At 41.8% G+C, this 71,135-nt stretch overlaps 5 protein-coding genes and 1 long non-coding RNA gene across 9 annotated transcripts in view; 4 read left to right on the plus strand and 2 right to left on the minus strand.

The window, feature by feature from the left end:
* calhm6 (calcium homeostasis modulator family member 6) overlaps positions 1–835 on the plus strand; it is a 7,154-nt gene extending 6,319 nt beyond the window's left edge. The window contains exon 2 of the mRNA XM_084944877.1: positions 1–835. This exon is cut by the window's left edge and continues 1,283 nt beyond it. The gene's annotated coding sequence lies outside the window, so the exon portion shown is untranslated.
* A 3,208-nt stretch (positions 836–4,043) lies between these two features.
* On the plus strand, positions 4,044–9,311 carry LOC146377049 (calcium homeostasis modulator protein 5-like). Its single transcript, XM_084944922.1, has 2 exons — positions 4,044–4,822; positions 5,787–9,311. Exons 1-2 carry the CDS (start codon positions 4,280–4,282, stop codon positions 6,177–6,179), a joined length of 936 nt encoding a protein of 311 aa, XP_084801048.1. The 5' UTR covers positions 4,044–4,279; the 3' UTR covers positions 6,180–9,311.
* Positions 9,312–17,178: 7,867 nt separating this feature from the next.
* tcaim (T cell activation inhibitor, mitochondrial) lies at positions 17,179–38,666 on the minus strand. Of its 4 annotated transcripts, XM_084943358.1 has the most exons (11): positions 38,530–38,663; positions 38,048–38,217; positions 27,586–27,718; positions 27,121–27,271; positions 26,783–27,038; positions 26,269–26,391; positions 26,031–26,128; positions 20,785–20,876; positions 20,470–20,702; positions 20,268–20,399; positions 17,179–17,791 (listed from the first exon to the last, which is right to left on the minus strand). In XM_084943358.1, exons 2-11 carry the CDS (start codon positions 38,110–38,112, stop codon positions 17,566–17,568), a joined length of 1,509 nt encoding a protein of 502 aa, XP_084799484.1. In that variant the 5' UTR covers positions 38,113–38,217; positions 38,530–38,663; the 3' UTR covers positions 17,179–17,565. The 4 variants fall into 4 exon arrangements, with proteins under 4 accessions (XP_084799484.1, XP_084799485.1, XP_084799483.1 ...); XM_084943359.1 differs by having other exon boundaries at positions 27,606–27,718; positions 38,048–38,663; XM_084943357.1 differs by having other exon boundaries at positions 38,048–38,663.
* A 2,960-nt stretch (positions 38,667–41,626) lies between these two features.
* Positions 41,627–55,305, minus strand: LOC146377051 (glycerol-3-phosphate dehydrogenase 1-like protein). Its single transcript, XM_084943912.1, has 8 exons — positions 54,908–55,305; positions 53,007–53,184; positions 51,368–51,508; positions 49,371–49,509; positions 46,838–46,950; positions 45,984–46,220; positions 45,711–45,817; positions 41,627–42,435 (listed from the first exon to the last, which is right to left on the minus strand). The coding sequence occupies exons 1-8, from the start codon at positions 54,949–54,951 to the stop codon at positions 42,339–42,341; spliced, it is 1,056 nt and encodes a 351-aa protein (XP_084800038.1). The 5' UTR covers positions 54,952–55,305; the 3' UTR covers positions 41,627–42,338.
* On the plus strand, positions 54,588–60,839 carry LOC146377052 (uncharacterized). The gene is made up of 4 exons (XR_014801650.1): positions 54,588–54,821; positions 55,705–58,747; positions 58,965–59,050; positions 59,178–60,839. It is a non-coding gene; the product is annotated as an uncharacterized LOC146377052 (long non-coding RNA).
* Positions 60,840–66,616: 5,777 nt separating this feature from the next.
* Positions 66,617–71,135, plus strand: part of LOC146377053 (uncharacterized) — a 4,844-nt gene continuing 325 nt past the window's right edge. The window contains exons 1-5 of the mRNA XM_084942587.1: positions 66,617–67,806; positions 68,075–68,171; positions 68,545–68,655; positions 69,104–69,270; positions 69,603–71,135. The exon at positions 69,603–71,135 is cut by the window's right edge and continues 325 nt beyond it. Coding sequence (XP_084798713.1) covers positions 67,061–67,806; positions 68,075–68,171; positions 68,545–68,655; positions 69,104–69,270; positions 69,603–69,666 — 1,185 coding nt within the window. The 5' untranslated portion in view covers positions 66,617–67,060 and the 3' untranslated portion in view covers positions 69,667–71,135. The remainder of the gene's footprint in view (positions 67,807–68,074; positions 68,172–68,544; positions 68,656–69,103; positions 69,271–69,602) is intronic.

Here is a 71,135-nt window from a genome sequence, read left to right on the forward strand (position 1 = left end):
AGATACAAACTTCATAAGATTTATAGATCTCTTTTCCATGTGGGTATTCAAGTACAACATGCAGTGAAATGTGACGTTATGATGTAGATCTGATGCAGGAGTTGTCTCTCCTTAACAACGTGACATCAGATCTCCGTCACATTAAAACTACAACTGCACTGTGGCCATGAAACATTCATCTTTCATGGCCACACTGTGTTCTGGCACCGTTGTTTTATAGAAGTCGTATGAACGAGAACAGGCAAAGGTTTCCTTTTCACTGATTATTTTGTTGAGAAATGTGGGATTAAAAGTTTACCTGTGATTACAACGGCGAGAGTAAAAGGTCTTAACATCCAGCCTCTTAAGGTTACAGTGACACAACGTGTTTGAACACAGTTTCTCTATATGTGCTTTTACTAATAGTAAATCAGCTTTATTCTTAATCAAAGATATAATCAAAGTAAGTCTAATTAATATGATGGATGAGAAATGCAGTTTGAGTAATTAATATCTGACCTTTTCCTGTGATGGGTTTGTGTTGTATGTGCTTCTGTGCTGGGGAGAATCTGAGGGCTGTAGTGCTTGGTCACAACAACTAAACAAATATTCAGAGACAGTATTTTAATATATGATTTAATAAAAGAAATTAAGCTGAGTATATTATGACTGAAAAAACAAGTTTTGAAGACAAAAAGTGAGTGAAAATGTAACTGAAGTAAAACAGTATTAACTGAGTGAAACATGAAGAATTCATTTGTGACTGAATGTTCATATGTGATGGAATTAACAATAAAATCTGTTAAGTACAACACAGAAGAGAAGGAAATGTAATAAAGTGATTTTAAAGCTTAAACTTTGTTGTAAATCCTACATGTGAAACAGTCAGAGAACCGAGGACGGTTGATGGACATCAGCTGAGTCACTGAGTTTTCCTCTGTGAAGAAAACACGTTGAACTTTGTATTTTGTAAATATTGGAGTCCTGGACACACAACTCACACGTCCTTGTGTTGTCACTGTTTGTCTCACTGTAAACTGTCTCGGTACCCATCCCAAGCCCTGCATTTTGAGTCCAGCAGAAAATCAGACATGTTGACGTGCAGTGTTCAGAAAATAATAATGTTCAGTGTTTGGACTGGTTCTCTCCTCCTGTGCACTCGAACTGCGTTTTACAATTTGTCTTCTCCCATTTCTATGAACATGTTTTTAGTGCTTTATCTAAGTCCGTACTTTCTACCTAAACTTCCCAAACATTCACGCTCAGATTGCTGAGAGACTTGGGGTTAGTATGCGGCTCATGGTGGCTGTCTGTGAGGGTTTCTCTCTATTTTTTAGAGGCTCTGCTTCACAATATAAAGTGTTGTGAGGTGACGGTGCTGTATATAAAAGCTGAATAGAACACTATCCACAAAACGCACGTGAACCAGCTAACTGAAACTGTGATTTATTTCCTGTTGCTGTCAAAGCACAAAGGGTAGTGGCTTAATTTGCAGAAGTTCATGTTTTTACAGGCACTGAAGGACCAAGTGTTTGTTAGTTTGCTACTGAGTGACTGAGCACTCAGGCTCAACGTGTTTATGAAGTCACGCAGCATTGATTAGCGGCTGCTAGTCACCAGAAGGATCGTGACCCGTGGGTTTCATAATGCACCTTTGTAGACTGACCTCTGATCCAGTATATATGGAGCTCAGTTATTTATTAGGCACTGAGAGTGTCAGGGTGAAGGGGCTGTCTATACCATGTACCAATTAGAAGTTACTCCCTCTACTCGGATTCACACAGATCAGTTTACATTTATTGACACATTGTTTGAAAGAAGATGAATTCAGCAGCAGCTGAAAGAGAAAGATGGACGTTCTGTCGCCCCCACTACACTCACAAACATCCTGTGCAACCTTCTCGGAATAAAGTTGAAAATAAGCATGAAACTGAATAAAAATCGGAGAAGATAAGAATACAGATGAATACAAGTTCAATAGTTCAATTGGGAACATTTTAAAGTTTGAATAGTTCCTGCAGCTGAAAGTCTGTGGAAGTCAGAGTTGGAGGTCGATTAGGTCGCATGTGGCTTTAAACATTCTTTCTATCCAAATACACAAAAGATTGCTTTAAAAAGTTTCATGTTTTAGGAAACTTATAAATAAGAAGCTGAATGATGGTTTTTCTGGAGTTTCCTATATTACCAGATATATTTGCTCGTCTTCTTTCACATGCATATGAATCCATGGCGTTAATATGATGTCGTCCTACTCTCTGCAGCTATAACAGCTTCAACTCTTCTGGGAAGGCTTCCCACAAGGTGTAGGAGTGTGTCTATGGGAATTTTTCACCGTCTTCCTGAACTGCATTTGTGAGGTCAAATACTGATGTTGGATGAGACTGTGTGGCTCGCAGTCTCTATTCTGTTTCATCCCAAAGGTATTTCAAAGTGTTGAGGCCAGAACTCTGTGCAGGCCAGTCAACGTCTTCCACACCAGGCTCACTCATTCATGTCTTTAACAGGCATCAGGAGGGGGATATTCCCAGACTTTCCCAATTTTGTGGGAACTTTGTGTGAAATTGTGCAAAGTTTCTTGGTATGTTGAACCATTAGGAGTTCCTTTCATTGCAACTAAGGGCCTGCACCCACATCATACTTCACCCTGCACCAAACTTTACACTGGTGGCACAATGAAGTCAGACAAGTACTCCCAGCAGCTCCCAGACACGATTGGATTAGTCTGATTTGTCACTCTACAAAACTTCCACTGCTCTACAGTTAAGTGCTTTACACCGCTGCGTCCTGCGCATCGCATTATTGGTGATGTGATGCAGCTCGGCCATGGAGACTTCTTCCATCAAGCACTCATCAAGCCACGTGAGGTTTGGAGGTCTGTAGGGACTGACTCTGCACACCATGGGTGTCACCATCCACTGAACCCCACTCTGTGATGCTACGCGGCCTACCTTTGTGGCCGACTTGCCTGTGTGCTTGATTTTATACATCTGTGTATAAAAGTGATTAGAACACCTGAATTCAATGATTTGGATGGGTGAGTAATATAATGTATGTAATGTATGTTTTTGCTCACACTGGGTGCTGCCTGCAATCTCAAAGTAGGTGGATCTGAAGATTTTTCTATTATTTCAGTAGCCCCCCAAAAATGAATGAAAACCTAAATATTTTAAAAACTACAGTCAGGGAAATAATTATTAAAAATAACTAGTAAAGAAACGACCAGTCTATAACTTGAGTGGTAGGTTTATTTGAACAGTGAAAGACGGAACAATAAGCAAAAAATGAATTAATTTGCATTTTCATGAATTATACCTTTATAAACAAGCTTCACAGAATAAAATAGAACAGAATGAGAGGGCACTTTATAGCTTGACTAAAACAGATCAGTGATGTAAATGAAACCTAATGAGAAACCTGCACTGGGCTAATGTTTGTATGCAGAATGCCTACAGGCTAGCAACAGTCACACCACTCTGACACCACATTTCCTGTCCGCACAGACAGATCACACCTTGGTTTACTTGATGGGTTTCATGTTTAATTCACATCACTGACAAAGATGTAGACATACGGACATCAGTCCAGGGCAGGTTTTTCATCTGACACTTAGTTAACACTCATTTTCGAAACACAAATGTGAGCTGTAGGAACTGTTGATGTGTTTTACACATGAACAGATTTGTCAGAGTGCAGCATTAATGCACTGCAAGCTTCAGTCCTGTGGGACAGGAACAGACACACCACATAGATGTTTGCACTTCCCCCGCACGCTATGAGCTGACCGTCTCTCTACTACAGACGCCGCTGGTGTGCGCTCTAATAACGTGCTCTTGTGTTGCTGTTGTGTACTGTGTGTCTTCCCACTTTGCGTGTTCTGTCATGTTTTTGCTCCTCAGATAGTTTCAGGTTACAGTCTGGATTGAACTGAACTAACAGGATTTTTCTCCATGACTGACTCACCTATGCTGGTGCTGGGGTGGGGGGTGGGGGGAGTAAAGAGGGATGGTAAAAGTGAAGAAAGCAGAGTTGAACTTTTTCACCTTTCTTTTTAGTATCGACTCTTCTCTGGAGATGGAATAGATATGGTAATAAAAGAGGAAGTGGTTGGGAGGAAGTGCAGCCTCACTGAAGGAGGGGCCTGCAGAGAAGATAGAATGCCAAAGGGAGGGGCACATCCAGGCTTGGCAGATGAGTTTGGTCTGGCTGTGGAAAACAGCACAAAGGAAGTGACTCCACACTGACACTTGGCTCTTTCACTTTTAGCTCTCTGCTGTTTCACTCGGATTTATTGGCCGACATCATGGATAACTTCCAGAGTATCTTGCGTTTCCTCGTGAATCAGAAAACCACAATTGGCTACAGTTTCATGGCTCTGCTGACTATAGGCGGGGAACGAATTTTCTCCATGGTCTCCTTTCAGTGTCCCTGCAACCACGACCAGAACTTTGCTTATGGCGTGACATTTCTGCTGGGACCAGCTGCAGTGCTGCTGATCTTTGGTATTTTCTCCAGTACCCGCTTTTGGAGGCTCTACACTGGGTGCTGCCTCAATCCCATGAAGCTTTGCCCCCGTGGAAACTGTTTCGGCTGTCTTAGGGTGTTCCTGAGTATTTTCACCGGGGCCTGTATGGCTCCTATAATGTGGCTCTGTGTGGCTCTGCTCAATGGAACCTTTTATGAGTGTGCTGTTAGTGGTCTTGATGATAGTCTGGTGGTCGATCTCTTCTGCAAAAACAAGACATTGAAGTGCCGTGAGGAGCTGGCCCGGGTGCCCTGCGACCGCTCTAAACTGTCTAGCGAGGAGCGCATGGAGCTGCTGCTGATGTTCAGGGCTCAGTCTCAGGTAAGATTTCATAGTGATGTCGGGAGGGCGACTGGGATCCAACATTACAGACTTTCACACAAATTTGAAGTATGGGGTTTGATTGATTAGTATTTTGCTGTTTGTCTGTTATGGTTGTTGTGAGTGTAGTGGGGTTTCTAATTTAGTTTAAACAGCAGGCCATCATTGAAAACTGTCAAGAAAAGGCACAAAGACTGATCATTTGTGTTAGACCATTATGTTAACAATGAAAAACTATCCTCTAACTCAGGGCTGGGCCACTCCAGGCCTCGAGGGCCGGTGTAGGTTTTAGACCTAACCCAGGGTCAGCACAGCTGAATCACACGATGAGTTCATTAGCAGGCCTCTGAAGAACTTCAGGACATGTCGAGGAGGTCATTTAGCCATTTAAAGCAGCTGACACATCTAAAACCTGCAGGACACCGGCCCTCGAGGCCAGGAGTTGCCTACGCCTGCTCTAACTAAAGACTTACTGACCGATTTGTTAATTTATCTAATTGTGCTTCACTTAAAATAGTGTCTAGCTGCCAGACAACTTTTAGTAATTGAATATTGGTCCTTTATGGAAGTGCAGTCCTGAATTGCTGTTGCTGTGGTTCTTCATGTTGCATGTCTAAATAATGAAATCAAACTAATACATTTTACTTCCAGCTTTTTCATGTTTGCGTGCTCTGACTGCCAAATGCTTCAGGCTGTTCTCTTTATGTTCAAAGGAAGTATAACTATTTAAATACTGCATCACTGCCAAAAACAAACAAAAAACTGGGGCCTTCTTAGAAATCTGTAAAAGAGACTGAATTACTCTAGTAATTGAGGTTTGTGCTTCCAGGTATCTCAGTGTGATGTATTCAGTTGTTACACAGTCTGAAGGTGTCAGTTATCCCCCAACTCTCCTTTCCACCTTCTGAATTCTCTGCTGTCCCTAAAGACAGTCTGAAACTGACAGCATCATTTGTTTCTGCAGATTCTGGGCTGGTGCATTATCATTATTGGCGCTTTTGTAGGCCTTCTGGGTACCTGCTACAAAAACTGTCGCTCCCAAGTCAGCTACCTGCAGCTTAAATTTTGGAAAAGCTACATAGACAAAGAAAAGGAGCGGTTTGATGCCCTTGCTATAGAGTATGCCACCAAACTGGCTGAGAGAAACCTGCAGAGTTTCTTTGAGAACAAGGCACCCGATCCATTCCCGTTCCCCAACCACAAAGCCTGGGAGGAGATCTCTGCATACTACACGTTTTCCAGGAGCGAGCAGTATTACAGCACCCTGCAGAGGTATGTGGAGAAAGTGGAAAACATGAACCTTCCACCAGAGAAGAGACCCGTCATGGATGTAGAGTACGAAATAGAGATGAACTAAACAGCATTTTATCTGGAAAACAGTTATTCAGATGTTCAGGGAAGTGATAAATAATGAATACACTGCATTGTGATTGTTCCTACTCAGCACTGATTTTATTGACAGTGCAAGTCTGACTCAGGAAAAAGCCTCCACAGCTGTCTCTTTATGACAACGCTGCCCCCAGTGGTTTAACCAAAGAATGAGCACATGAAGAGCATAACCACTTTAAAACCAAACACACCCACCGATGCTGCCTGCCTCTTTTAGACTTCATGCTTTTGAGACCTTTCATAAATGACACTTCTGGGTAAAATGTCTTACTTTACATTTTCAGAGTAACTTGATTTAAACACAAAAAAAAACAGCCGTGTGCCATTTGAACACTAACAGCAACAGCTGTAAATATAGTGTATTGTTATAACAGAGGGTAATCTGTAAGTGAGAGGAAAAGAAGAGGACCACAGGAGGTTTTTGGATGCAGTAAAGGATTCCTGCTGTAGAAGAGGGTGCAGGCTGTAGGCAGACCAACCCTAACAAGAGCTGCTGAATGAAGTATTGCACTAAACTGCAACAACAGCCCTCTGAAGACACTTGCACTGCAAAGATCCTAGTCTGAGGTGTCCCCAGCTTCAGAGTTGCTCTCCCAGACCACAGCAGTGCTCTGTGCTCCACAGAAACTCTCCATCATGGATCTCAGAAATAGATCCTGCTCATGCCTTCTTGTGTGCAGCCTCTGTTGGTCTCATAGCTCAGCTTGTTGTCAGTTGTTCTCTGGCACCACATCAACGTCCATGACAGACGTGGACCTTTCACCGTCATCCACGAGCGCTCTGTACGCCTCCTCCTTCACCTCAGTGACACACGTTTTGTTTTATGTTTTGTTTCATTCAGTTTATGTTGATCATGTAAAAAATAACCAAACAAATTTCCCACGTGTTGGACCAATTAAGGTTTACCTTATCTTATCAATATACTTGTATGAAAAACAAGAAAAAAATAAAATAAAACTATAAACTACAAAATAAAAAACTGTACAAAATGAAGCAAACTAACATATCGCACCTTTCCTGATTGGGTTTACAAATCCAAACAAGAGTGGGAATAAGTGCATGCTTCTTTAACACCACCTCTTCTCCTTAAGTCATCTCTAATTATTTATCCAGCTTCCTTGTTGTTATAAACTTAAATAATAATAACAAACATACTCCAAATTGCATAGAATATAGTTCGCACATTAGCTTGTTCCTACAAGTCATTCACAAAACAGATGTTAATGAAAAATTCTGAATATGCACAGAAACTAAATAAATGAGACATTTACTGAAATTCAGCATCTTTATGTCACATGAAGACTTTTTTAAACTGCTTCAGCTGTTGCACAGTTTCACTCCACGCACTGAAACACAAACATTTTTCCAACATTTACCATGCAGATACATAACTTCCTACTTTCAGGGGAAAAAAAATACTTTGAGTATTTCCTGATTTATTATTTTTCGGTCTGAATTACATTTGCGCTCTCTGCAATTTCACTAGATCTGCATATTTCACAATTTCAGGCTGTAAAAAGAGTAAATTTGAGGGAATCTGTATAGCCTGCGTTTTAATGATTATAAATTTTGTCTTTCACAAAATTGTCCTTTACAGATTGATCACGCTTGTCTTTTTAGCATTAGCGCTTCTGAAGAGCATTCTGTACCTTTGCTCAGGTGTGAAAAGAGTCCTGGCCTCTGTTACTCTGTTACATTCTCAAAAAGAAATAAAGTACTAGACTTGAAACCACCACGAGCCTGGAGGATCATACAAACAACTGAAGTGTCAGCACGTTCTCATCCCAAGGCCCAACATGCCAACAATTCTGTTGGACTGAACAATTGTTTTTGTGAACACTGTCCTCAGTGTTTTAAAATGTTTGACACGTGTGATGTGATGTTACACATATATATGAGAGATTTTCATAAAATGTTTTATTAGTATGTTATGCTTTGAAAATCTGTTACAGTGTGTAATTTTTCTAAATAAAAACTTTGTTCATTGTGTTTATGCCTGATCATGTAATGTTAACAAATAAAATATTTAATCTGGTATTTGTGTATTTTGTGGATAATGATTAAAACACTGATGAGCACAGAGGCTAGCAGCCCTGACCTGAGTCTGCTTGTATCACGGGGAAGCAGCAGTGGACTCCTCTGTCACGGGGGCATTTATTCTGTGTTACTGATCCAATGAAACAGGAAGAGCTCGTGTTACAGCACATTCCTGCCATCCTGTGATCTCTTTTGGCATATTCTCCTAATATCTCACAGTTATTTCATAGCTAACAAAGTTTATTTTAGATCATGTTTTTAAATCAGGTTGTGATCTTAGAAACAGCTTCATAGCACGAATTTTAGAGTCATGTGCAAATATTGTAGCACTTTATATTGTAAAGCACTGCAAAATCTAATTAGTTCCCAGAACTCAAAAAACTAAGTAAAGCTTACTTAAGATGACTGTTAGGACAACGTATTCATTGCACGTATGCAGTCCTAAGAATAACTTGATGTTTCCGACTGTGCAGTACTAATGATTTACCCGCTGACAAACGTTAACGTTCTACTAAATTAAAAAGCAATTTGTTTTTTTGTTTCTGTTTTTTAAATCACATTTCGTTTCGTCATCCTTGACATTTCTAGTACAACACTTATATTAATATAACACTGAATGCAAATGTGAACCTTAAAGAATAATTAACAACACTTCTTGTAGTGGAGTTAAAATCAGCCCAACTCTTATTTTCAAATGTAATAAAGTATAACAGCCAACATACTGGACACTGTTCTGCTGAACAACAAACAATTACCAACATTGTTTGAATGTGACAATGAAACAAAGTCTCAGATTTAATTATTCTGAAGTAAGTTTAGGCCCACCACAACTTTGTTTTGTAGTTACATTACTGATATAATCAAAGTGAAATGTATTTATTGTTCAGTCTCTAGTTTAAACAACACATCTGTTTTGCATTCAAACACAGAGGCTGGTATGTTGTAATAATTTAAGGATGCTTGTTTCCAGTCCAGGCATTGCTGCCTGAATGACTGTCATGGATCGAGGTGATCCAAATGTAAGTGCAGAGGAAAGTCTTTAACTTCCCTTCAGTACAGTGGCAGTGGATGTGGGTTGGAGATGCAATGAGCTTGAACCTGCTGGTGACCATCTTCACTGACCTGTGAAGGAGGACTCATCTCTCCTGCAGTCCTGCAAGCAAACAATCATATTCTTTGCTACACCAACTTATTTGCTTTCTTAAGACATTTTTTCAAATATTGCAGACTCCAATTTAGACAATCTCAGGCTCCCTCCCCACCGGAGAGGTGACGATCAGTGTCCCACTTGTCAGTCTGGATAGCCCTGACCACCACCCCACACACAATAATGCCATGAAAGCATATTTTTAAAAAGGGCTATGCAAACATGGCCAATAACTTTCATTCTGATGATGTGTAGAATAATTTGGGCACAAAACAAATTTCACTGTTCATAAACTTGCAGACTTGACTATATAAGTCTGTGGGGTTTGATCTTTGAATAAATGCAGACCAAACTGTCGTTGTTTGTATTTACTTCCACAGCATGTCTTATAGAATTAACTGGAGTCATCAGAAACAGCAGAGAGCAGTCATATCTCAAGTCAAAACAGAAGAATTACAAAATGCTTTTTGTAATTAAAGTGGAATTCAAAAAGGTTTTAAAAAAAGCATTTTAAAAATCAGTTCATTAAATTGGAATTCAAAAATGAATTTACAAATGCAGATTTTATTCTACAATTCATTATTTAAGCACAGAAGTCTTTATTTCCATGTGCATGGCTCTTGTGGTCCTCCATACCTTCCAAGCCAAAGACTAGAAAATATGGTGAAGCAAATCTTCCCTTTGGCTTCACCTGCACAAGTGCTGAGGTAGGTCTCCCTGCAGGGTTGGTTTCCCTGCGTCGGGAGCAGCGCTGGGCTGTTCAAATCACGGACTATTATTTAAAATGTAATTAAACAGAAATGTTCATTACATGTAAAAGCAGTTTGCTTATGTTGTAATATAAGATTTTTTAGTCCCTTCAGGCCTCTGGTTACTGAGCCATCAGCTGCAGTGTTGTTAGGAATGAAAGTACAACACACAGGTGCAGCAAGACCAGAGAAAAGACTGATGTGAGATACTCTGGATCAGATCCCAGTAACCATGTCTGAGATGAGCAGCCGGTCACAGGAGAGTGACATTAACTGTCTGCTGCAAAATCCCCTCCAGAGTGAGGAACAAGCCTGGATAGTTAAGTGAATATGTTACTGAGAGGGAGGATTGTGATCAAGTACTCACTAACATGCCCCAAACTCAGAGAAATGGGTCAGTGCAATGGAAGAGGACAAAACAACACATTTACTTTCACCACTTTGCCTGAGGGTAAGAAGACAGTGGGGGTAGATGGGTGCACGCAGTCATAAACAATGTTGACGGATCTGAAAAATACAAGGCACGATATGTTGCTGAAGGATAGAGTCAGACGATGGGCGTAGATTATGAAGAAACATTTTCCCCTGCTGCTAACCTGACTAGTATCAGGGCGTTGGTGCAAAAGGCAGCGCAAGAAAACATCGTTTTACATGAGATGGATGTTAAAGCTGCCTATCTACACGCACCGATGGATTGTGAGGTATTCACGATACAATCAGAGGGTTATGACGTGAAATCTGACACAAATTAAAAATGGTGAAAACAATCAGGCAGAAATTGGAACATGAATATCTGAGAGAGAGAAACTTTGTGCAGAATCCTGCTGACCATTGTGTTTGCACAAAGATGGCAGGAAATAAGAAGGTGAAGGTTTTCATAATATGGGTAGATGACCTGATCATTGCTGCCAGCGACAAAAGTGAACTAACTGGTGTGAAGAAAATGCTCGCAGCAAAATTCAAAGTGAAGGATTTGGGTAAACTGAGACATTTCATTGGAATAGATTTTGACCTGAGTGATAAATGTGTAAAAATGTCACAGAAACAATATGTGGAAGAAACACTTGAAAGGTTCAACATGCAGGACTGCAATGCTCGGCTGACACCTTGTGAGCAAAAACTGAAGTACACAGAGAGGCAGTGGGCCGTCTGATCTATGTGGCCACATGAGTTTTATAGTCAGTAAACTTTCACAGTACTCAACCGACTGAAGACCAATGGACTGCAGTAAAACATGAACTAAGATATTTGAAAGGGGCATCTGAGACAGACCTGTTACAGGAAATGTGATAACGAGGAACTCAGGTTGTGGGCTTACAGTGATGCTGATTGGGCAGCTGATGTCACAGACTGATGTACAACTAGTTATTGTATAAGTCTGGCTGTAAATGGTCATTGATTACATGGAAAACCCAAAAACAACCTACTGTTGCATTATCTACCCGTGAAGCTGAGTACATGGCTTTAGCGGCAAACCTACAGGAGTGTTAAGAGGTATTGATGGACAGAAACGTGCGCCGCCAAAGGTTTATGGACATAACCAGGGTGCCATGGCGCTGGCTGTAAACATGTTGACAGCATGAGTTTGTGAGGTCAGCTGTGAGTGAAGGAAAAATAACTTTGGATTATTGTCCATGGTGGCAGATGTAATGACAAAACCTACAACACAAGTTAAGTTGTTTAATTTTGAAAAATGTGTGTTTGGGCATTAACCCGGTACACGAACATGCACACAGTACTGGATGAGATGCAGAGAGGTGTCTAAGAAACACCCAGTGCATCATGGGAATCCCCCAGCAGCCTGCACCTATTGCAGCATAACTAAGGGAGGATTCAGGGTCAGCTGGTCCAGCCCGAACTATATGCTTTAGCAAAAAGGAAAGTTTGAAGCCTAATCTTAAAAGTGGAGCTAGTGTCTGTCATAACTAGGGTGATATGGTGCTACAGGGTCATTAAGATAAGATGGGGCCTGATTATTTAAGTCCTTGTATGTGAGGAGCAGGATTTTGAATTCTGGATTTAACAGGAAGCCAATGAAGGGAAGCCAAAACAGGAGATATTACTATTTATATTTTATTCCTCATTTGACAGAAATGAAGGTGAAAATCTTTTTCTTTTACTTTCACTGAGATCATTGGTGTGTGATGTGTCTGATGCTGAGAGACCACAGAACTGTAAGAACAGGATTGTTAGGCTGCATCTCCTGACCCAACAGTCATTTTGAAATTAGCTAGTAACAGCTAGCTAATGTACTTCTGGAGACTAGAGTCTATCACACTTTGGTAATAAAGTAAATATAATATGTTCAACACTGAATTGATTGTATTCCTGATGGACTGAGCAGTAAATGAAAGTCTGCCACAGGTTAGTCCAAAAAAAAGGTTTTTTATTTAACGCAAAAAACCCAGACTTTGGTTAAATTATACATGAATCTAAATCTTGGGTCCATAAAAGAGGTCAAAGTAACAGAACTCGACTCAAAAGCTGGCAACAAACAATACTAACACAAACAAACTGACCTTCTGAAGGAGACTTAAATAATGTCTGATCAGCCTACAAAGACACAAAAAGAGGTAGAACACACAAAAACCTAACTGAAACTAACATAACAAATTCCATTTACCCCCATGATCCAGAGTAGTAGTATGACCCAATTTGCAGGTCTCCATATAGGCTTGCTCCGCCCCCTTTTCCACCTCCTAGCTCATCAACCAGGGACTGGAGCAGCTGCCACTGACGTAATGCAGAAAACAAAGAAAGATTAAATCATACAAATAGCAGTGTAAGCTAACATGTGCACACTTGCTTTACAGTATTGTGTGACTGTATAAATAAATTAATTCTAAACCAAAACCAATTCTTTATTACCCTGTAAATTATATCCTATATTTAAAGAAAGAAAAATAAAAGAGTAGTAGTGATGCACAAGTCTCTCCACTGTGAGGTTTGGTGGTTGCAGCGTCCTGATTATTCCAGAGAGTGATGGGAGTCACAGAGTAGGTCCTGGTCTGTGTGTGTGGGCTTCCTGTGAACTTCAGTGTTGAGGTTTCCGTTTTCCTCAGTGTGCACGGCACCGTCCAGAAACTGCAAACTATTATCTTGTATCTTTCCTGGTGAACTTTGTGTTTCTGCACTGAGTTGATGTGCGCGGTGAGGCTCATGCTTCGTGCTTTTAATCTTGACCCAGGTGTCATCCACCTGTAGTGGTTAGGTGCTTTCCCTTTAACAGAGCCAAGAGCTTTATTTTCCACTTCTTCCACGTAAAGGTTGCTGTTGATGTTTGTGTCCATAGAGACCCTCACATTTAAACTATGTGTCAGAGGTTTAACAGTGTGCAAATCTGATCGGGGGTAAAGCTGTTTCTGTGTTGTTGTAGTTGTTTTCTGTCTCCACCTACACGGACTATGGTTGTAGGTATACACGTGAAAAGGGAGACCGCATCAGAGGACGCTGTGGTTTCATCTTGATTCAGTGAAAGCTTTTGGACCTTGTTGGTGAGGACCGTAGAGTTTTTGATGTGATGGGGTGTGTTCCCCACATGGGGGAGCTGGGACGGTGGTGAGATGGGTCTGAGTGGAATTACTACTTTGTGGACCTTTGGTAGTCCGTTGGCTTTATCACAAACGGTCTGCCACCTACAAAGCAGCTTTGAGATCCCTTCCAGCTGGCAACATTAATGAAGATGCTTTCAAAGTGAAACTGTGAGGAGATGCTACACTGATATTATTTTATAGTCATGAAGTGCTCTGATTGGCTTTAAGGTTGTCAAACTGCAGCTGTTTCTCATTCCCAATCCCAGTGCACTTGGTTCCAGTGCAGTGCAACTTTCTGACAAAGTCATCACACTCCACCAATTTAACCCAGCTTACATGCTCGTGTCACACAGTACAATCTTTCTTCCTCAGATATATTCATTTAATCCCATTGTTTTTAGGAGCATAGATATTTAGATATTTGTTGTTGTAGTTTTCACATTCACATTGTTTCCACTCTGTGTGGGTGTTTGTCATTTACATAATATATACAAGTCCTGTCACTGGTTGTGTTTGAATGATTACTTTCTGCATCTACACAGTGCAAACACTCTGCGAGGCTCACGATGGTCAAACTGAGACGGAAACGCTGTTAAATAATAACAAATGAGACTTAAAACAGTATCATTGAAAGTTAAACTCAGAGTTTAACAGCATGCATTGAACAGAGCACCAAAATGACATTTTCACTCACTATTGTTACATCATTATTACTACACTTACTTGGAGCATATTTAGTCCAGTGCTTTGTCACCAGAAGTTTGAATTACCAGAATTTCTGATTAATCATAAAAGGTGGTCTGATCTTCATCTAAGTTACAACTACAAACAATCAACTGTCCTCATTGATCACGCTCCACTTTACGACTTGGACATTTAGAGCTCTGCATGGACAGACACCGACATACACCAGAGGTCATCCCCAGCAGGTCCCTGAGGTCATGTGATCAGCCCGTCCATCACACGAGGCTGAAAACGAAACGTGACAGAGCTTTTGTAACTGTGGCCCCCAAACTCCTGAACTCTCTCCCTTTGAGCCTGAGATCTGTGGACTCGAAAACAGCTAAAAACGTTTGATTTTTGAATGATCCAAAGCATGCAAGCCAACCAACAGTGTGGTTAAGAAAAACACACTGGCAGCTGCCAGCACCCTTCAGCCGCATGGTTACATGCTTCTACAGAATACATTTGAAAATTTGAGGCAATTTTCTGAAAACTTGACCTCTGACCTTGAGGTCAACAGAATTTAAACTCATCCTAAACTTTTAATAGCTGCACTGATGATATGAATTTTAATCCTATGTCACCTCATTCTTGAGTAATCACATGCACAATCATGGGTGTCTATTAGGGCTGGGTTTTAATAATCGATTCATCGATTAAAATCGATTCTAGCTTCGATAACATGATATCGATTCATTAAAATCCTGAATCGATTTTTTTATATAAATGTATTTTGCCCAAAATTCCAGAATCTCAGGTTAAACCTCACAAAATTTCAACAACCACCAAACATTAAAAACAGTAACTGAGAGCAGGAACACGGACTCTGCACAGAGACGTAAACACAAAGCTCGGACCCGCCGATGCATCAGAATCAGTGAGCTGTGACTTTCTCACCCGACGGCACGGACACGGTCGGGGCTGAAAGCCGACAGCTCGCTGACTCTGATGTGTCGGCGCTTTGTGTTTACGCCCTTTTTGCGCTGATTCAGAAGCTGCAGGTTTGATCTCTCTCCAAACAATATTGACTGAACCAGCAGAGAAAGAAGATCCAAACTACGCTTCACATAAACATCGTCATGAATTCACTCTGACTTTTACTGTTTTGCTGCCACCAGGATAAAATCACACTTCATGCACAGCTCTCTCTCTCTCTCTCTCTCTCTGTACTTCAACAACAGTTTCCCGTCTAAAAATCTGTTTTCTGCATTATTCGCTTGCTTGTTACGCACGAGTCTACATTGTTTACAACTTTTTAAAATTATACAAAATGCAAAACGCTGTGTCTCTAATAAAACTGTAACTTCAGAGGTGATGTTCATATGTTGATTAACGGTTTTCTTTCGTTTTTGATGTACTGCAGAATATTTTTATAAAATCCCAGAACAGGAAAACCACCTTCATGTTTTTCTGTGTTTATCTTCAGCTGCTTTGACACAAAGGCCTCTGCTGTGATGCTCACACCTTTGATAACGTCTGGAAAGTGTCAGCTTCCTTTTTATAGATACAAAAAGATGTAAATGTGCTGATCTGAATTATAATATTTCTGACTGTCTGAGGCAAAATTTCCCAGATTCAAATCGAATTGAATCGAATCGATTCCAGAAATCAGTGACGATACCCAGCCCCAGTGTCTATGCCACCCACCTGTCGAGGGGTGCAAAGAAGAAAACTGAGGTTTTCAGATTCCTGTCCTGCCTGCAGAGGTCCCTCCGTGTCATCACAAATTCCTCCTCATCATTGTTGATCATTTATAGTCACATTGCTGCTAAGGAAAGTTTCAAAGCTCCAAAACTCAAGAATTTACCTAATTTTGTTCTGTGCTATGAGGTACAGCTCAGTGGGTTCAATAAAGGCATGAAAAGTTCAACAATTTGTGTTCAGAAGCAGAATTTATTTGTAATTTTGACAAGAAGACAAATTTTATGAGAAATCAATGAAGAAACACCAATTCTAAGGAGTTAACTGACGTTTTTTGTCAAATACGAGTCAGAATTAAAATTCCACTGTGAAATCTTTTTGTTTGATTAAAGGTCAATTTCAATTAGAATGATGAGAGTACTGCGACTCCAGTCATCGTCTTTATAGCTTCATACGTCTGAAACGTCCAACAGTCCCCCAACAGCTCCATCCACTGAAGAAGCCGCCCAGTTCCACTTAGTACTGTCTGCACCACACAACACAGAAGGTTCTGAACTGGTCTGACTCCCTGTTTAGCTCATTATAGTGAATCAGGGTTATCCATCCATTCTCTTCCACCTATCAGGGTTGCAGGTGGACTGGAGCCTATCACAGCCCTGCTCAGGCTGTCAATCTGACCTGGGCTAACACAGACACAACCAATCACACTCACATTCAGACCTGTGGGCAGCTTGGAGTCACCAAATAAGCTAACCCCACTAACTGAATCAAAAGACAAAAGTTTGCACACCCCATGAGCCTGTAGAGCCACCTTCATCAGCAAGTCATTCTCTCTGAGTGATTGCAACACCTTAGCTCTTGTCTTGGGATCATCATCCTGCTGAGTGACCTAATACCAGATGCCCAGGTCCATCACTGTGCTGACAGTTGGTATAAGGCAGGGGTGTCCAACTCCAGGCCTCGAGGGCCGGTGTCCTGCAGGTTTGTGTGTCCTGTGTGACGAGATGCAATTTCACAAACCTAAATTTGGTTGTTTGTGTTGTTGTCGTTTGGTTTTTTTAAACAGAGAAGAGGTTTTTCTTTCACACTTGCTGATGAGTGACGCGTTGGATTAGCAGCACCTTCTTAAAAGCAGGGTGGATATACAGAGGTTTTTATTGGACTCCTGTGAAACGTTTTTCACACTGACTTTACATTTCTACAAAGTGAAAAATCACTTTTCATACTCATTGCAATAAATAGTTACAACTTTGACAATTCTGTGCTTTAAGCCACGTCTACACTACAAGTCATACGTTTGTCACACATCACTTTGAAGTGTAGCCCGGTCGCATGTGAACATTGCAGGCTGTACAGGTATCCTTCACTTGTGCTCTTAAAGTTCTCTAAACATTTCCTTAGAAAGCATTTGCAGAAAAACGTCTGTGTGATGTCCTGGTAAATGTGCTTATTTTCTGCTGAACAGTATCAATGTCTAAAAGTAGTTGTCACACATGGACCGACAAAAATGTGTAAATCTGGAGGTCAGCTCTTCCAGTCCCAGGGGACACACAGGTCTCCATCTTGCATGACAGAGTAGAAGTGAGAAACACAGATCTGGAGGCCTTGCATGTGGGGGGAGCGCTGCTCCAACAGTCTTTCACAGCATTGAATCATCTGGGCAGGGCTGACACTGGGCTCCTTAGACAAGCTCCTCAGAGACAGAGTCTCAAGACACAGCTTCACCACAGCCTCCTCCTCTGCCTGCAGTCTGCACACAAACAGGCAAGTGACAAAGTCAATATACAGAACAAACAGGATTCTTAATAAGCACCAGATATCAAAACTCTTAGGCTGCGTTCACACTGCAGGTCTTAATGCTCAATTCAGATTTTTTGATCAAATCCGATTTTTTTGTCTGCTCGTTCACACGACAAATAAAATGCGACAGCAAACGCGCTCTAGTGTGAACGCTCAAAGCGCCGCATGTGCAAAAGACGTCACACACAACGCGCTCTGTTTAGACCCAGACCAACAGTATTGTCTGACTGATGGCCTTAATATAAAGACTTCGGACTTCACGTTTCCCAATTTTTGCTTTAAGTTATTTTGTTATTTACATAATAATGTAAATAACCTAATAATGATCCTCATTGCTGTTTTAGAGGAGCGGTGCTTCAAAGGATAGCTGCAGATTTCTGTCAGAATCTGCAGATTATACAAATAAAATGTTCACGTTTCTCCAACGTTGTCTTCCCAGCAGTTTCACCGGATGGACAGGAAGCGTTCGCGATGTCTTCTCCGGCGCTGATATTTGGCGTCTGTCTTGTGTCGGTGACGTAAAAGACGGATTCAATGCAACCTGACCATCAAACAGCAGTCGCTTTCTAAAACATCGGATTCAGGACCACATACGAAAGTGACCCAGATCGGATTTGAAAATATGGGATTTGTTCTGTTCACACTGTCAGACCATGATGGGATATGGGTCGCACAGGGTCAAAAAAATCGGATTTGATGCGCTTTCGCCTGCAGTGTGAACGCAGCCTAAGTATCTTTTGTCCTCGTGTTGTTGTATTCGTTTGTATTAGTGTTACCATGATTGAGTTCCTATAATGAACTCTGCTAGAGCTGCTTCAGCAGTTAACTGTGACTGACCACTGCCGTCACATATTCATTCTCTGGTGTCCTGGATTGTTGAGTACCTGACAGGAAGACCACAATATGTGCGTCTTCAACATTGTGTGTCTGACAAGGTAATCAGCAACACAGGGGCACCACAGGGGACCGTCCTCTCCCCCTTCCTCTTCACCCTCTACACCACAGACTTCAGCCACTGCACAGAGACCTCCATCTTCAGAAGTTTCCTGATGACTCTGCGGTGGTTGGATGCATCAGCAGGGATGATGAGACAGAGTACCGGGCTGTGGTCGACTCCTTTGTCACGTGGTGTGAGCAGAATCATCTGCAGCTCAACGTGGCAAAGACCAAGGAACTGATCGTGGACTTCAGGAAGACCAGGAAACACTTGACCCCTGTTTCAATCCAGGGGGTCAGTGTGGACATTGTGGAGGACTATAAATACCTCAGAGTGCACATAGACAATAAACTGGACTGCATTAAAACACCACAGCACTTTACATGAAGGGCCAGAGTCGACTCCATTTTCTGAGGCGGCTGAGGTCCTTCAACATCTGCCGAACAATGATCAGGATTTTCTATGAGCCTGTTGTGGCCAGTGCGATCCTCTATGCTGTTGCATGCTGGGGGAGCAGGCTGAGGGTCGCAGATGCCAACAGACTCGACAAACTGATCACAAGGCCAGTAATGCTGCAGGGACGGAGCTGGACTCTCTTAGGGTGGTGTCAGAGAGGCGGATGTTGTCCAAGATAAAGACAATCATGGATAACACCTCCCACCCACTGCATGACGTACTGGCTAGTCAAACGAGCACGCTCAGTGAGAGACTGAGATTACCCATGATGCACCACTGAACGACACAGGAAATCATTCCTGCCCGTGGCCATCTCCCCGTACAACTCCTCCATCCAACACACTGTGAACACTGCAATAGTTACACCCTTTTTACACACACTCTTTTCTACTCTAATACTCTCATCAATATTCTTGATATTTATTCCTAATCACCTCTGTTAGTCCTTGATATTTATTACTTGGTGACTTGTATATATTGTGCTATTCCTCTGATCTTAACATATTGTGTTGATAAATAGTCTAGTTGGTTTTTGTTAATGTTACTTTACTGGAGCAACTGCACCCACATAATTCCCGTCGGGATTAATAAAGTATTCTGATTCTGATTGATTAAGCATGTCACAGTGACTGAGTATACTAAAAATAGAAACTAGTAATTTCAATCAACACAGTCTAGTTAAACTTGGGCAGTTGTAGGTGTGGTGGTCACATTGTATAAAGCAGTCATGGATGTAGGCGTGTGGGGGGGTTTCTATCACAGAGGCAGCCTCACTGCTGGGTACGTGCTGCCCCATAAATCGGCCTTCATGGAGTTCCACCTGTAAATCTTATTACTGCTGGCAGGAGCAAAATCATTTATGATTGTTGCTTGACAAAGTCTTTGAAATTGTTTCTGCAAACATGCTAGCATCTTGCCAGAGAGGAAAAATACTAAATATGATATAAAATATAAAAAGACCCCTCCCACCCACCCCCAAAGAAAAACAGCTGCAAATAAAAGCATGCAAACAGACAGACTACGTCACACTCACTGGTTTTTGCGTTGGATGCGCCGTCGGGCTTCAGGGGCATGGTTCTGAAGGAAGACCTGTAGTGTAGGAAGATCACATTTGATGGGAATAATGAAGTGTCCCATCTCATGAAGACTGGGGTTAGAGCGGTCACTGGAAGAGACACAAACATTAAGTAAACTGCACGTGCTTGTGATGGTCAGTGGTTAAAAGGGTTTCGTACTTTTCCAGCAACATGGTGAGGCCCTGCAGACTCCTGGGGTGCAGACGAAGGTGGTGGGACATTAGATGTTTGTGGAAGGTGTTTAGGGAACTGTAGTGCTCAGCTATGGGCTGAACTGGTCCCAGTCTGTCCATGTGCACCACTTGGGTTCCACCCAGGAGGAGGCTGATCCTCTCCTTCAGCCAGTGTGTCTGTTGCTGCAGGCTGTGATAACCGGGCAGCTGCTCAAAAAGCTGGAGGCACACAGCAGGGGTCAGAAAACAAAAGGCAGCACAGAGACTATACATGCCAGCAGGAGAGCCACAGCTGCATTACTTTTGTCCACTGATGATGAACATCCATGGTTCCCAGCATGACGTGTCCAGAGGCATTCATCCCTGACTGGTCGGCAAACACAACCGTATGTCCTGGTAAGAAGACGGAGTGCGTTAAAACTGTTCTACACATCTACACTTGGACGCAGTGGCAATGCTCCCAAAATGATGAGATACCCACTCTTTCCACAGAAACAGGTCTCTAAGATATGAAACTGATCAGTGTCTGAAAACACATCAGAGGTCGATATGAAAACCTCACGCTGATGGAGGACGTGGCTTTGTTTGGTGAAAACAGTGTTTGATTGAAATAATCGTGCTAAAACAAGAGTTTACATGTTCTTTAATACCGTAAATCATCTCTAATAACCAAAACTATTAATCAGAGTCTTACTGATATGCTGAATGAGTAACGCAGTTTGAGGATGATTCGACCCTGGCAGATCAGGATGTGAAAGATAAGAAACGTGTCTCCAGCCCATCGTTATGGTTAAGTTGTATTTGCTCAACACAGAATCATAATATAAATGTGATTGTGGTCAAAGTTAATCATGCTTAACTGCTTAGAAACTGATCAGAATATAATCAGTTATACGTTTGACCATTACAACTAATACGAAAATATAATCTATGACATGATTCTGATAAAAAGGACCTCACTGAGACTTCGTACAGAGTGGCCTGTTCGGGCAAAGATGGCCTTGGCGGCTGTGTGTGTGTGTGTGTGTGTGTGAGGATGCGAGGGGGGAGTGACACACTAAGAAGCCACTAACCTCAGAGAATCTCTGACTCTAACATGTATCATTTTAAAACAAGTTATATAGTGATTAACAAACCACAAGCCAGTTTTGGAGGCCGTGGACTGGAGGGCCAGGTCCTCTGCCTGCCACCCAATCAAGTAAGCACCAAACCCCTACGGCCCTCCTGTGGATGGTGAGCCCACAGGAGGAGGGAACCATGTCGCTATTCCTAGATGTGCCCAGCCAAGAAACCCCTGAATTGTTCCCCTTCAGGTTGGGGAACTTGTTCCCGAGTTAGGGATGAGTGGAACACAAGACTGACAGACAGTTCCTAGCGTCGGTCACAAGCTCTAAAAGAACGAGGCTGATATAAGATATAAGTGTCAGAAATGAGTCTCCTTTGAAGAGTGGCTGGGCTGTGCCTTCCAGACAGAGGGAGGAGCTCACTCATTGGAGAGGCTACGTTCACACTGCAGGCGAAAGCGCATCAAATCCCATATTTTCAAATCCGATCTGGGTCACTTTCGTATGTGGTCCTGAATCCGATGTTTTAGAAAGCGACTGCTGTTTGATGGTCATGTCGCATTAAATCCGTCTTTTACGTCACTGACACAAGACAGACGCCAATTATCAGCGCCGGAGAAGACATCGCGAACGCTTCCTGTCCATCCAGTGTAGATGTCAGTGAAACTGTTGGGAAGACAACGTTGGAGAAACGTGAACATTTTATTTGTACTGTATAATCTGCAGCTATCCTTTGAAGCACCGCTCCTCTAAAACAGCAAGAAGGATCATTATTAGGTTATTTACATTATTATGTAAATAACAAAATAACTTAAAGCAAAATTGGGAAACGTGAAGTCTGAAGTCTTTATATTAAGGCCATCAGTCAGACAATACTGTTGCTCTGGGTCTAAACAGAGCGCGTCGTGTGTGACGTCTTTTGCGCATGCGGCGCTTTGAGCGTTCACACTAGAGCGCGTTTGCTGTCACATTTTATTTGTCGTGTGAACAAGCAGACAAAAAAAATCGGATTTGATCAAAAAATCTGAATTGAGCATCAAGACCTGCAGTGTGAACGCAGCCTAAGAGTCGCTGTTCCTGCAGATGGAGCCTGTCGAGGTGGTTCAGCCACCTCAGATACCTCCTAGGTGAGGTGGTCCAACACAGCGTTATAAAAAGAAGAAGTGAGGAAAAGTGTTCTAATGTAGTGAGTTAAAACGAGGTCATGTTGGAATCAAAACTAAATGTCATGACTCTGTGTGTTCAATTTATTTCGCTCATGTGAATGATCTCCAGTCCAAAGTTCATGTGAGTGAGGTAACGATAAACACTGCTGAAGTAAAGCAGCATTAACTGAATGAAGCATGAAGTATAACATGTTTGATTTAATGTATGATGGAATCAATGATAAATAAGGTTAAAGTAAAATGGTTCTTATATAGAGCTTTGCTATTTTATTTGGAAACCTAAAGCACTTGATACAACTTCTGTCAGTCACCCATTCACACAGAAAGAAAACACATTGGAAAAAAGAAAATCATTCACACACATTCATACTGTGATGGATGCACCAGAGAGCAACTTGGGATCAACAGCCAGGTAACAGATGGGAACAGCCAGGTATCGAACCGCCAACCTTCGAGCCTGCCCTAGCTTCTGAGCTACAACGTAGAATAGAAGAAAATGTAATGAAGTCCTTTTAAAGTTTCAATTTTGTTTTAAACCATGGTGAAGTATGGTGAAGTATGGTGACGGGGGGGGCTTGACGATCAGCTGATTCAATGTCACAACGGGGGAGGCCAGACGCCATCTCAAAAGGTGTGACGCCCAGGAAGAGCAGGAAGAAAACTGAGAACAAAGTGAGATGCTGCTTTCCTGGTAGACGATTATTATCAACGTGACACAGAGTCCACTTCAGCCCTCGATGTGCCCGTTTTCTCCGCCTTAGCTCACAGTAGGTAATTTAGATAATTCACGTATTTGACTCTGTTCATCTGGATGTTTTCAGTGGGAGAAACGTTTCATTCGTAAAACCTGTAAAAACCAGTAAAAACCTGCATATTATTATAATATCACTCAAAGGGTTCTTATAGGTTACTACTCTTAGAAATTAACAGATCCTTGGGGCCTAATTTTCAGAGCCACTACATTTAACCCAGTCAGTTACCAAGTGCACAGATTTCGAGGAGAGCTGCTTACAGAAGGCTGAATTCAAAGACACCTTCAAAATCAATGTGGTGGAAGGTTAGTCCAATTTTGCCCCCTTATGTTCTTGTAGGCATGCCTGAATGTCAGGGCATGCTCCTAATGAGATGTCCTGTGGATCTCCTCCTAGATGTGGACCGGGACATCACTGAGTTCCTGCACGTGGTGTCGTACTCTCACCACTGAGGCCGAGACCTGTTGTGCACCAGGGGGAACCCAGAACCACTGCACCAGCGTAGGGTCTAACAATGGGTCCAAGGCTGCTGTTGTACAGCCTGTAGGGGTCTGTTTGGTCAGAGACACTAACAGTGGGGTACATCACAATAGCTAGAATCAACTGAACCTGTTAGAGACCATAGAGAATATGGAAAACACTGCTGTGCTTTTTCTACCTGTGGTTAAGGGATCTCAAGATTTTGAGGGTATTTCCACGGCACTACATACATGTACGGAGAGTTACACAGTTGTTGTCCTTTTGCCTCTGTACACAACCAAATTATATTTTAAATCAAATCAAATCAAAATATCACGTAAGTGTAGACTTTCAGCTTCAATTTAAAGGCTTGGTTTATGTAAAGGTTTAATATTAATGGTTAATATAAATATTTTGTAATTACAGCAATTTTTATCTATGGTCGCCCACTTTCAAAGGTTCAAAAGTAAATGGACACTGCACTTCCTGTTTATACCTCATCTCTGTCTGACCAACCTAGCCAAATTATAAGAGCCAATCACAGCACAGGATCCCTCCAGCAGGTCCAACAGGATCAGCACCTGTAAGCTGTCACTCATGAAGGGTCTGATCAACTCTGTACAATGATGTGTGGCAGCTAGCTTAAACGCTTTAACAATGGGCATGGCTGTTAAAGCCACAGGAAATCTCATGATGCTTCTAAAACATTTATTGTTGCTAGCTACCCACATGGAAAAGATCTACACATCTTAGAAAGTTTGTATCTGTCTTGTGTGAAAAGCATACAAGAGTGAAAATCACTAGAAAAATTATATAAATGAAACCTGTATGTTTTGGATACTTACTAAAACAATATATGAAAGTGATGAGAAAGTGGCCACTTTCATGAGTAAATCATATAAGCCTTCTATGATTCACTATATGAAGTAGGCCACATCTGATTCAAGTCTTTTAGAAGTTTTTTCTATTTCTTTTCCATATGGGTAGGGTTGCCTTTTCAGATAAAAACCGACTATCGATCTATCGATCTAGATAGATAGGTAGATAGATAGATAGATACACAGATGCTCATTCCAATCGAGCATCTGTGCTGCACACAAGTCAGATACATTAAGGCCCGACTTCATAATTTACAGTACTTAAAGCATCTGTTGCTAACATGTTGGTCACACACACGCAGGCCTTGATGGGCTGTTAGCAGACGGTCATAAATGTTACGCCTGATCATTGTATGTGTGTCTGTGTATTTAAAGAAGATAATACTTAGAGATTTAATTTACAGTGATATGATCCTTGATCACAGTGTGTTACCTTTATAAATGAAATCTACTGTACATTTGAAAACACTACAGAGAAAAAAGGAAAAAGGAAAAAATACACAGCAATAACAGAAACAATGGTACCAAGTCATCGGTACTCAGCCTAAACACACTGTTGTATTTGGGGGTTTTTGCACTACATAAGAACATTTTAAATTGTTTGTCTTTTGTAGACTTTGCTGTTTTGTTGCTGTATTTTTTGCACATCAGAAAACTTAAAACTAATTTAGCTATCAAGGTTATTTTTTGTACTGTTTAAATCTTTGAAAAAATAAAATAAAATAAGCCTCTTAATCTATTTCCTCCATGGTATTTAAAATGGTTTTAAGTATTGTCTTTGTTATCTGTATCAGATTCTATCATCATAGCACCCTGTGAGCCCTAAGGCATCTCAAAGAAGAAAACAGAGTAAATCATGTTTTATCCAGGTACTGAAACAAACCTTATCATACTTATGTAAGTTTGTCCAATTACTTTCGAGCTTCAGGAGGTGCTACAGATAACGATGGCTGGTATTCCTACAACAATGAATGCAGTACTTTTATTAAACCCTTGAAGTGAAGCTGAAAGTCTCCATTTCAGTCACATTTTGACGGCTTAATTAAAAATCGACTGTGTTGGAGTGAAGAACTGTATCACACATAACAGGTACGTGACACAGGACTGACGGTGGTAAAAGCCATGAACCTTTTTACCTGATGGACAGACAACAGTTCAGAGATCTGTGCTACTGTGTGTATTACTAGTGAACACAGCTTGCTTGTAATCTCTCAGTGAGATTATTTACCTTGCAGGTTGATCAGAGCCTCGGGGTTCTGGTGAGACAGGCGGCTCAGACTTTGAAGCTGACAGTACCTGTGGGAGACTCCCCAGCTGCGCTGCCATCTGCACCACACAGCTGATCTCATCATTCAGTAACAGTAACATGTACACAGTTTCTTACAGTTCAGTGCACAGAATAAAGACCTCTGTGCCCTCAGGAACAGCAGACAGGGCAACCTCTGAAACAGTAAAGACGGCTGTACCTGATATCAGTCAGATTAAATCTGCGACACAGCTCCCTCTTCAGTCTCTTCAGTTCTTCTCTCCGAGGAAGACTCGCATTGTGTTTCTTTGAGGCTTCAGGTTCGTTGTTTCTCAACCACACACTGGCAAAAAAGATCAAGAGGATTTTCCCTTTAAATCATGTACAAGTCATTAAATATAATTGCTGTAGTTATGAAAATCTGTCATCACCATCTTGGCAAAACGTATTTATGTTGTTATATATGTCACATTATTCTGACGTCTCCCTCTCTAGAACTGTGTGAACTATAAATAAAGTACTTTCACATTATTACATTTAAATATAAGTGACCATGTATGCACACATTAGCATTAGCATGCCCTATTGCTATTTACTGAATAGAAATAAAATCCACAGCAAACACAGCACTGTGTCTCCGTGACTGATCACAAACAGCAGTGTTTGAGTTTAGAAGGTTTAAACACTTTCCTACAGTTGAGATGAGACAACCACAACCAGAGAGCCGAGCCTACCTGAGCGTAGGCTCGGCTCTCTGGGCCTGCTGCAGCTCCTGCTCGGGGTCTTTGAAGCCAGTGAAGGTGTAATAGCTTTTATCCCATTTGATGGTTCTGTAGAAAGGCTCCCCCGTCTCAGTGGGACTTTTACTTGCTGCTTTACTCGCCGTTAGTCCCTTCATGTGCTCCACAGGCAGGCTGCAGCTCGTCAAAACATCCATCACTGTGCTCAAAACATCATTTGTGTGCAAAGTAAAACTTACGGAGCGGAAGCCTGAGAAGCAAACAGGAGCAATTTTATGTTAAAACCCCCAAAAAACCTCACTGGTACTTTGAGCATTTTAAAAGAAATGCACCTGAGCTGATGAGTTCTGGCTGCACCTTACTGCTGTACTTTGTGTTCCTTATATAAAAGGTGAGCTTCGTGGGTTGAACTGAACGTGAGCCGGGCTTCTGCAAGTTTTCCAGATAGCCATTCAGCCTCTTTAGCGAGTTTTCATTCACCTCCTGTAACACAGAGGTACCAGAACTTACATCATGGCAGCTCATCCCAACAAACGTCTGACACAGTGTTGTATGTGCACAGATTATTATCATTAAATATTATTTTATATCACATCATATTACTTTATATTGTATACAGTTTCCAGAGCACATAGATGACAAGTATTCTGTACACTATGGATTGCCTCTTCTTTGTTGTGCCTATAAGGCGTCACGCACATGTAAACCTGACAGTAAGTTTTCGAACTGTTACTTTACGATCACATGTTTCCAATAACACATATTTGGATTTATGTCATGACAGATATGAGACCTACCCGTTCTTTGGGATATTTACCGAAGAAGTCTGGGTGGACTGCAAAATAAAAGGGCCTGAGAGCATTTACAGCCTCTGCCCCTGACAGAGCTCTCTGTTGCACAGCATGTGTGGCAAAATGCTTCCACTGCAGCCTGCAGAGAAAAGGACAGACATTACAGAAAAGAGACTATTTTACATCATTGAACCCTGCTCTCCAAAGCTGACATAGGCATAACTCCAGCTGCCTGCAACAATGGGCTTTTTGTTCAAACTGAGTATATACTGTCATCCACTTTCACTGTCCACACAAGAAAAAAACTCAGAGTTTTCTGCTATTGTTATTATCTGCCGTGGCTGATTTCTTTTTCAACGTGTCCAGAGTCAGGAGAGACTGAGAAATCCACAGCGTGACACGGCAGAGGTTTTCCACCCATAATGACACACCAGGACAAATTCAGCAGTGTGTGAAGAAGAGGAGGAGGAAGAGGAACCAGCATCAGCTGGGAGATGAAGAATGGGACGAGAACAGACTGGGACTGGTGGGAACGTTTAAAACTATTTCTAGATACCTCTGCAAATACAGGAAACGAGTATCTCCAACACAAACTTTAACAGCTGCATACAGAGAGTCACACAAAGACTCACTGATGTTTATCCTGCAGGACAGGATGTGATAGGCGAGGACGGAAAAATAAAGGGAACCACAGACAACTTTGATACTTTTGTTTTATCCAGAATATATTTAGTTAAGAATTGTTTTAATAAGAACAGAATAGAATAATCCTTTAATTGTCTCACAAGGGGAAATTTGGTTGTAACAGCAGCAATAAAAACACATATACAGACAAACAGGACACCGAACAGAAACATTTTCTTACATATTTACATCATGGACAATAGTTACCAAAAACAGAGTACTGTACCGTTATTGAATTAAATAAAATTAAATATGAGTTGGTGGTGATTTGGATCAGGTGGCGAGGGAGGACACTGGACAGACCTGACGCGCCCAAACGTACAGTGAGGGTGTGCTGGGAACGTCTAGCAGAGCCCCCGGTCTGCGAGATCTTCAACTCACACCTCCGGCAGAGCTTCAACGGCATTCCGAGGGAGACTGGGGGCATTTGTCCGAGTGGACCATGTTCAGTATCTCCATTGCCGAAGCTGCTGCACTGAGCTGCGGACGCAAGGTGGTTGGTGCCTGTCGTGGTGGTAATCCCCGAACCAAATGGTGGACACCAAAGGTGAAGGGAGCCACCAGGCTGAAGGAGTCCTATCTGGCTTGGTTAGCCTGTGGGACTCCCGAGGCAGCTGACAGGTACCGACAGGCCAAGCGGAACGCGGCGTGGGCGGTGGCAGAAGCAAAAACTCGGGTGTGGGAGGAGTTCGGAGAGGCCATGGAAAAAGACTTTCGGACTGCCTCAAAGAGATTCTGGCAAACCGTCAGGCGGGGAAAGTGGTGCTCTACCTGCACTGTGTATAGTGCGGGTGGAGTGCTGCTGACTGAGAAAATTGTCGGGCGGTGGAAGGAATACTTCAAGGACCTCCTCAATCCCACTGGCACGTCTTCCGTGGCGGAAGCAGAGTCTGGGGACGAAGGAGATGACCCGCCAATCTCTGAGGGTGAGGTCACTGAGGCAATTAAACAACTCCTTGGTGGCAGAGGCCCTGGGGTGGACAAGGTTCGCCCTGAGTTCCTGAAGGCTCTGGATGTTGTAGGGCTGTCTTGGTTGACACGTCTCTACAATGTTGCGTGGACATCAGGGGCAGTGCCCCTGGACTGGCAGACCGGGGTGGTGGTCCCCATCTTTAAGAAAGGGAGACCGGAGGGTGTGTTCCACAACTACAGGGGAATCACACTCCTCATCCTCCCTGGGAAAGTCTATGCCAGGGTGCTGGAGAGGAGAATCCGTCCGTTAGTCGAACCTCATACAGGAGGAACAATGCGTTTTTCATCCTGGTCGTGGAACACTGGACCAGCTCTTTATCCTCTCGAGGATACTCGAGGGCGCATGGGAGTTTGTCCAACCAGTCTACATGCGTTTTGTGGACTTGGAGAAGGCATTCGACCGTGTCCCTCGGGGGGTCCTGTGGGGGGTGCTCCGGGAGTATGGGGTGTCTGGCCCATTGCTACGGGCCATTCAGTCCTTATACAACTGTTGCAAGAGCTTGGTCCACATAGCTGGCAATAATTCGGACTCGTTCCTGGTGGGTGATGGGCTCCACCAGGATTGCCCTTTGTCACCGATTCTGTTCATAATTTTTATGGACAGAATTTCTAGGCGTAGCCAAGTGACAGAAGGCTTTCACGTGGATGGTCTCAGGATCTCATCTCTGCTTTTCGCAGATGATGTGGTTCTGTTGGCTTCATCAGGTGATGGCCTCCAGCTAGCCTTGGAACGGTTCGCAGCCGAGTGTGAAGCGGTGGGAATGAGAATCAGCACCTCCAAATCTGAGGCCATGGTCCTCAGCCGGAAAAGGGTGGAGTGCCCACTCCTGGTCAGGAACAAGTTCCTGCCTCGAGTGCAGGAGTTCAAGTATCTCAGGGTCTTGTTCACGAGTGATGGGAGAAGGGAGCGGGAGATCAACAGACGGATTGGTGCAGCTGCAGTGATGCGGACACTGTACCAGTCTGTTGTGGTGAAGAGAGAGCTGAGTGTAAAAGCGAAGCTCTCAATTTCCCGGTCGATCTACGCCACTACCCTCACCTATGGTCACGAGCTGTGGGTAGTGACCGAAAGAACGAGATCGCAAATACAAGTGGCGGAAATGAGCTTCCTCCGAAGGGTGGCTGGCCTCTCCCTTAGAGATAGGGTGAGAAGTTCGGCCATTCGGGAGGGGCTCAGAGTAGAGCCGCTGCTCCTCCACATCGAAAGGAGCCAGTTGAGGTGGTTCGGGCATCTGACAAGGATGCCCCCTGGGCGCCTCCTGGGTGAGGTGTTCCGGGCATGTCCCACCGGGAGGAGGCCCCGGGGCAGACCCAGGACACGCCGGAGAGATTATATCTCTCGGCTGGCCTGGGAACGCCTTGGTGTTCCCCCGGACAAGCTGGAGGAGGTGGCTGGGGAGAGGGAGGTCTGGGCTTCTCTGCTTGGGCTGCTGCCCCCGCGACCTGGCCCCCGATAAGCGGAAGAAAATGGATGGATGGATACAGATAAGAGGCAAACCCATGTTATAGTGTGAATCAGTTGATAAAATAGTGAAAGTTACAGCACTGATGTAAACATCTATGTTTGTTGGGAGCAGTTCTTATTGTACAGTCTGACAGCTGCAGGGAGGAAGGACCTGCGGAAACGCTCCTTCATGCATCGAGGATGCAGCAGTCTGTCACTGAAGGAGCTCTGCAGTTCAGCAACATTTACATGCATGGGCTGGGAGACTCTGTCCATCAGAGATGTTATTTTGGCCAGAGTCCTTCTGTCTCCCACCACCTGCACTGGGTCCAGGGTGCATCCCAGAACAGAGCTGGCCTTCCTGATGTGGTTATCCAACCTCTTCCTCTCAGCTGCCGATAAACTGCTGCTCCAACATATAACACTGTAAAAAAATGACGGATGCCTCCACAGAGTCATAGAAGGTCTTTAAAAGCGCTCCCTGTACTCCAAATGACCTCAGCCGCCTCAGCAGGTAGAGTCTGCTCTGACCCTTCCTGTAAAGAGCATCAGTGTTGTGGTTCCAGTCCAGTTTATTATTCAGGTGAACACCCAGGTACCTATAAGAGTCCACTATCTCAATGTCCACTCCCTGGATGTTCACCGGTGTCAGTGTGGTGGGTCTGCGTCTCCGGAAATCCACCACCAACTCCTTGGTTTTCACGGCATTGATCAGCAGGTGGTTCTGCTGACACCAGTCTACAAAGTCCAGAGTCCACTGTCAGTACTCCGAGTCAAATCAAAGTGGGATTGTGTCAGTTTCAGTAAAAAACTATGCAGTCCCTTTAAATAAAAAGTCCAAAGACCTGTGAAAAGCTGTCCATTCATAAAGTTCAACTGTGTTTTATAATAGGGCTGCTCGATTATGGCAAAAATGATAATCACGATTATTTTCACTGAAATTGAGATCTCGATTATTTGACGATATTTATTTAACAATAACAATGTATTGAATAACTTTAAAGATTGTCAAAAAATAATATAAAATAGTGTGCAAATACTGATAACAGTGCAAATGTTTGCAATATAAGAAATAAATGAAAAATGTAAACATCTATGTTTAGTGAACTTTGCAGTGTTGCTCTGTGGTGCAGCTACGACACCGTAGCAAAGTTTACACACTATGTCTACTTGATCCACGTCTGACTCCGCGAACCCATAATGTTTCCACACCACTGAAGTTGTTTTTACCTCTCTTTTCAACCAACGGCAGTCACTCTCCTCTCCAAATAACTTCTGCTTAGCTTTCCGAGCTTCCCTCGGGTCCTCTTAATCAGCGGTTCCCAACCCCCGGGCCTCGGACCGGCATCGGTCCGTGAGTCGTTTGGTACCGGGCCGCGAGAGTTGAGGCTCAGGTGTGAAATGTATAGTTTTCAGGGTTTTTATCGGTTTTCAGTGTTATTTTGTTATCGTTTTTATCATTTACTCTGTTTTCCTGGGTCTTTTCACGTGTGTTATGAATAAATCTTCTTTTTTTTCTGTACCGGTACTAGTTTTATTTTGTTGTATTTATCCGCGACACCTTAAAGGCTGGTCCATGAAAATATTGTCGGGCATAAACCGGTCCGTGGCGCAAAAAAGGTTGGAGACCGCTGCTCTTAATTGTTGTGACACGTGTTCGAAATGCGGAGAGGTGCACTCGATTTGCCACACGGAGCAGCGCGAGAGTAAAGCACGAGGGAGGGGCTAATAATCGGCTCGGTCATTTTTAATGATCATTGAAAGCCCAGATCGTAATCGAGATGAAAATTCGATTAATTGAGCAGCCCTATTTTATAAGGACTTCATGTGTCTCTATCATCTCTCTCCTGTTAGAGCCTCTTCACAAAACACCAGCCTGTTCAATGCTCTGATATCTTTAACATCTTAAGAAAATTATATTGCACAATTTTCCCAGCCTAACAGCCAATAGGTGGTCCACAACCCTTTTGAGGACAAATGTGGGACTGTCGACCATTAAACGTCTTCAAGGACACTTAAAGTAGTCCAGATGTTTTTCTTTCCAGGCTCCTTAGACCACAAACCTACACAAGGATCGCGTCTTTTTAATTTATTTTTAGCTGTCACTCTGGGATACTGCCCTTAAATATAACTAACTAAAGTTTTCAGACAGTTTTAGTGGTCACAGTATATTAATATTTGTCTGTGAGACGGTCACACAGGTACTAAAGTAACATGACATAGAAATAAATACCTTGAATTTGAACTAAAATGTAATATTTGAGACACCTAAGTTAAAATCCACCAGTGTAAAACTTACTTACTGTTTGGCTAGCTGCACTGAGGCGGGAAAATCACCCTGTTAGCTGCAATATTTGAATGAGGACTGTGTGGAAAAGAGCCTTTTTGAATCACGGGACCAACAATCTGGAGTCCAACACTACAACTTTTCCTTGACAGACCGGCTGCACCGAGGCACGCAATCAGCCGGCAAAGCAAATGTTCACAAAATGCGTTCAGCACTATTCTAATTTACAACCTAACAGCTTACTACACATCACACCACAAACATAACTGTGTTTCAAAACATGATCAAAAATCCTGACATCTATCAGCATGTCCGCAAGAGGGAACCCCCACCTCCACATTACAGTCTTCTTCATTTACATTTGGGCTTCACATTTCCTCACTTCTAAAATGAGGGAATCCAGTAAGTGAGATGACATGAGGGGGAAAAAAGGTCTCCAAAAAGTGTGGCATCTCTCTGAAGTTTCCATGCTTTTCCACATCAGTTTCTGACTCCAGCTCGTCGGTCCGGTGAACCACCTGTCATCTGACACAAACAGGCTCTCCTCCACACGCTCACTTATAAAGTAAGTCAGTTAAACATTCGGGCTAACAGGTGAATTCTCCTGTGTTAATAATATTTATATTTAATCAACTGTATTCTAAGCACCAGCTGTCTGTTACAATTTTTGTTTTTTGTAGAGTTTACTAAAATAAAAATAAAATCACATTAACATCTGACTTGTGTGGGGTTTTTGTTCAGTAAGCAGATGTTGGTGTTTCAGTCATGTTACGTTTAACTTTAAAGGCTTGTTAGAAACTATGAAACACATGATGCAGACTTCTGGACATTAGAAGAAAACTAATGCTGCTCATCAATAAGACTAAAGGCAGGAAGTTGTCCTTTATAACTACACATGTTAAAAGCACCTCCAGATTTATATCATAGTTTATGATATAGCACGTGTATTTTAGTAATAGTCTATTTATTTCAGTGTAGTGGTGTACAGTTCTTTCTTGTTTGTCCTTGGAAAGTCCGCACGAGTCCAGATTTCCGAGGACACACACATACTCCTAAACTAGAAGTTATCCAGGTTTACTTCAGTTAACCAAGTCAGACAGTTGTAATGAAAACATAAACACAGTGACAGCTGTTTAATTTATCAGCAGCTTATCCAGTAACCATGGTAACCACGGACACTGCGCAGCGGGATCGACGCAGGTGAGACTTTGGGAAGTACCCCTCATGTCTCTTTGAAGCTAAACGACAGACATTTATCAGCCGTGCGGTTAGTTCCAGCACTGCTGAAAAACTGTGAAACAAACTGAAACGTGCTGATGATGAAAATAACGCGTCTGCCTCTAAAGTCTTTGTTTCCCTGCTCGGCATCAGTAACAAAGTCATAGACACAACTTTATATTTTTCATGTTGGCTAAAAACAATTGTACATTTATGGTCTTGAAACAGGACACAGACACTGTAACTGCTGACCTCATATCAAACACAGACTGAGCCCATGTTTGATATTTTTACAGGGAGTGCAGAATTATTAGGCAAATGAGTATTTTGTCCACATCATCCTCTTCATGCATGTTGTCTTACTCCAAGCTGTATAGGCTCGAAAGCCTACTACCAATTAAGCATATTAGGTGATGTGCATCGCTGTAATGAGAAGGGGTGTGGTCTAATGACATCAACACCCTATATCAGGTGTGCATAATTATTAGGCAACGTCCTTTCCTTTGGCAAAATGGGTCAAAAGAAGGACTTGACAGGCTCAGAAAAGTCAAAAATAGTGAGATATCTTGCAGAGGGATGCAGCAGTCTCAAAATTGCAAAGCTTCTGAAGCGTGATCATCGAACAATCAAGCGTTTCATTCAAAATAGTCAACAGGGTCGCAAGAAGCGTGTGGAAAAACCAAGGCGCAAAATAACTGCCCATGAACTGAGAAAAGTCAAGCGTGCAGCTGCCAAGATGCCACTTGCCACCAGTTTGGCCATATTTCAGAGCTGCAACATCACTGGAGTGCCCAAAAGCACAAGGTGTGCAATACTCAGAGACATGGCCAAGGTAAGAAAGGCTGAAAGACGACCACCACTGAACAAGACACACAAGCTGAAACGTCAAGACTGGGCCAAGAAATATCTCAAGACTGGTTTTTCTAAGGTTTTATGGACTGATGAAATGAGAGTGAGTCTTGATGGGCCAGATGGATGGGCCCGTGGCTGGATTGGTAAAGGCAGAGAGCTCCAGTCCGACTCAGACGCCAGCAAGGTGGAGGTGGAGTACTGGTTTGGGCTGGTATCATCAAAGATGAGCTTGTGGGGCCTTTTCGGGTTGAGGATGGAGTCAAGCTCAACTCCCAGTCCTACTGCCAGTTTCTGGAAGACACCTTCTTCAAGCAGTGGTACAGGAAGAAGTCTGCATCCTTCAAGAAAAACATGATTTTCATGCAGGACAATGCTCCATCACACGCGTCCAAGTACTCCACAGCGTGGCTGGCAAGAAAGGGTATAAAAGAAGAAAAACTAATGACATGGCCTCCTTGTTCACCTGATCTGAACCCCATTGAGAACCTGTGGTCCATCATCAAATGTGAGATTTACAAGGAGGGAAAACAGTACACCTCTCTGAACAGTGTCTGGGAGGCTGTGGTTGCTGCTGCACGCAATGTTGATGGTGAACAGATCAAAACACTGACAGAATCCATGGATGGCAGGCTTTTGAGTGTCCTTGCAAAGAAAGGTGGCTATATTGGTCGCTGATTTGTTTTTGTTTTGTTTTTGAATGTCAGAAATGTATATTTGTGAATGTGGAGATGTTATATTGGTTTCACTGGTGAAAATAAATAATTGAAATGGGTATATATTTGTTTTTTGTTAAGTTGCCTAATAATTATGCACAGTAATAGTCACCTGCACACACAGATATCCCCCTAAAATAGCTAAAACTAAAAACAAACTAAAAACTACTTCCAAAAACATTCAGCTTTGATATTAATGAGTTTTTTGGGTTCATTGAGAACATGGTTGTTGTTCAATAATAACATTATTCCTCAAAAATACAACTTGCCTAATAATTCTGCACTCCCTGTATATCTAACCTTTACTCTCAAACCTTTAAACAGCAGCGAGTCTCAGCTGAGAGAATAAGTGTTTATATGATGGGGGAACATGTTTTATGAGCAGCAGCCGGCTGTACTGAAATCACTGAATGAAGAGCAAACAGTGCGCCGCATTGTCACGGGAACCTGAGTGTATTAATCTGGTGATTTATTACATGTATTAATGTTATTATACTTCATTCTAATCTGCTGCTGAGTCTTTTACACTGATGGAAGTACAGATAACACAGCATGAACAGCTGTTCAACCAATCACATTCATTCCACTTTGACCTGCGACAAAATGAAGTCTTGCTCTTTTTATAGCAGTGTTGCATTTGACTGGTATATTTATATGTCTTGTTGAAGCCCTGCTTCACATGATAGCTCTCTGCCACAGCAAACTAAGGGTAAGAGAGTAATGTCTTTAACAAAGGACAGACCCACCCAGAGTCACACAAAATCACAAAAGACAGAGATCCAACAGTAATGGCATGGAGTCGGACAGCAGTACCTGAGTAGACAGACAGATCGATAATGCACTGACAGCAAAAGAGTTCTGAATGATATTAAAAGAAAACAAAACAAATGAACTGTCAGAATTTCAGCTGACTATCCCCCAGTAATGTTACTGGGGGATAGTCAGCTGGGGAATGCTGGGGGCGCTACTCGACCTGTAGAGACCACAGATGACCATGTGACCACCATTCTGCTTGTTTTGCCCTGGTGTGTGTGTCTGTGTCCAGACTGTGTAGCAGTCACCATCACTGCTCGCACCCCCCATCCAGCTTCTCTATGTGACACATCAGTACGATATTGTCACCTTTATATAAATAAAAAAAATGTATTTTGAGTGCGCTGTTTGTCAACAATGCGTTCTTACAGGGTACGTCATGTGTAATAAGAGAATGACACAGGGGGAAGTACTGAACACGTGCATGGAAAGTAGAGACAGCAGCTGAACTCTATCAGTGATCAGAAAGCAGCTCGGCAACTTGCAAATTAATATCAGCTGGTTTAGTCCCAACTGTGAACTTCTCATTTTAGCTGGCTTTTGAGATGACTCCGCTAATATAATGATAATAAAAAATAATAATGAAAGCACTTTGAATTATCTGACATTGTAGAGTCTTTAACTGCCCTTAAACCTGTTGCATGAATTCACAGACTGCAGGATAAAACCCTATCATACAAAGCAGAAACACCACTGTCATGTTTGGGCTAAAGCAAAAACCAAAACAAAATGGAATGAGGCAAAGTGGAACTTTTCTGTGGCCAAAATGACATGTATCATTCTTTGTGGAAAACAACAAGCAGTATGGAGTTACAAAAGCCAAGGCTGTAGTATCTGACTGACGATCAGTCCAGTGCTACCCTGCCTCACCCTATGGTAGCTGGGGTAGCCCCCCCATAAGGATAAGTGGAAGAGAATCGATGGACAGATGGAAACTAAGAGAGAGACCTTTGACCTACAGCTGTTAAACAAGATGTAAAATAATCACAAAGGTTTGGAAAAATAACGCTGATTTACATATTTCATAGATTTATGAAATATTTAAACGGAAGTGAACGGGATGATCATGTGACTTTGCAAGTTAATAATTTCAAGATAAAATTTTAGAACCTACTTTTAATGTCAAAATTTTTGCACTGAATTATATTAAAGACTGCATTAAATGTAAGTTATTACAGATGTGTCGATCCCAACAAAGGAAAATGGAACCCAAAAAGCCTTTAGCAGCCTGATGTCTTTGGAGTGCAGGTTAGGAGACGATCGTAAACTGCGACCCGTACTGTACCGCAGGAACACATCAAAGGAAAGACTGTCACATTTTCTGTCCATTGTTGATAAAGCAAAAATCAAACTCAGTCATTTTGATACTTTTCTTAATATGCCTTCAAAATGCACATATTAGACTTTTTAAAATCAGTTTTAAAACTGTCATTATACTCCAGCCCGCACGTAATCTAGTGATCGTACGTGTTGGGACAGTTTTACCTGATGGTGCATCGCAGAAAGGGGATTGCAGACATTGCTGACGCTGCTGGTCCAGAGATCCGCATGTAATCACGGCCTTTTCAGTCAGTCCATCTGCATGTCCTTTATCAAAGTACTTCCATAGTTTGTTACACTGGATCTGGCAGCAGCCTGGTACAGCTCAGCAGGGACTAAATCAGAGTAACTTCAGTTCGTCAGAAGGAAATCAACAGAAACAGATACCTAACGTTTCTACGGTGTTAGCTAACTCTAATTTGTATTTACTCCTTTGAATCCCATGCTATCATGTTTTTCTACCAATATTAACAAACATTTGAAAACAGAACAACCACAGATTATAATGTCTCTGTAGTTTCCTTTGGGATTTCTAATCAATGACGGCAACAAAACATGGTTCCAGTTTGCTAGCCAGGCTAGCACATAAAGTTAGCATTGCTATGAGTTGCTGCTACGCCGCAAACAAAATCCTATAAACGACTTACAGTATGGTTGGTTGTTAAATTGTTACTGACAACAAAGTGACCTGTAACATCCCTGCCGTTAAGGTAGGACCGTTTTAGTTAGCGGCTGTGGGTGTTCTTCTTCTGCGATTCCTAGTACCAGCCAGCCGCACTATTGCGCCACCAGGCGGACTGGAGTGTCAGGTTAGGTTGAAGCTTGACATCCAGAGTTTTCTTCTTCTGGCTCCACGTGTTTGGAAAGGAAAACCATCCAAGCAATCTTTGAATGGTGAATGTTTTGTTCGTGTATTTTTGCATTATGGGTTAATATAAAAGTGACTGTATTATTACTTGAATAATTTCTGTGAGATTAAAGATTGATGAATAAATACTAACAAGGTCCAGAGTAATTAGGTGAGTGAGCATGATTTTACTGTTAGGCATATAGTTTTTTATTTTATTTTCTCCAGTCTTTGAAGATGAAATATTTGTGGTGGCCTACCACACAAGCTGTCAGATATCTATAATACAACTTGAGATCCTTTCCTAGGGGATTCAACTCTCACTCAAATCTTGATCCAAGTGACCTCATTAAATAACAGGATGGCAGACGGGATCGCTCTCTTGCTACGAGTGTCGTCCACTCAATCGCACACACATTCAAACAGCACTTCATGCCTATGCACTTACTATGATTGTCATTTACTGGTTTGTTTCGTATTATTGTCCTGCTGCATAACCTGAATGCACTTGAGCTTCAGGGCATGAAATGCTAGCTGGACATTCTCCTGTAGAGAACAGAATCCATGGTTTCATGTATTACAGCAAGTCTTCCAGGTCCCGAAGCAGCAAAGTAGCCCTAGACCACCACACTACCACCGACAATTCTTGCAACAAGTTCAGCTTTGTGTCATGGATCCACAGAATATCTTCCCAAACGTGCCCTTTTTGGCTGGCACTGGTTTTCACCTTGAACTCTCCAATGGATGCCATTTGTGCCCAGTCTCTTTCTTAGGTTTACCCCTGGTCTCTCCATTGGTGCATAATGGCTCACAGCACGGTTCACTGGAGTAAAATGGCTTTAGAACCTTTTTCATACTCATAGATGTCAGTGACTTTGTTTCTCATCTCTTCTTGAGTTTCTTTAGAGTCTGATTGACAGCCACCTATATTATCCATGTGTGGCAGCCTGTCATTCATTGGCTTTAACTTATCCTTACAGGCCATTAGATCTTGGTGGGAGAATAATTGTGGTAAATTGCCAAACAATGTCCAGAGCCAGCGGGCTGGGTTTTCTATAGATATGCGGTCTGGACTAGTGAAACAGCTTATACTTTTAAAAAAGTACTACAAATTTTACCCCAGGTCTACTTCTTCAAGTGGTGTCAAACGTTTGTGCCGATGGAGTCAAAACCACGTTTGTGCTGCAGAAATGATCATCTGTCCCGCTATCATTTTAAAGTCATTCCAGAGGTCATCAGAGGTCTTAACGACAGTGGTGTCAAACATTTGTGCTGCAGTCATTTTAAAAAATATTAATAAAAGAAAATTTCTAAAGAAATTTCAAAGGGGCCCCTTTTAATGTTCCGTAACTCAGACTTAACACTTTAGTGTAGTTTCTAATATTTTATTTCAGAATAGCGACAAAAATGTAACTAATGTTTCCGCGTTACTTGTAACACGTTACTGTAATCCGATTACTTTTTCAAGTAACGAGTAAAGTAAGGGATTACTATTGCAAAAACGGTAATTAGATTACCGTTACTTTCCCGTAGGAACGCTGCGTTACTGCGTTACTAAAACCGGGATTTTTTTGAGAGAATGTCTCATGACAGTGACGTAAGCGAGCGCGACGTTCGTGACAACAGCTGTGTGCAGATCAACAATGGATCATATATCGAGTGCGGAGAGAGTATGAGCGTGCAGCGTTTAAAGCGTGGAAGTACTGACCTTACTTTGAGTTTGATTCCATAAAAAGTGACAAAAACATTAGCGTCCGTTGTGCGTGGGAAGAAAACTTCTTTTTACAGCGAAAAAACCCCTAAACTTCCGAGCAAGCACCGAGTAGCTACGACTAATGGGAAACTCAGAGAAACTCGCGGATTCTTCCACTGACGCTGCGGCTCACCTGCACCAGGGTAAACCTCCGCCTGCCCCACTCTTGCTTTACAGGTGAAAATAGAGCAACAGGACCGCTAGTGTTTGACTTTATTTATTTTCTGCTGTGTTTTACTTGCATCTATTTGAAAGACTGAGTGTAAACACACACACAAAAAAATATTTTATGTGCAGGAATGTGTAGAAAATAGGTTTAAATGTTAAACAAATTTCTTCCAGTCAGAGAATGTTGCATATAATTTAATTTTTGCTTGATGCATAAAGTTAAAAGATTAAAACTAATAAAACAAGTAAAAAAAAAAGAGACTTTTTCATTTGATTACATTTTGTATGATGGATTATGCAGAAAAAGTAGAATTGTGCTGAAAGATCTATCACTTTATCACCTATTCAGGTTGTAAATCGTGTTTTTAAAAAGGAACTAAGTAACTAAATAATTAATTACTTTTGAAAATAAGTAATCAGTAAAGTAACAGGATTACTTTTTTGGGGAAGTAATCAGTAATTAGTTACCGATTACTTTTTTCAAGTAACTTGACCAACACTGTTCTTAACATACTTTAAGTTTAGTCTGTTAATGCAAAATCAATTTAAGAGGCGAAGGTTTGCTAGTGCTAGATGTGATCAAGCAAAATTAATTATTTGTTTCTCTTCCATTCATTACGTTTACCTGAACGAACACAAGCAAAGTGAAGTTGGAAAGACATTGAAATGCACAGACATTTTCTCCTTGACTAAAGCGCATCGCCCTCTGCTGTGTGATGGATGCAGTGTGTCAAAGTGACCATGCTGGTGGCCACTGACAGGCAAGGTAGCAATTTTAATGAGCACACAACTGCTTATTGATGTGTGACAAATCTGATAAATCACTGATAGAAACAGAAACATACTGCAATGCAAAGGTTCTCATAAATATTTGGTCACAAACTTAGACAAATGTTAATGACAATCTTTCCAAAAATCCATCTCCTGACATGATTCAAGATTAACAATGAAAACTTTTAGATAAAACATGGAGAAATCAGTCTGAGTGGCATTTATTCCAACAGCAGAATTCTGAGAAGGTTGCAACATCAGCACACTGAAGTATCACAGCTCAAGACACACAAGCAGTCAGTGGTTTACAGTTTGTTTGTTACCACAAGATGGGGCTCGTTATCTATTCATCTGTTTCCCAGCCTATTCCTATCACAAGGCTCACACACAAACACATGCTCTACCCAGAGCTGATCTTGTTCGTGCTGTTGTGTTTTACGTCTAAGGAGCACCGTGGGCAGCTTGGTAATCAACCTGCCTAGAAAAATGTGAAGTTGGTCGTGTAGGTAACAAAAACAAATATAGCTGCCACAAAAGACCCATGCTAAAACACAATTTCACTTATATAGATGTTATTGGGTGATTTGTTCCATGGTTAGACAAAACAGTCTGCCTCTTGTTTTTGAAGCTCAGATTATACCTCGTTTTCATATGTGACAGTGGTTAAAGGGATAAACACTGAGTGGGAGAGACAGTCAGTCTTTGTTGTGTTGTAACACTGGGATTTATTTTTCATCCTACACTGTTGGAAGCCTGGAAGAACTTTTTTTGGAGGTTTGTACAAATTGAAATGATAAAGGACTTTTTATTTTATGGGTGTTCTATTTAAAGCTGTTGGGGATTGTTTTTGACAAATTTCACCTTAGAATGAAAATGATCAATGGAAAAATAACAGCTTCCTGAGACCCACCAGTCGATCACATGTCTTCTGGGTGGCTTTGCAGGCAGGAAATCATTTCTTGGACTGGCCTCTTCTCAAAACAAATCTGATAAACTGCTGTGAACAAAGGGAACCTGGAGAGAGGAAGGACAGAGTTAGAGCTTGTAGAAAAGAGAAAATTCAAGTTATTCATTTCACATGTAACAAACGTATATAGACTAGATAAACAACAACAATACAGCAGTAAATAAATTCAAATTTAAAGTCAGAAAGAAAGTTATAAACACTGATGAGCCAACGTATGACCATCTCTACGATCTCAAAACGACCCAGTAACATATTTCAGTTTCGTTTCAGCGTAGAATCCTAGTGCGGTTCATTACAGTAACTTGAATGAGTTTAGGGAGAGTTTGTTCTTTATTATCTATTTCTGCGTTTAAAAATAGTTCAAATCCTTTCAAAGTGTGTAGTTGTAGTAATAATAATAATAATAATAATAATAAGCGGCTGAGAGGTGGCTTGTGGTAGCCATCGAACCACATGGTGGAGAAATGGCGCCGTCACATTTCAAGGATCTTCTCAATCCCACTGACATGACCTCCATACAGGAAGCAGATTCTGTGAGGAAAGGGATGACGCCCATCACCAGGGGCAAGGTCACTTAGGCACTTAAACCACTCTTTGGTAAGAAGGAGGACTTAAGGCTGTGCTCCGGTTATGGAGAGAACACACTCCTCAACCTCCCCAGGAACGTCCAGGTGAGGGAACTGGAAGGAAGAATCCATCCATTAGTTGAACGTCAGATTCATTAATGTCGTTGTTGTCCTGGACAGGGGAATGCTGGACCAGCTCTTTATCAAGTCAAGGACATTCCAGTGCACGTGGGAGTTTGCCCAACCAGTCTACATGTGCTGTGTGGACTTGGAAAAGGAATTTCGACACATTCCTTAAGGGATTCAGTGGGAGGTGCTGAGGGACTATGGGGTGTCTGGTCTGTTATTACAAGTCATATGGTTCCTGGACAACCACAGCGAGAGCTTGGACTACACTGGTGGCAGTTATATTGGGAAGTCTTCCTGGACACGGTTCTGTTGGCTTTATTTAGTGGTGAGCTCCAGCTCAAAGTGGTCTGCAGCCCACCACTCAGGAATGAAAATCAGCACCTCCAGCTCCAGGGCCATGGTTGTCACCAAAAAAGGCAGGGGCTGGTGCCCCAAGTGGAGTATCTTGGGGTCTTGTTCACGAGTGAGGGGAGGAGTGGACTGGGAGATTGACAGACAGGCTGATGTCGTCCATGGTGGTGAAGAAAGATCTCAACATAAAAGTGAAGCTGTTGATTTACTAGTTTATTTATATCCCTGTGGTCACGAGCTCTGGGTTAAGATCTATCTTAAATTCTTAATAAATCTCCAACCATATCACCTGCTATGATGCCTGACAGCAGCGTCCATGTTGTGCTGAGGCAGGCTATTGGTTGGTAGTTGGATGGGGGCCAGTCCCTTCTTGGGGATCAGGACTCTCTGACCTTTGGTTAGCCTGGTTCTTGTGCTGCCAGGCGCTCACAGAGTACAGTTAGCTTCTTTAGCCAGTAGGTGTGAATCATATCAGGGACTGGTAACACTTACCCTATCCTGTTCAGGAAGATTGAAGTAATCTGCTTTTAGATCATGTCCACAGGATGTAGACATGATCTAATCATCTAATCTGTCCTATCCTGAGCGCAGAGTCAAGGGGGCCATTTACGTGAAAAGGGAAAGACCATCTCTGAATCGAGGAGGGGGCCTAAGGGTACATCTGTCACCATTTTATGTATATGGGTATTTTTGAGGCATTTCCCCACTGCTCCCAATTATATGTAAAGCTAAACTAAAATTTAAATCCCTAATTCAAGCTCTTTACTTGTTATACAGTACCAGTCAAAAGTTTGGACACACCTTGTCATTTAATGGTTTTTCGTTATTTTCATGACTGTTTACACTGTAGATTCTCACTGAATGCATCAAAACTATGAATGAACACATGTGGAATTATTTAGTAAACAAAAAAGTGTGAAATAACATATTTATATTTGAGATTCTTCCACGTAGCCCTGCTTTGCTTTGATTACTGCTTCACACACTCTTCATTCTCTCCATGAGCTTCATGAGGTCGTCACCTGAAACAGTTTCCAACAGTCTTGAAGGAGTTCCCACAGATGCTGAGCACTCGTTGGTCCTTTGCCTTCACTTTGCGCTCCATCTCATCCCAAACCATCTCCACTGGCTTTAGGTCAGGTGACCGTGTTTCGGGTCATTGTCATATTCAAAAAAAAGTAAATGACGGTGCAAGTAAAAGCAAACCAGATGGGATGGCAGGTGGCTGCTGTGGTAGCCATGCTGGGTTAGTGTGCCTTCAGTTTTGAATAAATCCCCAACAGTGTCACCAGCAAATCACCTCCACACCATCACACCTTCCCCTCCATGCTTCACAGTGGGAACCATGTGTAACATAGTTAAAAATGGTTCAAGTTACATCCTGCTAAATGGGACGATGGCACCACCTACTGTTGGAAATGTCACGCTGCATTGACTATGAAGGGCAAATGATGTTGGGTAATAATTAGAGTGATGGAGGATTCCCGTAGAGATAACGAATGGGTAAATTTCGTGGACAGAAATGATGTTACTAGTCCGTAACAGAAATAGAAGTTGACCTGGCTATTTTTGATTAAATATATTTGCTGTGGGTTCCTTCTGTCATCCTTATGTTGGGTTAGACGTTCGCCTTTTCACACAAGGCTCACGCTGGTTGTCCACGAAAATGAGCCATTCTACTTTGTTGCCCTTCGTCATAAATGCATATGCTGAATAAAAGGGGCTGTTGCTACCTAAACTGACCCGACCCCGTTTGTTCACTTAAAGAACCCGAAAAGACATAACACTGAGGTGAGACGAATGCATCCTCAGCAGTGGAGGCGACTCTTGGTCTTCCTTTCCTGGGGCGTCCTCAAGTTTTTGCAATTTTCTGGACTGACTGAGCTTCAGTTCTTAAAGTAATGATGTCGTTTCTCTTTACTTAGCTGATGGATTCTGTCAAACAGGGCTGTCAGCTGTGTACCAACCTGACTGCTGCACAACACAACTGATGGTCCCAAATTACACCAATGAACCCTGTCAGGCACACCTGTGAGGTGAAACCATTTCAGGTGACTGCATCATGAAGCTCATTAAGAGAAGGATGAGGGTTTGCAGCTCTGTCAACAAAGCAAAGGGCGGCTACTTAGTAAAAATAAAGACAAACCAATAAATGAGAAGGTGTGTTCAAACTTTTGACAGGTAGTTTACAGTCAAAATATAGCACAGAGCTGCATTACATGTCAAAAAAGAAAAAATAATACAATAGACAGACAAAGAAACTATTGATTACAGACCTATTCACCAGGCACTTCTGTTGGAGGATGCGGTAAACCTCAGCTGAGGTGGCAGGACCCTGGAGCTTCTGACCATTAAAAATCTCCTTCTCCAGCACTTCAATACTCTATCAGCAGGTGTGACAAGAAGAAAATACAAGAAAGTGCACAATTAAAAAGCAGTTCGTCATTTCAAACTAAAAACAGTTCGAGCTAATAAAGTTTTACATAGTAATGCGTAATGAGGAAAGAGAGCAGATACACTACAAGAACCAAATGTGACGGTGCACATACCTTCCCTGTTCGAACAAAGGCCTCTGCTGCTCGTCGATTGCGGCCGCCATAGCACGTAGCGATGAGGTCGGCCACACCACAGCTCTCCAGAAAGGTCGATGTGGAAACCACGCCATTCTTAGAAAAGAGTTGGGCGAAGGTTATCATCTCCATCAAGCCCAGACGGATCACAGCTGCCTTGGTGTTGTCTCCACACCGCAAGCCATCACAAAAACCTGCACTCACTGCAACGATGTTCTTCACCAGCAATGAACAAAACGAAAACACACATTTAGAAAATGATGTAAAGCTCTCAATGCAACTCTAACAGAAGACTGAAAATCATGTACTGATGAGTACATCACCTCACACCTAATAAAGCTCATTATTAACACGACCGTCCCAAAGAGAATATTTGGGTTTCAGAAGTTTGTTGGTGCACCCATGCTCCAATTTAAACACTACTCTTAAAAAAAAAAAATACATATATAGTATAAAATGATGAAAATCATTGACGCTGCATTCACCAAACCACAGAGCTGAGTCATTTGGAATATCAGTTTATTCATAGGTTCCATGCAGTCAACACCTGTGGCCAATTAAATATCTGACACCCATTGAAAATATGACAAAAGAAGTCCCGGCGAAGGCGTCGAATCATATTTCAAGAAGGAACGAAGGACAGTTTGGTTTCATAACGACAGACACTGGTTCTGCCTCTTTACCAGCAAAAGGTTTCACATTTCAGAGGTGAGACGCAGTGTTACACACAGACATTTAGACTCCAAACATCCTTACAGTCGACAGTAACTACAGAGAGACAGTGCTGGTAGCCATGTGATTATAGAGTATTTGATCCATGTGTAAGTGTTTACCTTCAAAGCTCCACACAGCTCCACTGTGTCAGCATCCTCCACTACTGTGATCCTGAAGTTGGGAGTCGTCAGTAACTCTTTGAACAGTAGACCATTCTCCACATTCCTGCTGCCTAACACGCGCACACAGACACACACACACACACAGACACACACTTTAGATCTGATGGTCAGAACTCGCTGAAATAAAGCATATCAATAATCCAAAACAAACACTGGGTCACCAAACTCAGGACCATGACAGAAGGGAGCCAGTTGAGACGGTTCGGGCATCTGGCAAGAATATCTCCCGGGTGAGGCGTTCTGAGGAGGACCCGGGGCAGACCCAGGATACTGTGGAGAGATTATATCTCTCGGCTGGCCAGGGAACACTTTGGTGTTCCCCCAAACAAGCTGGAGGAGGTGACTGGGGAGAGGGAGGTGTGGGCTTCTCTGCTTAGGCTGCTGCCTACCGTACCTGGCCCCAGAAGATGGATGGACAGACAAATCACAGGAGATGTGTAAATCAGTCTAATCTAAGTATAATCTGAGTTTAGGCTCAAGTATACAAATAAGCCAGATCACTAATTACTAATTTATTTGAACAGGTAAACTTGAAACTGTCTTATCGCATTACTGACCATTATGCTCATCAGTTCTCAAAATAGCCTTGAATAGATGATTAATCCCTAATTGCTAATGCATGGCTTGGCTTCCTGCTAATGAAGCACAGAGCTGTTGGAGCTATTGGTTGGCAAGGTCCTGTTCCCAATCCACCCAAGGAGGCTCCCGAGCAGTCAACAGGGAGTCTACAGACATGCTCGAACAATAAATGAGTAACTTTGGTCTTTGTGATGCTTTGCTTTACATCGTTCCACTCTCAGGGACTTCTTTTCACCAGAACAGCACTCAGATTCTTGCTTAGACTACTTTTAGTTAGCAGCTCCATTACGAGGGATATCACAGACACTCAGACTGGTGTCCGTCTCTCAGAGACACAAAGGAGTTACACCACCAATGAGCAGATATTCTTAAAGAGCAAGATTTCAAAAGTTATTTCACAAAAGAACAGGCAGTGTAAACACTGAGCGTCCAGTAATATCACTGTGCGTTTAAAGGAAGCAGGAAAAGTAGTAACAGAATAATATTTTACTATTAAAACAAGAAAAATTATGAAAAAAAAAAAAAACCTTCACCACAATAACATACAGTTAGCAATCTGAGAAAACTGAAACTGGAATTAAATGAAACAACTGACAAAAAGACAATTTCTGGTGCAAAGGCTGCGTTTGGAGAACTTTGAACATGGCAATAAATCCAGAAAATTCCAGGCTAACCAGTTAAAGCTAAGTTAAGAAAAAACAACTAAAGACTCGCCTGGGAACATTACTCATGATCCGCAACAAATACATCTTTTAAAAGACTTTTTTGAAGCTTTATACGTATTAACGACGAATCCATCTGATGTTGTCCTTACATTATTACAGAACGCAGCCATCACCCAGGACCTGAAGTGGGAGCCCACCATCACCTCCGTCATAAAGAAAGCCCAGCAGAGGATGTACTTCCTGAGGCAGCTGAAGAAATTCAACCTGCCAACACGGACGATGATGCAATTCTACACTGCAATCATCGAGTCCATCCTCACCTCCTCCATCACCGTGTGGTACGCTGGAGCCACCATCAGGGACAAACAGAGACTGCAGCGTGTTGTGCGCTCTGCTGAGAAGGTGATTGGCTGCAGACTCCCATCTCTGCAGGACCTGTGCACCTCCAGGACACTGGGGCGTGCAGCTCGGATCTCAGCTGACCCTTCTCACCCTGGACACAGTCTGTTTGACCTGCTCCCCTCAGGCAGGAGGCTCCGGTCCATTCGCACCAGAACCTCTCGCCATAAGAACAGTTTCTTCCCCTCTGCTGTTGGACTCATGAACAATAACCGTATGACCGTTCCCACCACTAACACATGACCCTACGCTGTGTTCACTGCATCATTCCATGTTGGCACTGATCACCACCTGCACTCATGTATATATCATGTATATATCTACTTAGCACTTTTAATTCTTATTTTTATGTCTATTTAAGCGTTATCTGACAGTATGTTTGCACTAAGTAGCGCAGCAATTTCCTAATGTTGTAAACCTGCTCAACATTTGGCAATAAAACCCTTTCTGATTCTGAACGTGTGAATGCCATGAAGCCCACAGCATCTCCCAAATAAAGCTCCAGCTCCACATGGTTTTCCAGCTCAGTTTTACACAATTTTGATCTATGCTAGCACGCACTTTATTCAGAACGCTGACTCAAATTCAGATCACGCACCATCTCCCAGTATGAACTCTGCCAGTATGAGTCTGCTTCCTAAACCAGGCAGAGACCCTACACTCCCATCCAGCTCCCATCCAATCAATCCAAGGGGACAAAAACAAAACAAAACACATTTTTTCTCTTCCAGGTCCCGTTTGTTCTTTTTAAATCCACAACATGCCACAGTTACAGCAGGCAGTAATAAAATCTACTGAATAACATTTTCCACGTGGATTCTACTCACCGATGGTGGTTTCACAGAACTTCTCAGCTGCTACTTCGTTGGCGATGTTTGCCCCCATCAGGACACTGACATCAATCTCCATCTTCTCACGAATGACGTCAGAGATCAGCCTCAGGCCCTCTGGACCCTCATATATACCCTGAGACAGTAATGAGAGGGGCGGTGGTGGATGAGTGATGGCATACAGAATGAGCCATAAAGGACACAGCTGCTTATACCCATGCTGTAGATGGATACATACAGAAAGTCAAGGGAGGAAACCAGTCCAAATAACTGCAGATGATGAACCAGTCCATCTCACACTCACCCTTTCACCCACTTGTGAACAAGAGATATTTGAGCTCTCGACTAGAGGAAGCAATTCTTCTCTAACCTGGAGTCTTTTCAGCTTCAGAGCCATGACGTGAGATTCTGAGGTACCAGTTCTGACTCTGATGATAGGGGGTTTGTGGAGATCAGCATTTGATGAGCCCAGTAGGACCACAGCATCCACAAAACGCATAGATATGATCTAATTCCACCATACGTTATAGTTTACACCCCTTATTGTGCCTAGAAATTTGTTAATAGACCTCAGTGTCACCAAATGAGTCACACATGTTGATGGCAAATGCAAAAAATGACACTCGTGCCAAATTTGGACAGGCTACAAACAGCCTGTAACTACAGACCGAAAACTTCGAAACAACAGTGTTACACACTCAAATTGTACTGTTTGGTTAGGGGATGCCCGAGGAATGGAGAAGTGCACTGGTACCAGTTTTTAAGAACAGAGTGTAATGTGCAGAGCTGTAGTAACTACCGAGGGATAAAGCCTGAGACAAATACCATGGAGGCATGGGAAAGAGTGGTTAAAGCTAGGTTAAGCAGAGAGGTGATGATCAGTGAAGGGGAGTGTGGCTTCATGCAGAGAAAGAGCACTACAGATGTGATGTTTGCTTTGAGTACGCTGATGGACGCCTGCGATGTGACCTTGTGAATCTAGAGAAAGATGAGGCACCAAGAGAGGAACTGTGGTATCTTACGTGGCAGCTGAGGGTGACAGAAAAGTAGGTGAAGGTGTTGCAGGTCATGTGATGATAAGTGTATGCGAATGAAAGAGACACATGGAAAAGTGACAGTGCAAAAGAGAGGTGAAGAAGAGTGCAGGCAGGGTGGAGTAGGTGGATACGTGTCAGGAGGGATGTATGACAGACAAGACAGGCAGTGAGACCTGCTGGGATGCTCGGTTTGCCCTTCTTAGCTCTGGTTCACAGAAGATCTGTAGTTTTGGTTTCCTTGTTTTTGATCTATATTATTTTGTACTTGGTATAAGCGTAACATTAAAAGACTGCTTGTGAGTTTACTTCTCATTTTCCAAGTCCTGTATTGTGGCTCTTCCTGGCTGCCACGTAGCTCCAGGGTGCAGCCAAAGCTTTGACATCAGCGCTTACAAGCTGCCCTGCAAAATATGTGCTCAAAATATGGCTGTGTACTAACGCAACACACAGCCATGAATGCGTCATGAGTACTGAAACAGACTCAAACACTGGACTCTGAGTTTAGTGTGTTTTTGTTTACAGTGTTTGGATCAGAATGTTGGGGGTCCCTGTGGAAGAGAGGCATCCAAACACCGAACTCACTCTTCAGCGCACACGCTCACTTTGTCGACATATTTGATCACAAAATGAATACTGCACATCACCGGATCTGTGTGCCAAATGTCCTTACACATTTACTACCCCAAAGACCTTCGCTGTGTTTTGTGGATGGCTGGAGACACTTACTGGCAATATGAACCAAAAAACAGCTTTATGTGACCGCTTATCCTGATCATTAGGGATCCTGTTAGGGGAAGCAAATCCACATAACAAAGATACTCCGGGCATGTTCAGCTGAGTTTGTATACAGGGCTCAGATCCTGTATCAGGTCTTTGCTCCTTTGCTCTGTAGAATTTGGAAAGTTAAAAGCAGCAGTGGAGTATGAGATAGTGAGACGGTGAAATGGGCATTATTACCTTTATGAGCGTGATTCCTCGAGCTCTGGCAGAGACACAGCCCACCATTTCATCACAGAGTTTCCTAATGAACTGATGAGGGACGACAAACACCAGCAGGTCAGCTCCCATAGCAGCATCAGAGAGCTTTGGTACAGCCACCTATGGAGACAACAGAAGCGCCATTCAATTCAAAACTGAGTAGGCTTTGAATAATCCTGCGAGTCTGGGTGATTTCACCACCGTACTGTGTTACAGACTTCCACCATATTGCCAAAAATATTCACTCGTCTGTCTTCAGCCATAATTGAACTGGGGTGACATCCCAGTCTTAATCTAAGGGTTTAATATAAAGTCATCCAACCCTTTGCAACAATAACAGCTTCAGCTTTAACGAGAAGGATCTCCACATTTCGTGCTTATTTTCTCCAAATTTCGAGTTAACTCTACCAATCAGTAATCTACGCGAATGACGTCATTTCCTTGTTACCCGGAAGCTGAAGCCCTCAGCTACAAATGCTATGCTAAGCTACCAGTACTACAGCCAGTCATGAATGCACAAACTGCTGACCATTTTCAGCCTGGCTTCACACATGATGAAATCCTTGTGTTATTAGCTGAATCACATGGCGTTACTATCAGCAAACGAACTCTCGAAGGCGCCAATTTGTTGCGCTCCGGTTTTGAGTGCGCCATATCCTTCCGAGTAACAAGAAAATGACATTCATGTAGATTACTGATTGGCAGAGGTAACTCGAAATTTCAAGTTAATAAGTCGAAACTTTGAGAAAAGTAACTCAAAATTTCGAGTTATGGATACATTTTTCTTTTTTACTGGCAGAAACAAGCTTCCATAAATTCTTGACCTCCTTCCTGAAGCGCGTTTGTGAAGTCAGACACTGATGTAAGACAACAAGGCCTGGCTCGCAGTCTCCACTCTAATTTATCCCAGCGGTGTTCTGTCAGATTGAGGTGAGGACTGTGCAGGCCAGTCGAGTTCTTCCACACCAAAGTCTCTCAACCATGTCGATATGGACGCTGCAGTCATTGCGGTCAGACATGTATCGCTCTCCTGGCAACCACCAAACGCCAGCTTGTCCATCATTGCACGATTTGTGACTCCAGTGAACTGCTCTAGAGTTCAGTGGCAGCGTGCTTTACACAACTGCATCGGATGCTTTGCATTGTGCTTGGTGATGGATACAGCGTCCATGGTGACCCATTCCATGAAGAACTCTATGCACTGTTCTTCAGCTAATCTGAAGGCAACATAAAGTTTGGCGGCCTGTAGCAGAAAGTCGGTGACCTCGGTGCACTATGTGCTGACCCTACTCTGTGGTTTTATGGGGCTACCACTCTGTGGCTGAGTGGTAGGCTTCGACTTTGTGAAAATACCACTAGAAGTTGACTGTGGAATATTTGATAAAGAGGATATTTATGACCGGCCTTGTTGCATCCCATCATCACACTGATCCATGATGTTTGCAGAAGCAGTCTACATGCCTAGGTTCTTGATTTTATACACTCGGCCATGGAAGTGACTGGAACACCTGAATTCAATGACTTGGGTGAGTGAATACTTTCGGCAATATAGTGCAGCTTTAGTGCTCTGCAGAGTTCAATGAGCTCAGCAAAAGAATGACATCATACTACTTCTTACCACATTCTCTGGTAGTTTGTATCCAGGAAGGTACTTAACGTTTTCATGCTCAGTGTTGATGATGTCGCTAAGCTTCCTGCCGTTAATATTTTCTTCAAACACCCACATCTTCACAGTGGTAGCAATATGCTGCAATGTCCTGGCATTATCTCCGATAATCCTGGCAATAGCAGAGCCCCTGCAACAAAGACACAGAGATCAGCAAATATTTCTAGATGTTTCAAGGCATTGATCAATAATCATTCAGTCAGCTAATCAATTGGACCATCCTAAACTACTTCATTAGCTTCATTCTTGTGAATTTTTCGAGTGGAAGAGAGTTGGTGTGAGAGGTGATTAAGTATATGAAGGATTAAGGAGGTGTGCTAGTGTTCTTGTCCGGGAACATGATCCTACTGTTGCTTCATGTAAACAAAACAGATTTTGATCGAGGTGTTACACAGGTGAAAACATGGACTAGTAGAGTCCAGAGATGACAAAGGGAAGGTTATTGTTCACTAAACACTACGCTGATGGGCTGTAACACGCTCACTGATTTTATAGCAGATTCTGCCACTGATGCCTTTTAAGGTTTACGGGGAAAATAAAATAACAAAACAAAACTCTGCTTTTGTTTCCCAGTGGAAGCACAATCTGACCCAACATCAGTCTACTCTGACAGATGCTGGCTCTCTGACAGCCATAGCTGAGTTACTAAGCCCACTGTTACTGTTTTTACCATCTTACATTTCAATTAAAAAAAAAAACAAACAAACTCAGTGTTTGACATTTTTATCCCCAAGTCAAATGAAAAACGCTGGTCATGCGTGGTGAGTGTATGCTGTCAGTGGCGTCATAATCAATCTGGGAACTATAATACTCGGGTACGAGTCCAATCAGCAGGCTTCATTAAACATATTTATTTTTGAAGAAAACACTGTTTTGTAATGGTAGCTGTAGTCATGTTGACATGGACATGCACTCAGGCTTGTATGAACTGGTGACTGTGACATTTTCAGTCTTTAGTCACATCAAACTTTGAGACACTTCTAGGCATTGAAGCTCGATTTACCACACGGATCAGTCCCTGAACTTACTACGGCGCGGGTTTCATGCTGAAATAAACAACACTTACTTACAGCCTACAGGAAACAAATAAAACAAACCCGGTTCTTAAAGTTTTGGTCTGTTTCTATCCTGACTGATGTCCAGCACGCCCTCCCTCTGTGCTTATGAAACATATGGCACATTTCTTTATTTGTTTGTGAGGGGCTGACAACATAATGCCATAGTTTCATGTTTATGGAGCAGGCTGCTGACCATTAAAATTGTGACAATCACCAGTGAACTTGTGCGCATATTTTAAATTAACAGCTGAAAGAGTGACCCGGATGCAGGTAAGCTCGAGGTTCCTTCACTCAGCTGGTGTCAGGGGTAAATGTTGGCTTCAGATTTATTTCACCGAACCACATTATTATGGTTTAGCGAAATAAAACATCTAATTAACTTTTTTTTGCTGAGAATGATTTGTATTTCTGTCAGAACAGAATGGAAATTCATATACGTGTCAGTATTAACTACAGACTAACTGTTGTTTTCAGCGAGCCCTGTATCATATGTCAAACCGCGTGATGCAGGCAGACACAGGAGAGAGCTGTTGGAAAAAGGCAAACTTCCGGATGTGTCACCTGAAACATGTAACACATAAACTAACATCACCAGTTAACATGAAAAGCAATTAAAAAGGAACACGACCAGGAAAGCACTGTGTTTATGCTGAAGAAGCTCTGTTCCAGCTCCTCGTAGCTGACTCCAGGAGGACGCTTACAAACCCAGGTAGGCACCAACTACACCGCGAACACTGCACACACCGACAGATGCAACAACCTGTTTGCAGCATCATCAGCATCATAAGAGCTTACCAGTTTCCAGACCCCACTATGCACACTTTCAGTGGAGAGGCCATGGGAGCAGCTTCCTGCTCGTGATGGTCCGTTTGAAGCTGAAGCTCCGGCGCACGTGCCCCTTCAATGAAAAGTCACGTGACTCCAGGCAGAAGTCCAGGCCGCTAATGCGCAAAATACACATGCTCATGTAATAGAGTTTAAAGGGTTACATCCTGGCACAATAGCGCCACCCAGTGTCAAATGTCGCCTTGCACCCACTAGGATTAGCAAGGGATTCTGGGTAATCCTCAGGGGGGCTGTGTCCCTGGCTGTCTCCCAATTCAGGGTCTGCAGCCTTAAAGTACGCAGCCTCAACGATCCTCAAGGGCCGCGTACTCAAAGACCGCTATGGCCGGAAGTGCGAGGCTTGTGAAATGGGACGGTCTAGCCTCCGTTGCGCTGATACTGTTGTTTGTCAATAAAGTTTAAAAAAAAAAAAAGCCTCCGTTGCGCTGCCCAGGTTGCCTAGCAACCATGATACTAACCACTGGAAACGTGTCATACAGCTTTGTTTGACAGAAATGAAGGAGAAAATCCTTTGTTCATTTGTTTGTTTGTTTCTACATGAGCTTTGATCATTCTCTGTAAGATTAAGCTCAGCTATTGAACGGCGTATATTTTAAAGTAAAGGCTTTAAAACCAAGTTAGTACAAACGTCACTAATGTCACATAACTTTGCCGACATGTGGCCAACAGTAATGTTTTAATGTTCTTCGTTATTAAACATTTGCACATAAATAAGTGACATAATATTCAGTACTTACTTTTCACAGTTTACTCCTCGGCCGCTCCGCTTCTCCACACCGACTGCCGCGCTATGAATTGTGGGATATATGGGACCACGGAGTCTACACTGCCACAGCCTTAAAATTCAGGGAAATGAAGGACGCATTTCAGGGCCGCATTTCGAGCAGCCTTTGAATTGGGACAGCCTTCGGCGCGCCGCTGTGACGTAATCGGCCTTGAAATGCGGCCTTTAAGGCTGCAGACCCTGAATTGGGAGACAGCCCCTGCATCCTTCGGAGGCCGCATGTGAAGGTCGAGGACACTCTCTGTCCTCAAATGTGGATCTCATGTTTCTCAGAAAAAAAATTAGGTAAAAAAAAAAAATCGGGTAATTCTTTGTTTTCAAATTCATCAGGTCCCAATCAACCCAAATAGCAAAGAAAAATAAAAAATACATGCAATGAAGGGTCTTAGGAGGTTAATCTTATTGGGTAATGTTAAAATACTTTTATCATTCAAGTGTTTTCAGTGTGGGAGAAAGTACTCGTGTACTTCCAGTAAAAAGTATGAAAGACAGTAAAAAGTTCTGTATACAGAAACTTGACGTTTGTAAGTATCAGCACCAGAGTGTACCTGAAAATGAAAGTGTGTGTTTTTTCTTCAGTTATATGAAACATGGAGTATTTTGGATTGATAGTACTGCTGTGTTGTTGCATAATATTGCTGTAGATGTTTATATGCTTTACATATTTTGAAGTAAGTTGATCTATATTGTTAACATCCTTATAAAATACGATGTGTTGTCTGCCCAGTTTGACCCATTTAGCAGAAGTCAGTCTGTTCATAGCTCATTTTTCATCTATTCTATTTGACTTAAAGCAGTTATGATATGGCATAATGTTCTCACCCAATAAACGAATATTAAAGATATAGGTCTACGCTTTATTCTATCAAAAACGAAGAGCCAATCACAGTTCAGTTCAGTTCAGTTCATTTTTATTTCAAACATTTCAAACATGTGCCTTCACAATCATTACAAAATATCATTCCATTATTTGTTTGAAAAGGAGTAGGCTGAAGTATTTACTTATTTGTCCCTACCCCCTCAAGTTTTACCTCTCATTCATTTAAAAAAAATTTTGTCTTAAATTAAACAAACAACATATGAAACATATGAAACATATGAAGTAAAGAAAAACAAAACAAAACATACATAAATCAAAAACAAGAAATTAGCAAGCCCCACCACAGTATAGTTTCTTTCATATGAAAAATACAGAATGTGTATATTTGCAGATACACAAGTTATGGAAAAACAAACAAACCAAAACAAAAAAAACAAAAAAGAACCGCAACACCATTACCAGCATCATTACCGTCCTGGGTTAACCCCGTTTTCTTCATTCTTATACTTATTTAAAATTAGGTTTTTATATTTTACTTTAAACTGTTTTATGTTTTTACTGTCTTTTATTTCTTCTGTTAGACTGTTCCATAATTTAACTCCTGCAATTGAGATAGACATAGTTCTTAAAGTTGTTCTAACACTTTGTATTTTTAAATTCCATTTCCCTCTTAAGTTATACCCACCTTCTCTTTCTATGAACAATTTACAGATTTCTTTGGGAAGCAATTTATTTCTTACTTTATACATTATTTGCGCTGTTTTAAGCTTCACCAAGTCTTGGAATTTAATAGCTTGCATTTTGACAAAGAGTGCATTTGTATGGTCCCTGTACCCCACAATCACAGCTCGTAACAATATTTGTCTCTTTTATATACAATACGTCTGAAAGATGCTTGTCTTTGAGATGAAGAGTAAGTGATAGGAAATATAAATAAATGCAACTTGAATCTTTACTGAAGCTAATTATTTGAAACAGAGTTCAAGTTCACAACTGCAAATTTGTAATAAAATACATTTCATTTATTAATAATTATTAATATAATATTAATCAACATGCAGCATTCGCCCATTGACACAAGCACTCTCTTCTATGCTTTAAGTCAGCGGTCCCCAACCCCTGGGCCTCGGACCGGTACCGGTCCGTGAGTCGTTTGGTACCGGGCCGCGAGAATTGAGGCTCAGGTGTGAAATGTATGGTTTTCAGGGTTTTTATCGGTTTTCAGCGTTATTTTGTTATCGTTTTTATCGTTAACTCGGTTTTCCTGGGTCTTTTCACGTGTGTTATGAATAAATCTTCTTTTTTTCGGTACCGGTACCAGTTTTATTTTGTTGTATTTATCCGCGACACCTTAAAGGCCGGTCCATGAAAATATTGTCGGGCATAAACCAGTCCGTGGCGCAAAAAAGGTTGGAGACCGCAGCTTTAAGTGCTTTCTCTCTATGGAGGGCCAGGAATGACAAAACGAATTAATTATTGACACATTTAATTAATTAATTAATTAATTATGTATTTATTTAATTCACTTCGGGCCCTGTGGCTGTGTTCATGAGTTTATTTTATCTGTCATCCTCACGCATCAAAGTCAGGGGGCGGGATTAACACTGATGGAGTCAAAACCATTGCTTTGCCCTGGTGGCCATTCTTTTAGTGGGTGTTTCTCAGCGCCAACAACGGACATGTAGAAACTAACTGAACTGTACTTTGAAATACCGTGTTTGTGTGTCACCAAAACGCTTTGAATATTCTTTTAGCTGAGAATGTAGTGGTTTATCTTCAGATTTCTGGTGGGTTTGTCAAGATAGAGCCTGTTTGCAAAAGTGCTTCGATGATTTCAGAGATGTCTGCCCAGCCCAGTCTCACTGGAAAGTGTGTGATAGACCCGCTTGAGCTGTTATATCACCGACAAAGCACAGGTCCCGGTACACAGCTGCCATAACCCCTGTTGAACAATGGGTGTGTCTGAATTCAGGGGAAGGATGCTCCGAAGGACGCATTTTTAGGCAATGATGTCACAGCGACGCGACAAAGGCTGTCCGAATTCAAAGAGCACTCAAAATGTGGCGACAAATGCGTCCTACTTTTCCCCAAATTTTAAGGATGGGTCCGATGTATCCTCCGTGTCTTACCATAATCCCAGGATTCTGAAAACGATGGTGGTCGAACCGGGAAAACACTTTCAAATGTAAGTATATGAAAATCTGGTCGTACAAAAGTTAAATTGTCATAGCGCTTGTGTTGTTAAGCTTTGGGCATCTGCATAGACATTTTTGTTTTTAATTCAAATAACCCTAAACTAGCTTGCAGCGTCCAGACGGTGTTCCTATGGTGTTTTTTTAGATTTAGGGATTAACATAGTTGCCATGGTTTCCTTTCTTCTCTTATTTGTTGTGTGTGATCAGGACAAATTCTGGAGAAGATGGGCCTGCAGGGGAAAGTGACCCCCTTGCAGTCCAGAAGACATGAGATAACTTTAAAAAATACATACGTAAGTACGTATGTGTGTTATCAAGAAGATAATTCTTAAGAACACAAGTTAATAAATGTGCAATTACTAAGAGTTGTTGTGGTGTTTTTATTTGCCTGCCGTCATTTTTGATTTCCTCTGCCTTTAGGATTGCAAGTATCCAGGCTCAGGAGAGGGGGTCAGTGGGAAGCCCACTGCTGCTACTTGGCCCTGGTTTGCCCTCATGGATGAGGTGATAGGACAGATGCCTTCCATTAAGCCTCCTGTCCTAATGTCCTATCTCCCTGAGGACACTCCAGGGCCAAGCACAGCAGTGGGTGACCAAAACGACAGCGATGACGAAGAGGATCAGCCACCTACGACAGGGAGGAAGAGGAAAAGAGATGATGAGCTGCTAGACCTCATCAGAGAGGACATGAGGCAGAAAAGAGAGGCTGAGGAGAGGAGAGCAGAGAGAGGATGGACGGACTGTTTTCACTTCTAGAAAGATTAGTTCCAAAATGAGTTATGCATTGAAAAATGTATTTATTTGAATATATTTGTTACATTGTTATATGTGTTGCATTTAATTTAATTTAGAAGATCATCATTTAGCCTGGAGAAATAGTTTGCTGCTTTATAAGAAAGCCCTCCGCAAAACCAGAACATCTTACTATTCATCACTGATTGAAGAAAATAAGAACAACCCCAGGTTTCTCTTCAGCTCTGTAGCCAGGCTGACAAAGAGTCAGAGCTCTGTGGAGCCAACCATCCCTTTAACGTTAACTAGTAATGACTTCATGAACTTCTTCACAAATAACATTTTAATCATTAGAGAAAAAATTACCAATAATCATCCCACAGATGTAATATTATCTACAGCTACTCTTAGTACCATTGATGTTAAGTCAGACTCTTTTTCTCCAATTGATCTTTCTGAGTTAACTTCAATAATTACTTCCTCCAAACCATCAACGTGTCTTTTAGACCCCATTCCTACAAAACTGCTCAAAGAAGTCCTGCCATTAATTAATTCTTCGATCTTAAATATGATCAACTATCTCTAATAATCAGCTATGTACCACAGGCCTTCAAGCTGGCTGTAGTTAAACCTTTACTCAAAAAGCATCTCTAGACCCAGCAGTCTTAGCTAATTATAGGCCAATCTCCAACCTTCCTTTCATATCAAACATCCTTGAAAGAGTAGTTGTCAAACAGCTAACAGATCATCTGCAGAGGAATGGCTTATTGAAGAGTTTCAGTCAGGTTTCAGAGCTCATCACAGCACAGAAACAGCTTTAGTGAAGGTTACAAATGATCTTCTTATGGCCTCTGACAGTGGACTCATCTCTGTGCTTGTCCTGCTAGACCTCAGTGCAGCGTTCGATACTGTCGACCATAATATCCTATTAGAGCGATTAGAACATGCTGCAGGTATTACAGGTACTGTGCTGCAGTGGTTTGTATCATATCTATCTAATAGACTCCAGTTTGTGCATGTAAATGGAGAGTCCTCTTCACACACTGAGGTTAGTTATGGAGTTCCACAGGGTTCAGTGCTAGGACCAATTCTGTTTACATTATACATGCTTCCCTTAGGCAGCATCATTAGAAGACATAGCAAACATTTACACTGCTATGCAGATGACACCCAGCTCTATCTGTCCATGAAGCCAGATAACACACACCAATTAGTTAAACTGCAGGAATGTCTTAAAGACATAAAGACCTGGATGGCCGCTAACTTTCTGCTTCTTAATTCAGATCAAACTGAGGTTATTGTACTCGGCCCTGAAAATCTTAGAAATATGGTATCTAAGCAGATTCTTACTCTGGATGGCATTACCTTGGCCTCCAGTAATGCTGTGAGGAACCTTGGAGTCATTGTTGACCAGGACATGTCCTTCAACGCACATATTAAACAAATATGTAAGACTGCTTTCTTCCATTTGTGCAACATCTCTAAAGTTAGAAATATCCTGTCTCAGAGTGACGCTGAAAAACTAGTTCATGCATTTATTCCTTCCAGGCTGGACGACTGTAATTCATTATTATCAGGAAGTCCTAAAAACTCCCTGAAAAGCCTTCAGCTAATCCAAAATGCTGCAGCAAGAGTCCTGACAGGGACTAGAAAGAGAGAGCAGATTTCTCCTGTTTTGGCTTCCCTTCATTGGCTTCCTGTTAAATCCAGAATTCAAAATCCTGCTCCTCACATACAAGGTCTTAAATAATCAGGCCCCATCTTATCTTAATGACCTTGTAGTACCATATCACCCTATTAGAGCACTTCGCTCTCGCTCTGCAGGCCTACTTGTTGTTCCTAGAGTATTTAAAAGTAGAATGGGAGGCAGAGCCTTCAGTTTTCAGGCCCCTCTTCTGTGGAACCAGCTTCCAGTTTGGATTCAGGAGACAGACACTATCTCTACTTTTAAGATTAGGCTTCAAACTTTCCTTTTTACTAAAGCATATAGTTAGGGCTGGACCAGGTGACCCTGAATCCTCCCTTAGTTATGCTGCAATAGACGTAGGCTGCCGGGGATTCCCACGATGCACTGAGTTTTTCCTTTCCAGTCACCTTTCTCACTCACTATGTCTTAATGGACGATCTGATATCCTCGTGTTGGCGTTGTTCCCACATCATCATAATTAATGTTGTTCCAGGGTCCACATTACAAGTAACCAATCACCTTCTTGTGACGTCTGGCGACTTTTGCGACTTCGAAAAATACCCGCCTTAAAAAAACAAATGTTCTTCGAGAAACCGCCTTTTGTCCGCCGATCCAGCAATTTCAATTCCTCTCAAGATACTTTTCTTTAATAAAGGGTAAGCATAATACATATGTTTTCCTTGAAATGGATAGCTGTTTGTTTGCTAGTGATAGGCTACTTGTGAACCAGTGTTCTCCAGACAGAGAATTGCGTGTCAATGTATTATGATTTATTATGAAAGTACAGGTGAATATAGCTGTCATAACAATGTCAGGCAAAATTGCAGTAGCTTCCCTGATCATTTTACAAACATAAGTGAAGAGAATTTGAACTAAAAGGCCTAGACTGATGGTTGTGTGCTGAATCTATGAATCAAACTATCACCTGGAAACATAATTAACTGGTCCATAGCTGTGAAACTGGACATGAGTTCTTGATTCTATGGAGATTAACAGTAATCCAGAAATTTACAAATTTGTCCTGGGACATCGTGTAAATGTTGTCCCAGGGACATCGCGTAGAAGTTGTCGCTGGGACATCGTGTAAATGTTGTCCCTGGGACATCGTGTAGAAGTTGTCCCTGGGACATCGCGTAAATGCTGTCCCTGGGACATCGCGTAAATGTTGTCCCTGGGACATCGCGTAAATGTTGTCTCTGGGACATCGCATAAATGTTGTCTCTGGGACATCGTGTAGAAGTTGTCGCTGGGACATCGCGTAACTGTTGTCTCTGGGACATCGCGTAGAAGTTGTCGCTGGGACATCGTGTAAATGTTGTCCCTGGGACATCGTGTAGAAGTTGTCCCAGGGACATCGCGTGAATGTTGTCTCTGGGACATCGCGTAGAAGTTGTCGCTGGGACATCGTGTAAATGTTGTCCCAGGGACATCATGTAGAAGTTGTCCCTGGGACATCGCGTAAATGTTGTCCCTGGGACATCGCGTAAATGTTGTCCCTGGAACATCGTGTAGAAGTTGTCCCTGGGACATCGTGTAAATGTTGTCCCTGGGACATCGTGTAGAAGTTGTCCCAGGGACATCGTGTAAATGTTGTCGCTGGGACATCGTGTAAATGTTGTCCCTGGAACAATTCAATTCAATTCAATTCAATTTTATTTATATAGCGCCAAATCACAACAAAAGTCGCCTCAAGGCGCTTCATAGATACAGAGAAAAACCCAACAATCATATGACCCCCTATGAGCAAGCACTTTGGCGACAGTGGGAAGGAAAAACTCCCTTTTAACAGGAAGAAACCTCCGGCAGAACCAGGCTCAGGGAGGGGCGGCCATCTGCTGCGACCGGTTGGGGTGAGAGAAGGAAGACAGGATAAAGACATGCTGTGGAAGAGAGACAGAGGTTAATAACAGATATGATTCAATGCAGAGAGGTCTATTAATACATAGTGAGTGAGAAAGGTGACTGGAAAGGAAAAACTCAATGCATCTTGGGAATCCCCCGGCAGCCTACGTCTATTGCAGCATAACTAAGGGAGGATTCAGGGTCACCTGGTCCAGCCCTAACTATATGCTTTAGCAAAAAGGAAAGTTTTAAGCCTAATCTTAAAAGTAGAGATAGTTTCTGTCTCCCGAATCCAAACTGGAAGCTGGTTCCACAGAAGAGGGGCCTGAAAACTGAAGGCTCTGCCTCCCATTCTACTTTTAAATACTCTAGGAACAACAAGTAGGCCTGCAGAGCGAGAGCGAAGTGCTCTAATAGGGTGATATGGTACTACAAGGTCATTAAGATAAGATGGGGCCTGATTATTTAAGACCTTGTATGTGAGGAGCAGGATTTTGAATTCAATTCTGGATTTAACAGGAAGCCAATGAAGGGAAGCCAAAACAGGAGAAATATGCTCTCTCCTTCTAGTCCCTGTCAGTACTCTTGCTGCAGCATTTTGGATTAGCTGAAGGCTTTTCAGTGAGTTTTTTGGACATCCTAATAATAATGAATTACAGTAGTCCAGCCTGGAAGTAATAAATGCATGAACTAGTTTTTCAGCGTCACTCTGAGACAGGATATTTCTAATTTTAGAGATGTTGCGCAAATGGAAGAAAGCAGTCTTACATATTTGTTTAATATGTGCGTTGAAGGACATGTCCTGGTCAAAAATGACTCCAAGGTTCCTCACAGCGTTACTGGAGGCCAAGGTAATGCCATCCAGAGTATGAATCTGGTTAGATACCATATTTCTAAGATTTTCAGGGCCGAGTACAATAACCTCAGTTTGATCTGAATTAAGAAGCAGAAAGTTAGCGGCCATCCAGGTCTTTATGTCTTTAAGACATTCCTGCAGTTTAACTAATTGGTGTGTGTTATCTGGCTTCATGGACAGATAGAGCTGGGTGTCATCTGCATAGCAGTGAAAATGTATGCTATGTCTTCTAATGATGCTGCCTAAGGGAAGCATGTATAATGTAAACAGAATTGGTCCTAGCACTGAACCCTGTGGAACTCCATAACTAACCTCAGTGTGTGTACAAGCCACTGCAGCACAGTACCTGTAATACCTACAGCATGTTCTAATCGCTCTAATAGGATATTATGGTCGACAGTATCGAACGCTGCACTGAGGTCTAGCAGGACAAGCACAGAGATGAGTCCACTGTCAGAGGCCATAAGAAGATCATTTGTAACCTTCACTAAAGCTGTTTCTGTGCTGTGATGAGCTCTGAAACCTGACTGAAACTCTTCAAATAAACCATTCCTCTGCAGATGATCTGTTAGCTGTTTGACAACTACTCTTTCAAGGATTTCTGATATGAAAGGAAGGTTGGAGATTGGCCTATAATTAGCTAAGACTGCTGGGTCTAGAGATGGCTTTTTGAGTAAAGGTTTAACCACAGCCAGCTTGAAGGCCTGTGGTACATAGCCGACCATTAGAGATAGGTTGATCATATTTAAGATCGAAGAATTAATCAATGGCAGGACTTCTTTGAGCAGTTTTGTAGGAATGGGGTCTAAAAGACACGTTGATGGTTTGGAGGAAGTAATTATTGAAGTTAACTCAGAAAGATCAATTGGAGAAAAAGAGTCTAACTTAACATCAATGGTACTAAGAGTAGCTGTAGATAATATTACATCTGTGGGATGATTACTGGTAATTTTTTCTCTAATGATAAAAATTTTATTTGTGAAGAAGTTCATGAAGTCATTACTAGTTAACGTTAAAGGGATGGTTGGCTCAACAGAGCTCTGACTCTTTGTCAGCCTGGCTACAGTGCTGAAGAGAAACCTGGGGTTGTTCTTATTTTCTTCAATCAGTGATGAATAGTAAGATGTTCTGGCTTTGCGGAGGGCTTTCTTATAAAGCAGCAAACTATTTCTCCAGGCTAAATGATGATCCTCTAAATTTGTGACACGCCATTTCCTCTCCAGATTACGAGTCATCTGCTTTAGGGTACGTGTTTGAGAATTATACCACGGAGTCAGGTACTTCTGATTAGAGACCTTAGTTTTCACTGGAGCTACAGTATCCAGAGTCGTACGTAGTGAGGAGGTGAAATTATTAACAAGATAATCGACCTCTGTTGGGGTAGCGTTCAGATAGCTGCTCTGCTCTGTGTTGGTACAGGGCATTGAAGATGATAACAGTGGGTGGATTATATTCTTAAACTTAGTTACAGCGCTTTCAGAAAGACATCTACTTTGATAAAATCTACTCTCCACCGCTGTGTAATCAATTATTGTAAATGTAAATGTTATCAGGAAATGATCAGACAGGAGAGGGTTTTCAGGAAACACTGTTAAATGTTCAGTTTCTATGCCATATGTTAAAACAAGATCTAGAGTGTGATTAAAGTGGTGGGTGGGTTCTTTTACATTTTGAGAGAAGCCAATTGAGTCTAATAACAGACTAAATGCCATGTTGAGGCTGTCATTTTTAGCATCTACATGGATGTTAAAATCACCCACAATAATTATTTTATTTGAGCTCAGAACTAAATTAGATATAAAGTCTGAGAAATCAGACAGAAACTCTGTGTAAGGCCCAGGTGGACGATAGATGATAACAAGTAAGACTGGTTTCTGAGTTTCACAGCTGGGGTGGACAATGTTAAGCATCAGGCTTTCAAATGAATTAAAAGTCTGTCTTGGTCTTTCATTAATTAATAGGCTGGTGTGAAAAATTGCTGCCACACCGCCCCCTCGGCCTGTGCTTTGAGGTTTCTGGTAGTTAGAATGACTCGGGGGTGTTGATTCATTTAAACTAACATAATCATCCTGCTGCAACCAGGTTTCTGTAAGGCAGAGTAAATCAATTTGTTGATCAATTATTAAGTCATGTACTAACAGAGACTTGGAGGAGGGAGACCTAATATTTAATAATCCACATTTCACTGTTTTACTCTTTGGTTCAGATGTGGATACTGTATTGTTCTTTCTTTTTGATTGTTTATGTTTAAGTTGTTTGTTGCTGGTTTTTAGTTTGTTTTTTGTCTTTTTGGAAGCTGACACAGTCTCTATGGAGATGGGTTTTTGGGGGGGTAGCAGGAGGAGAGAAGCTGCAGAGAGGCGTGTAAGACTGCAACTCTGCTTCCTGGTCCCAACTCTGGATAGTCATATTTTGGGGGGTTTAATAAATTTGTCCATATTTCTAGAAATGAGAGCTGCTCCATCCAAAGTGGGATGGATGCCGTCTCTCCTAACAAGACCAGGTTTCCTCCAGAAGGTTTGCCAATTATCTATGAAGCCCACATCGTTTCTGGGACACCAACATCGTGTAGAAGTTGTCCCTGGGACATCATGTAAATGTTGTCCCTGGGACATCGTGTAGAAGTTGTCCCTGGGACATCGTGTAAATGTTGTCCCTGGGACATCGTGTAGAAGTTGTCCCTGGGACATCGTGTAAATGTTGTCCCTGGGACATCGTGTAGAAGTTGTCCCTGGGACATCGTGTAAATGTTGTCCCTGGGACATCGTGTAGAAGTTGTCCCTGGGACATCGTGTAGAAGTTGTCCCAGGGACATCGTGTAAATGTTGTCCCTGGGACATCATGTTAAAGTTGCCAGAGACATACCATATGAAAGTTTAGCCTCTTTTAGCCCCTGTTTGTTTTATATTATATATATATTGTTTTAATATTATATTTAATATTTACATTGTATTGCAAAAAAACCCCAAAACAAGTTAAAATGAATTAATGAATATTGACTAATTAAACCTTTGTTATTTTTCCACCAGAAATGGACGATATAATTAGAAGAAGTGTTCTGAATGACGAAAAAAAAAGAACTGGAGAAGATACACAACTTTGTGTGCATGTGTCACAATGCCAGGAGGACCCATTCAGTGTTGTGTTAGAAAAATTGAACTCATTAACCCTTCATGGACATTATAAATGTGGCCTCAGGTAAAGACAGGAAAAGAGACTATTACAAATTCAACTGCATCAGAGCTGGAAAAAAACAGTCGAAACAGCTACAGAGCAGTGGGCTGTAAGGCCTATGTTTCATTTAAAGTACTCAAATGTTGGAAAGACCACACAGTCATCGTGCAGCGTACATATGATAAGCATGATGGGCATGATCCTTCGGACCCAAAAGACGCACATTTCAACAATATTTCCAGTGATTTGAGGAGGAAGATTGAGGAACTGCTTTCCCTTGGAACTAAGCCAGCCATCATACTAACCGAATGTCATAAATGGGCCAAAGAACATGGACACAGAGATCTTCACAACAGAGAGCATTTTGTCACACCACGTGACATTGACAGTGTTAGAACCTGCATGATGAGGAAGAAGCACTTTAACAGTGGAGACAGTCAAAGTGTACATACCTTACTTAATGGAAAACATCAAGAACATGTTCTCTTCTATCAACCATACACATCTGACCAAGAACTAATGATTATTTTGCAGACACCTGCAATGAAATCAAACATGGAGAACAATGCAAAACAGTTAGTATTTGTTGACACCACGCACTGTGTTAACCAGTATTCATTTCCCTTATTCACACTTGTTGTAAGAGATGATCATGGGCATGGAGTCCCTGTGGCCTATGCTATTGTCAGCAACGAAAGTCAGAAAAGCCTGGAAACTGTTCTTGGAATAGTTTGTGAGCATTTCCCACCTTCCCCGAGGTAAATAATACATTGACAGCTATTAATTTTGAAATAATTCCTTTTCAAAAAAGTTATAACATGCCAGAATCTAATGCTATAGCTGCAGCATGGGCTGCAAAAAACTTTCCTTTCCAGTTGTTAAAGTTATTCCTATAGGCTGTATGCAGTATTTTATATATCTACTTGTGAGTTGAAATGTTTAATTTGGCATTGAAGTGGTGCTTTGAGATAGCAAAAACATTTTCATACTGTTTAAACTCATTTAGTGTTTTCTTTTTTTCTGTAGAGCATTTATGGTTGACAAAGACTTTGCGGAAATAAATGCTTTGCAGAAGGTTTTTCCAGAGTCAGCTATCCTTCTATGCTGGTACCATGTCTTGCAGGTAAACCACATTGTTTTCTTTTCACATTGTCTAAGATGCACCTGAAACACATTTTTACAACAGGGTCCTGTTGTTATGATTTACCTCATTGTGATATTCACCTACTCAGGTTAATGAATATAAAGGGATAAAATGTTGAGGGACTATGTCCATCCATTTAAGACCACAGTGCACTCATCTTCTGGTGGCTGCTTCTCAAAGCTCCTTTTGACATTTAAAAATATGTTTGCCTGGTTGATTTCTGTAATGCACAGGTCCTCTTGTCCAGTGAGTGACAAAGTTATTTTTGGACGTCAGCTTTCTTTTATGCTTTTTGCACAGCTGCTCCTCTGTCTCTCTCTCCAGATTAACTTTTTTTCTCTTACATTCACAGGCTGTTAATCGATGGCTTTCAAAATCAGAGTCCGGGGTCCATGGGCTTTCTAACACCCAAAAGAGCAATGAAATCATTTCTTTCTTTTGTAAGCTGAAAGCTTGCACATCTGTAAGTGTAATTTGTCTATTTCACATTTTGATTTCTTGATTACACTAAGAGCATAATAACGTTCAGTTGCTAAAAAAAGTTACAGAGAGATACAAAATAGATTTTTGAAATGATTTCTAAAACTGGCTTCTTATCCTGCTTATCAAAACAAGTACTTAAGCTGTGCAGACCATCATTGTGTCACCCACTGTGCAGTAGAACTTGTGAGTGGGATTCTTTCACAGACAGATGCTGAAACCAAATATGCTTATAGGTTTAGTGTTCCTTCTTAGCCATTGTAAGGGAAGAAATAATTGCTTCTTAATACAAAAACACGACATATTATTAATAACTTAAAATTCTTAATGTTATTCAATAAAAGGAAAAGGGCTTCAATACATAATATTAAAGATTTCAATAGGTCTGTTAAATGGATTGAAATATATTCTGTTGCCATCAATTCTCTTAGGAGGACGACTTTAAAGCCACATCAGTAGAGTTTTGCCAGACATTTAAGCAATACCCTTTGGTGTGCCAGTATTTTCAGAAGCACTGGGAAGGCATTGGCCACATGTGGTGTGACTACGGCCGTCGCTTCAGTCACACTCGTTCTGAAACAAACAATGTGATTGAAAGGTATGATTTATTATTTTGACCTCATTCAATTTTATTGCTGAAAAAAAGATATTATGCATTAATCCAAGAGGCTAAACTGAGTAGGTTCTTCATGTCATTGCCAGAACAGCTTTTAGGCAAATCCTTTAAATTCTAGCAGTGTTTTTTATGTTATCACAACAAAAACCAGAGTAGGTGGATTTGCCCAAACCAGCTAAACCGGCACAGAGCATTCCTTTATAAAAGACGTGTGCAATAGGTATTCCAATTTTTTTAAAAATAATACAGTCTTGATTTAAACTTTAAATTCCTTCAATTACAGTTACTAATCATTTCAAATAACTTTTTTTCAGATTTTTCCACCGCCTGAAATACCAGTTTTTATCTGGCTATAAGAAAGACGTCTGGATGATCTGATTGAAGTGCTCCTAGGGAAGGCCGACGACTACTTCTCAGTCATAAAAAGCCTGCAAGATGTGGGCCGCATGAAAAACAGGTTTGCTGACACCTTGTCTCAAGTTTCAGACTCTGCTTCAAGACTGATGGAAAGTGGTTGGGCTCTTAAAATTACAGTCAAGAACAGCCATGGAGTTAATGCATATCAAGTCCCATCTGAGTCAAGAGAAGACATAGTGTATGATGTCTGCCCTGTTGAGTCCTACTGCAACTGTACATATGGCTTACGAGGATTCTTTGCAAGCATCTGGTGTTACTTGCAAAATTAGCAGAGGTTGACAATGACATCTATCCAAACATGGAAACAGACATTTCTACCTTGGCAAAAATTGCAGTGAAAGAAAGGCATTACTTTGTACACTGTGAGGACTTGAAAGTGATAAAAATGCCAAGTTTGTTTGGAAATCTGTGTTTTTTTGCATCGGTTGAAACACTTCAGTGCAATTGTTGTTCGTTCTCTCACTATAACACATGTGCTTGCCTGAAGGTGGCTTGTAGCCATTTTAAACAAATGAAAAACTCTCTGAAAAGTCCTCTATCAACTTTGAATGACACTCCTGTTGAAAGCACAGACAAAAAATGCACAGAAGATGCGGTTGGAAAACTAAATGCTGTTTTAGACACAGTTAAACAGTGGGCATTCATTCCAGAGGGCATTACTGCAATGATAGATGAACTGCATACAAATGTCTTAAAAACAAAACAAGAAGTAGGCAAAAGTATATGTCAGTACAAAATAAAGACGACAGATAATGCATGCAAAATTAGGCCATTGCATTCTAGCAAGAAACGTTCGGCCAGCATCGACATTCCAACAGTCTGTGAAAATGAATGTGAACAGTCGATAACCACTGAAAGAGAGACATCCTCTGGAGAAAATGAAAACCTTTTGGAATACAAAACAAAAAAGAGAAGAGTTAAAGCTAAGTATATGCACAAGTAGACTTTTGTGTAGACATTTCAAAGGGACTGCATCCATTACTTCTGTTTATTGAAACCTAAAGCTGAATAGCTGTCTTAACTTTCTGCCAAGGAACAGATGAAAAGAAATTGTTTGCTCTCTCAAGCAGTTGTTATTTATGTGTGTTATTCATTACTTTGGCTTGGTTGCTGTTTCTGATACAAATTCATCTGTGCCCATTGTAATGTTTTCATATGTTACTATTTTTATATTGCTATGTATTATAAATAAAGGATTACTTATTACTATTAAAGGTCTGCATTTGTAATTGTTGGTATTATTTATAAAATATGCGCTCTTAAGTTTTTTGCTCCATAAAACAGTACCTGTCACTTTTTGGACATAGAGTATCAGCTGTTGAGGACCCCTGGCTCATACAAAATAGAAGTAAAAGGTTTCAACATCCAGCCTTTTTATGATTAAATACAAAGTGTAATAACAGAGTTATCGGGGTGTGATTTTGTTAATA

The sequence above is a fragment of the Perissodus microlepis genome, chromosome 11 (genome assembly GCF_051167445.1).
Source record: "Perissodus microlepis isolate ML-2025 ecotype Zambia chromosome 11, ASM5116744v1, whole genome shotgun sequence".
Lineage (NCBI taxonomy): Eukaryota > Metazoa > Chordata > Actinopteri > Cichliformes > Cichlidae > Perissodus > Perissodus microlepis.

Bases quoted from the DNA above. Each gene is read 5' to 3' on its own strand.
- LOC146377049 (XM_084944922.1), top strand. From the start codon at position 4,280: ATGGATAACTTCCAGAGTATCTTGCGTTTCCTCGTGAATCAGAAAACC. The intron at 4,823-5,786 runs GTAAGATTTCAT...TTGTTTCTGCAG, and splicing joins TGTTCAGGGCTCAGTCTCAG to ATTCTGGGCTGGTGCATTAT.
- tcaim (XM_084943358.1), bottom strand. From the start codon at position 38,112: ATGCGGATCTCTGGACCAGCAGCGTCAGCAATGTCTGCAATCCCCTTT. The intron at 26,392-26,782 runs GTAGGCTCGGCT...CTTTTTTGCCAG, and splicing joins AGAGCCGAGCCTACGCTCAG to TGTGTGGTTGAGAAACAACG. The intron at 20,400-20,469 runs GTACGAAACCCT...TGTCTCTTCCAG, and splicing joins CTCACCATGTTGCTGGAAAA to TGACCGCTCTAACCCCAGTC.
- LOC146377051 (XM_084943912.1), bottom strand. From the start codon at position 54,951: ATGGCCTCTCCACTGAAAGTGTGCATAGTGGGGTCTGGAAACTG. The intron at 51,509-53,006 runs GTAAGAAGTAGT...TTGTCTCCATAG, and splicing joins ACAAACTACCAGAGAATGTG to GTGGCTGTACCAAAGCTCTC. The intron at 46,951-49,370 runs GTGAGTAGAATC...TGCGCGTGTTAG, and splicing joins GTTCTGTGAAACCACCATCG to GCAGCAGGAATGTGGAGAAT.